Genomic DNA, 69268 nt, shown 5'->3' on the forward strand with positions numbered 1-69268 from the left:
TCTCTCTCTCTTTCTCTCTCTCTCTCTCTCTTCTCTCTCTCTCTCTCTCTTCTCTCTCTCTCTCTCTCTTTCTCTCTCTCTCTCTTTCTCTCTTTCTCTCTCTCTTTCTCTCTCTCTTTCTCTCTCTCTTTCTCTCTCTCTCTCTCTCTCTCTCTCCCTCTACCCATCTTCCCCGCTTGTGCTCTCTTTCCCTAACATAAACGTTTTTAATTAAAAATAAAATGTATTTTATATCGCATAAAATACATGACTGCAATAAACCCCCAAATAGAAGTGTCACATTCTTTAACCTTAATACAAAAGAAAAATGTTAGAAGTACTATTTCTATAGAGTACTTTAATATTATTAAAATTCACTTTCTCAAAGAGGAAATAGAAATTAAAATAGGAGAATATTCTTAAAGTAGCAATAATAAAAATATGAAAAAAGATGGAATTATAAAGCTTTACTCACAGGAAATATATACCTTAAACATTTTGGTTTCTAGTCAAGGAAAACTGAGTATAAAACAATTATGCATTCAAAACAAAAATTATAAAAGGATAAAACAAAGTGAAACAGCCTATAAGAAAAAAAGAAATAAAAAGCAAAAATTGGTAAATAATTAAAATCATAAAACTGATACAGCAACAGATTTTTCAAAATTTATTCATTCATATGTTTTTTTCTTTATTCCTTCATTTAATAAAACCAATAAAAGGGTTAACTTGCCTAATGTGAGCAATGATTTTCATCTTCAAATACTTGTTTCTGTTTTTTAAACACTTTGGCTTTTGAGACATCTTCAATGGTGCTCTTACATGCCATTCTATCTTATTTGGAATTTCTTCTCAGTATCCTACATAAAAATGCAAATCCCATGAATGTTCTTTTCTTTAGTATAACTGAGTTATTGGATGGCAAGAAGAAAAAGAAAAAAAGAAAAGAAAACCTGACTCCGGCCATGTTAAACTGTAATGGAATTTGTCAAAAGTGTATCTGTAACTCCTTGGCTCAAAGTAAAAGCTTAAAAACAGGTTTATTTATAAAAAATTGGAACACCAAGGAAGTCTCAGGGATCTGAGCTACAAGAACAAATTAAGAGTCTCATCAGATTGCATAATCTGGAATAAATATTCTCCAAACTATTTTTAAAATTTCTCCCGTCCTTGTGTTATGGTAGTCAGGATGTAGTGACATAGAAGGTTTCAGTCTCATTCCTTAGCTAGAGTAGGGCAGAGCAATTGATTTTCAACATACCAAGAATGAATACAATGAGGAAGGAGGTAATTCTCCAAGAGGAAATTAGGACTCTAGTTTCAAAAGAACCAAGACTGCACGTTGGTGGAGTCAGCCAACTTTCCCCCAACTTCATGTTCTGGTCACTCACTCCTGTCCTCTCCTTGCCGCTTTTCTTCTCTCTTCTCTTACCTTCTCATCCTACACACTCGCTCTGTAAATCTCATCCCCTCCGTGGCCTCAGTGATCATCTGTATTCTGAAAATTCCCAAATCTGTATCTCAACCTCAGACCTCTTCCTCAAGCTTCAGGCCTTTATACTCAACTCTCTACTCTCCATTTCTTCATAAATAAATGCAGATTATCTGAAACACTCCACATCCCAAATAAAACTCTTTTCTCATTCCATCATTCCAACCCAGAGTATTCTTTGGAATGGTCACAGTGATTGAGTAAGTAGTGATTATGAGAAAGAATGGACTCTATTTGAAGTTAAATCACTTAGTACAGATTCTGGGAAGATTTCTGGGGAAGTTGTGCCTAAGATGAAACAGTGAGAATAAAGGTCAAGCAGGAGGTGACACAGTTTTGTCAAAAAAATGTATAGGAGGTGAGAGACGAGGCATTGGGCTGAATAGGGAAGGTTTCTGAACAAATGGTACATGAACAAGATGACTAACATCAAAATAGTACATGAAACAGTAGGTAGTTCAATATGGATGGAACGGGGAATGAGTGTGTGTGTGTGTGTGTGTGTGTGTGTGTGTGTGTGTGTAGAAGCAAAAAAGCAATGAGGTATAGTATCTAAAGATAGAAGTTGATAGAGCTTGGAGGATTTACAACCTTTCTGGAGAGCCAGTTGAGAAGTATTAGTAGAGAAATGCATGTATAAGCCTTAATTTTTTAAAAATTCTAGAAGTGAACTGGTGAGAGATTGGAAGAAAGAAGCCCAATTAGGAAACTACTGTAACTATCCAGATGGTTAGATCAGACAAGTGGCAGTGCTGAGAAACAGAAAGGGAACATTTTATTTTTTATTATTTAAAAAAAATTTTTTTATGTTTATTTTTGAGAGAGAGTGTGTGTGAGTGGGGGCAGGGGATGGCAGAGAGAGAGGGAGAGACACAGAACTCGAAGTGGGCTCCAGGTTCTGGGCCATCAGCACAGAGCCCGATGTGGGGCTCGAACTCATGAACTGTGAGATCATGACCTGAGCCGAAGTCTGACGTTTAACCGCCTGAGCCACCCAGGATCCCCCAGAAAGGGAATATTTTAAAGGCAAGTACAGGGGCACCTGGGTGGCTCAGTCGGTTGAGCGTCCGACTTCGGCTTAGGTCGTGATCTCACAATTTGTGAGTTTGAGCCCCGCTTCAGATTCTGTGTCTTCAGATTCTGTGTCTCCCTCTCTCTCTCTCTCTCTCTCTCTCTCTCTCTCTGCCCCTCCCCCACTTTGCTCTGTCTCTCAAAAATAAATAAATGTGAAAAAAAATTTTTTTAAGGCAACTACAAAGACAGAGTTTCCCAAACTTGGGAATAAATTGAATATAATGTGAAAAAGGAAAGATTGCTGGCCTTGGAAACTGGATTGCTGATGTTGTTCATTAATGTTGAAATAGAAGAGGAAAAAGAATTTTAGAGAAGGGAGCGAAAAAGACTAAGTGTTTATGTTTCAAGACATTTAGCTGGAAGTTCCTGTGGGGGAAGTCTAGGAGATTGTTGGATATATTGTTTTGGATTTCAAGAGAGAGGGCTGAGTTGCAGGTAATAGGTTTGGAAATCATCAACTGGGAGCCATAGAATTAAATCAGTAAAGGGAAGAGCTGAGTGACTAAAACAGAAACCTAAAGAACAGCTTTTAGAGAATAGAGGAAAATGCTTAGAGAGAAGCTTAAGAAGTATGGCCCAAGAGACTGGAAAACAGATAGCAAGTGTTGTCTATGAATTCAAAAAATTTGAGCTTTTAAAGTAAAAGTAAGAGCAAAGCTTTTAGGGCTGCACTCTGCAGCAAGAGTTTCTTGTTCTTTGAGAAAGTCGTTTTAGCAGTATGATGGAGACAGTGCTCATATTGGGATAGATTAAACAGCACATGAAGAAGGTACAAAGAGTCAAAGAAGAGGAGTTTTGTGTTTGTTTGGTTCAGTTTTTATTGAAGCTGGGGGAAAAAAATATGTGTGTTTAAATGCTGATGACAAGTAGAGAATAAAGGTTGAAAATGAAACAGGGAGGGTTGATAAGGCTATGGTTCCTGAGTTAGTGGAAGACCCAGAAACATGGATTAAAAGAATAGAATTAGATAGAAAGTATAGCCTTCTGGGTGCCTGGGTGGCTCAGTCGGTTAAGCATCTGACATCGGCTCGGGTCATGATCTCACGGTTTGTGAGTTCAAGTCCTGCGTCTGACAGCTCGGAGCCTGGAGCCTGCTTCAGAGTCTGTCTCCCTCTCTCTCTGCCCCTCCTCCACTCACGTTCTGCCTCTCTCTGTCTCTCAAAAATAAATAAATGTTAAAAAAAATTGTAAATAAAAAAAGATAGAAAATATAGCCTTCTACCTGATTCATTGTAAAGAGAGAAAAATGAAAGGATGGACGTAGGTTCAGACACTTTTGTGGTGTTGGGTTTGTAGGAATTAGAACATTGTGGCCAATATTGTTCTGTTTTTGCAAGGTTTTCTACAGGAACTGAAATGAGGGTTGGGGGTCATGGTTTGAGGATGGTGGAAAATGTCTGAATGTCTGAAATATCTCATAATAAGAGTGAGGTAAACATGACTAACAAAAACAGTCAGGAACTCCTGATTTTTGAGGTTGGCTGTCATGAATTTAGAGTGGCTCTAATCTCTAAAGTTATGGAATCATTTAAAGTAGTTCTGATTCTCCATTTGAACATGAAGAGAAGTTAAGCATTTAAATATTGGCAGAGTGAGATTAGGGCATGATGGAGTTTGGAGATATAATAAAGAATAAGAAAGGGGTGCCTGGGTGGCTCAGTCAGTTAAGCGTCCGACTTAGGCTCAGGTCATGATCTCATGGTTCATGAGTTCAAGGGCCGCATCAGGCTCTGTGCTGACAGTTCAGAGCCTGAAGCCTACTTAGGATCCTGTGTCTTCTTCTCTCTCTGCCCCTCCCCTGCTGACACTCTGTCTCTCTCTAAAGAAATAAATAATAAATAAATAAATAAATAAATAAATAAATAAATAAATAAATAAAACTTTTTTAAAAATTTAAAAAGAGTAAAATATAAGAATTCTTTGAAGTGATATATCATGAAGAGGATTAAATTTAAGGTTTCCTTATTAAAAAGTCCAGTTAGAAGCAATAACTAAAAATGAAATGAAAACCACGGTCTCTCTAGATTAGGTGGCCAAGGGACTTAGAAATTAGGGTCCTGAATGTGTCAATCACATGAATACTGAAGTCATTTGGGATGATGTGGCAGGAATCGGGGGGGGGAGTGACCCTTTTTAAATCTACAGTGAAAGGTAGCGAATGGCAAGGAGCACGATAATGACAGCAGTGACTTACTTTAGAGGGTGTGTAACTGGAAGCCCTGAGCCTCAAAAGTAGCAAGGGTTCACCCACAGGTGGTGGAACCATTCTACTGGAGTGGCCATTCTGAGGTGTTTAGTCTGTAGGAAGTGAGTTGCTTCTATCTGGACAAGTGCAGGCAAGTGTAGTGCTCAGTGGAAATCCAAGTTTCAGTTAAAGAGGGCAGAACAAAATAGCAGAGACTTCAAAAATCTAAGGTAAATTGTGGACCATGGTATGGATTGTCTGGGGTCACAATGAGTAATTTTGGAAACAGTGTTAGAGGAGATGAGCAGATGGTATCAGGATAAGAGAGAAGAAGATAAAGGACCAGAAGCACTGCTCTTGAGAGATTACCCAGAAGGGCCAGGAATTTCAGAGAAGGTGAGTATATATGGCCCCAGTTTTTCAAACTGACTAATCCTAGAATTTTCCTAGTGCTAGTGCCAGGGTCAGGAGGGGGTCACCCAGATCTCTTAACTATGAGCATATGCTTGTCTAGAAAATAAACGCCCTCAAGTCTCTGCTAGCAGCCCATTGTAAAAGAAAACCACAGACGTGAACACTGAGGTGTTCTGCAGGGGTGTGCTCAGATCTGAAGTCTGAGACAGTACACTAATGGGAACTGAAACTCAAGACTTCAGCCTTCGGCAGAGAGTGGCCCCCAGGATGAGGTACACGGCCGAAGGTTTCCTAAATGGGTGGTCCTGAACCCTCCAGATTCACCCCTGGCAGTTTCCCAGAGCCTGAGATTTACTTTGAGCCCCAGCGTCGTGAGACTTCGAGGCGACTGAGAGAGTCTTGAAGACATGGATGTACTGCCTTCCTGGCTTTGGATGCTTATCTTGCTACTCTCAGCTTTAGATGCTTATCTGTAAAACAGATGTGCCTTCCTCACTGAGTTGTCGTGACGATTAAAGGAAATAGATCTGAAACACCTAGCACGGGGGTGGAATAAAATACGTGTTCAATAACTGGCAGCTATTATTATTTTTTTCAGAATCATGTTCTGGCAAGAAGCGCAGAGAGCTTTTCAGAGACTGTGCTCATAGTCCCTAGCCTGAAAGGTGGTAGGGAGAGAAGGATCCAATTTGAGAATAGGTGTCTCACTCTCTTCCCTGAATTTTCCTGGTCCTGAGCCAGTCTCTTTTCTCTGCCTGCTACCTGCCTTTAAAAACTGCAATCCAGTGGCTTTTTGGACCTCAGCACTGGAAATTCTAATTCTTAATTCCAGGGAGAGACCACACAGTACTGTATTTTTAAGACCTCATAGAAGAATCTGGTGCACAGCCAGGGTTTCAGACCCATGTAGAAAGTCACGAGAGTCTTCATCAATGTACTCATTAGGTGAAAATGACATACATAGAGTACAAGTAATATCTCACAGATTTTACCGCTAAATAAGGGGAAACTTGAACAGCCTCTCTATTATTTGGCTTAGTTCTTAGCCTTTGCTTCTAGCTCAACATCCAAACCAGGCCTGTTTTATTCTTTAGTCACAGATCACTTCAGATAACAAAGGCTTATTCCCTTTGACTTCACAATCCCACCCTTCTCCAAACTTCTGCTTCTTTTTGTCTTTGCTCCCCCCTCCACACACACACCAAGACCAAAAATAAAAGTTTTTATTCTTTTGAGTAGGCATTAAATCTACACAGTATAAAATTCAAAAAATCCAAATTGCATCTATGAAAAGTTGTTTTCCTCCTCTTTGTCTCCCAGCCACCTGTTTCCCCTACTTTGAGACAAGGACTATTCTAGTTTCTGAGACATCCTTTCAGAAATGCTCTTTGCATGTATAAACACTTTTCCATATGCAAAAGTATACTATACCTCTGCTTTGTGTATTTTTCACATGACTATGGATATTAGAAAGTCTTCTATATGAGTATATATAGATGTACATCATGCTTTATAATAGCTTCATATTTTCCAGTGTTCAAATAGGACATCATTTTAGTTAGTTTCTCTGCCAAGCAGTAAGTTTCAGATATTGGAGAACCCAGTTTAACTCACAGGTATGGTTCCCCATCTGCCTTGAAGGAACTCAGATAGCTAGCTGAACTCAGGGTTCTTCTCATTATAAAAAGGTTTTCATATTCTCAGCTTATAAGTTTTAGTTTTATATGAAGTGCACTCTGTACATATTGATCCTGGAGCACCTGGAATTTTAAGAAGGCTCTAATTTATTGGATATTATTAGACAAATGATAACCAGAATGATTTTCTCCATAAGGAATGCAGGTAGAAAAAGATGGGCAGATACTCTGAGAATCAGACAAAGGAGATCACTTGGAATGTTGGAGATCTCATCTCACTTATTTCTTTTTTTCTAAGTAATGTCTATGCCCAACACGGGGCTCAAACTCACAACTCCAAGATCAAGACCCACATGGCTCTTAATTGAGCCATCCAGGGACCTCATACCTCACCTGTTTTCAAAGAACTATAAGAAGTGTGAACTCTGTTCCCCTCTAGAAAACCTGAGGAGAAAGAATTTGCTTAAACATTCTGGTAGGAAGCTATTCTGATGGCTTTCATGGTATGTAAATAGTATGATTAGGAGAAAAGGTCTGCTACTTCAAATCATTCACTAAAATAAAATTGAATTGAATTAAATTAAATTAAAAAGTTTAAAAGTTTTCTGTGAGTATATGGAAACAATGAGATAGAATTCTTTAAAGTGAATGAGTTCCTGATTGTTAATTCTCCAAGTAGATTATAAACATGTGGGCATGTACTTATATCACTGGTAGGTATGGGAAAAGCAGAAGTAGAGGAAGGTGTACATAGGGGAAAAGTTAAAAAATTACGCATTGCTATTTTGCATATGAATGATGGAGGTCTTTAGTAGATATAGTGAGTAGAACTTCATGAATCAAGACCAGAACTTCTTGTAAGAATGAGCTAAAATTTAAGATCAGAGTGATGGTAAATACCATGACCATAAAAACCTGCCCGAATGAATATACACTCTTTCTGCTCTTTATCCCATCTACTGAATCTCCCAGGTATAAAGCATAGTTCTGTTATGTTCATCTTTAAAACAGAACAAAACAAAACTTCCCCCACAGTAATGTCTTCTTCCTTCTGTAGCCAAGTTCATTTCAAGAGCAATAATTCTCATTTATTGTATTCATTTCTCCTTCCATTCACTACCCATCCCTGTAAAAAGCTACACTTTCCTAAACCATCCCATAAAAGTTCTCTGAAAAAGACCAACATTATTGGTCCAATATTATTGTTACTGCTATTATTAAGATCTCAGTTTTTTAAGTGGATTTATTTATTTTTGAAAGAGAGAGAGAGACAGAGAGAGACAGAGAGAGAACAAGTGGGGAAGGGACAGAGAAAGAGGGAGACAGAATCCCAAGCAGGCTCCATGCTGTCAGCGCAGAGCCCAATGCAGGGCTCAAACCCACAAACCGTGAGATCATGACCTCAGCTGAAACCAAGAGTGAGACACTTAACTGACTGAGCCATCCAGGCACCCCAGATCTCAAAAAATTTTAATTCCTTTCACTACTCTCTTAAAAACCTTCTTCCTTTTAATTTCTGTGGCACCATGTTGCCAGGGGTTTTTTTATTTTTGTTTTTGTTTTTGTTTTTGTTTTTTTCTGACTTCTCTGATTATCTGCAGTCTCTCCCCTGAATTCCTCTTGTTCCACCCAGGGTATTGGTGATCTCCAAGAATACGTTCTTGGCCTTCTTTCCCCACATTCCCAGTTTTACCTTCAAATAAAGCACTTTAATTACCCCACCTAAATTCCCATTTCTAGTATGACTCTTGAGCTTTGGGAAAGCCAAAGGGAACTTCTAGGTGGAAAAAGGGAAAACATTGAGAGGTATATGGGGGACATGGAAAAGCAGCAGAAGAGAGGGAGTGGGATGGCATATCACATTATTATTAATAATAATAACAATCTATTATTTGTTAATATGTTCTTGTTTCAGAGCAAATTCAAAAATAGAGTTATGCGTGAATTTATTAAAAAACTATTAATATGGTTTCAAAATTACACAAAATATTACAAATTTTTCAAATATTACCATTTTCTATTGAATAAATATTAATTTTTTAATAGTTAAGAGTAAACCTTTAAAAGTTCTGCTTGGAAAACATACCTATTGCACGCAAATATATAAGCAAAGTCAAAATACTAACAAATTGAAATAAAAATATTTGCCACTAGGAACATATAATATAAAAATTCAGTGTTTTTGATGACTGAGTAATACTCCATTGTATATATACCACATCTTCCTTATCCATTCATCAGTCTATGGGGTGGACACTTGAGCTCTCTTCATAGTTTGGCTACTGTTGATAATGCTGCTATGAACATTGGGGTGCATATACCCTTTAAATCTGTATTTTTGTATCTTTTGGGTAAATACCTAATAGTGCAATTGCTGGATTGCGGGTAGTTCTATTTTTAGTTTCTTGAGGAACCTCCATACTGTTTTCCAGAGTGGCTGCACCAGTTTGCATTACCACCAACAGTACAAGAGGGTTCCCCTTTCTCCATATTCTCACCAATGCCTGTTGCTTCATGTGTTGTTTATTTTAGCCACTCTGACTGGCATGAGGTGGTATCTCATTGTGGTTTTGATTTGTATTTCCCTGTTGATGAGTGATGTTGAGCATCTTTCCATGTGTCTGTTATCCATCTGGATGTCTTCTTTGGTTAAGTACCTATTCATGTCTTCTGCCCATTTCTTGACTGGCATATTTGTTTTTTGGGCGTTGAGTTTGATAAGTTCTTTATAGATTTTGGATACTAACGCTTTATTGGATATTTGTTTGCAAATATCTTCTCCCATTCTGTATGCTGCCTTTCAGTTTTGCTGATTGTTTCCTTCACTGTGCAGAAGCCTTTTATCTTGATGAGGTCTCAATAGTTCATGTTTGCTTTTGTTTCTCTTGCCTTCGGGGACATGTCTGGTAAGAAGTTGCTCAAAGAGTTTGCTGTTTTTCCTTCTAGGATTTTGATGGTTTCCTGTCTCACATGTAGGTCTTTCATCCATTTTGAATTTATTTTTGTGTATGGTGTAAGAAAGTGGTCCAGTTTCATCTGCATGTTGCTGTCCAGTTTTCCCAACACCATTTATTGAACAGACTGTCTTTTTTCCATTGGTTGTTCTTTCCTGCTGTGTTAAAGACTAGTTAGCCATAGAGTTGTGGGTCTGTTTCTGGGTTTTCTAATTTGTTCCATTGATCTATGGTTTTGTGCCAGTATCATACTGTCTTAATGACTACAACTTCATAACATAGCTTGAAATTCAGAATTGTGATGCCTCCAGTTTTATTTTTCTTTTTCAGAATTGCTTTGGCTATTCAGGGTCTTTGTGGTTCCATACAAATTTTAGGATTATTTGTTGAAATCTGCCATTTGCAACTTACATGGGTGGAGCTAGAATGTCTCTTTCTCTCGCTGCCTCCCCCTGCTCATGCTGTCTCTCTCAAAAACAAACATTTAAAAAAATATATGTAGTGTATATGCTATTGAACCACTTATTTTTCTGGGTTTTGAATTCTGTATTGTGGAACCACACTTTTTCATATCGTTTTGGCTTTCTTCCTTTATGTATCAGCTTTGTAGGATTCAACCATTTGACATACATAGTTCAAATTCACTTTTCTTGTGATGTCCAATTCATGAAAATATCCATTTTACCATCAATAGATATTCAGGTTGCTTGCAGGGTTTTTTTCCTATTATTAACAACACCATTACCTGACCCCTTGTACAAACGAGCAATCATCTCTTTAGTGCATATGCCAGGATTGAACATGCTTGTGTTCAACTTACACGATAATGCCAAATTGTTGCACAAGTTTACACCCTTAACAATTGATTTAGGATGTCCCCACTGTTCTTATCTCATTAAAGTTTGCTATTGTCATACTTTGAATATTAACCAATGTATTGAATATATAGGGATACTTCACTATATGAATTTACCTTTCACTTGTTATAAAGTTGAGCTTCTTTTTATATATTAGGCTACTTGAATTTCCTCTTCTGTAAAATACTAGTTTGTATCTTTTGTTCTTTTTATACTATGAGTTATTTCCTCTACTGTGAATTTTTTGTCACATCTTTTGATTATTTTTATTGGTTTACTGACTTATGAAAATGTTTCATTTATTTTGGATAGTACTCCTTTTTCAATTTTACATGTGGGAAAAAAATTCTCCCTGTATCTGGCCTTTTGTTTGTTTTCTTTATAGTAACTTCTGATGAAAAAAAGTTCCTAATTTTAATGAGTCAAATTTATCAAGCTTTTTTTTCACGGTTTGCACTTTATATATGTCATTCAAGAAATCCTTCTCTACCTGAAGGCAATAAGGAAATTATTCTATATTTTCCTTCCAAGTTTGTAAGGTTCCCTTTTACATTTAAATCATTAATGCATACAAATTTTATATACATTCAGATAGGAAGATAGATGGATAGATGAATAAAAGGGTAGATAGGTAGATAGATACTGGAGAGGTGTTCATGGCGTAGTACACATTTTCCCCACTGATGTAGAGTACCAACTCATCATTTATTATATTTCCATACTTGCATTGTGCTGTTTCTGGACTATCAGATTCCTCTTATCTACTGCTGTATCCCAGTGCAAATACCACTATCTGACTTACTGTAGATTATAATATCTCTTGATGTCTGATACAGCTTATTTTCCTTCCTCATTCTAGTTGAAAAGTTTCTTTCATTTATTCTTAACTCTTTGTACTTCCAAATAAATTTTTAAAGTAATATTGTCCTATTCCATTATAAATTCTGTTGGAGTTTTATTAGAAGTATTTTGATGCTCTAGCCTAGTTGGAAAATTGATATACTTACGGTGTAAAGTTCTCCTAACCAGGATCATGATGTCACCCTCATTAAGTTCTCTCTCAAATACTTCAATAAAATTTTTAACTATATCCACAGACCTTACACAAATTTTGTTAGATTTATTCCTTGATACTATTTATGTTCATGTATATATATAATCATATAATTGTGCGTATGTAATATATATAGTATAATGTTATATATCTTACATAATTATAATCATATTATACAAAGTATGTAATTATGCACACACATATACATTTGTTGTTGCTCTTATATATATCATTTTTCAAGTTACATTTTCTAAATCTTTATTGCTAATGTATAGAAAGGCAGTTTATTTTAATTCAACATTCAGTATCTATCCTGAACTATCTCGTTATAATACTTCGTAGGTACTTTTGTGCATGTGTATGTTTGTGTGGGGATGGAGTTTCTATATAGGCAACTACATCATTTGTAAATACTGACAAGTTTTATTTTTTCCATTAAATTCTTATTCCTATGCTGGCTTAGATTTCTATTATGATGTGAATTAGAAACCATGCTAGCAAGAAATCTTGTCTTGCTGTGATTTAGAGAGAACTCTTCTATAGAATTTGACCATGGAGAATGATGTTTGCTTTAGTTTTTTTTTTTTAACATTTATTTATTATTGAGAGACAGAGAGATACAGAGCGTGAGCAGAGGAGGGGTAGAGAGAGGGGGAGACATAGAATTTGAAGTGGACCCCAGGCTCCGAGCTGTCAGCACACAGGTCAACGTGGGGTTTGAACCCAAGAGCCATGAGATAATGACCTGAGCCAAAGTTGGATGCTTAACCAACTGAGCCACCCAGGAGCCCTGAATTATTATGAATTTTACCAAATACTTTTTTCTGTTTCTGCTGAGATGATCATATGCTTTTTCTTAACTTTCAGAATGTGATTGATTGTATTAATCAATTTTCTAGTATTGAAACACCATTGCATTATTGCATTAAACCCCAAATGGTCACAATAAATGAGCTTGTGTTATATTCTCCTGGGTTTTCTAATATTGTGTTTAGAATATTCACATATTTGTTCATGAACAAGATTACCCTTCTTTGATTTTGGTATTTAGAATTTATTGGGGAAATTTTCCTCTTTCTAGTCTCTGGATGATTTTCTGTGAGACAGAAATTGGGGTTCTGGTCCTCATGCTTTCTTTGTGGAGAACATTTTTACTCCTTTTTTTTTTAAGATTATTTACTTATTTTGAGAGAGGGAGGTCCCTACTCCCTTCTCCCTCCCCCACTCTGCAGCGCCCCCAGTGCTGCCAGTGCACAGCCTAGTGTGGGGCTGGATCCCACGGACCTGAGCCAAAATCAAGAGTCAGACCCTCAGCTGATTGAGCCACCCAGGCTCCCCTTTTTATTCCTGATTAAATGTCTTCAATGATTGTAAGACAACTCAAGTTTCATATTTCCTTTTAAGTCAGGTTTTTTTTTCTTTTTTAATTTACATCCAGGTTAGTTAGCATATAGTGCAACAGTGATTTCAGGGGTACATTCCTTAATGCCCCTTATGCAAGCCCATCCTCCCTCCCACAATCCCTCCAGGAATGCTCTGTTTGTTCTCCGTATTTAAGAGTCTCTTATGTGGGAATGCAAGCTGGTGCAGCCACTCTGGAAAATAGTATGGAGGTTCCTCAAAAAACTAAAAATAGAACTATCCTATGACTCAGCAATTGCACTACTAGGTATTTATCCAAGGGATACATGTGTGCTGTTTTGAAGGGACACGTGCACCCCCATGTTTACAGCAGCATTATATATATATAATGGAGTATTACTTGGCAGTCAAAAAGAACGAAATCTTGCCATTTGCAACTACATGGATGGAACTGGAGGGTATTATGCTAAGTGAAATAGTCAGAGAAAGACAAAAATCATATGGCTTCACTCATATGAGGACTTTAAGAGACAAAACAGATGAACATAAGGGAAGGGAAACAAAAATAATATAAAAACAGGGAGGGGGACAAGACAGAAGAGACTCATAAATATGGAGAACAAACAGAGGGTTACAAGAAGGGGTGTGGGAAGGGGGATGGGTTAAATGGGTAAGGGGCATTAAGGAATCTACTCCTGAAATCATTGTTGCACTATATGCTAACTAATTTGGATGTAAATTAAAAATAAATAAATAAATAAAATTTTTAAAAAAAGAGTCTCTTATGCTTTGTCTCCTCCCTGTTTTTATGTTATTTTTTGTTCCCTTCCCTTGTGTTCATCTGTTCTGTGTCGTAAAGTCCTCATATGAGTGAAGTCATACGATATTTGTCTTTCTCTGTTAAGTCAGCTTCTTTTTAAGTCAGCTTTAAAAAGTATGGGGGTGGGGCGCCTGGGTGGCGCAGTCGGTTAAACGTCCGACTTCAGCCAGGTCACGATCTCGCGGTCCGTGAGTTCGAGCCCCGCATCAGGCTCTGGGCTGATGGCTCAGAGCCTGGAGCCTGTTTCCGATTCTGTGTCTCCCTCTCTCTCTGCCCCTCCCCCGTTCATGCTCTGTCTCTCTCTGTCCCAAAAATAAATAAACGTTGAAAAAAAAAATTAAAAAAAATAAAATAAAAAGTATGGGGGTGCCCAAGTGACTCAGTCGGTTGAGCAGCCAGCTTCGGCTCAGGTCATAAACTCAGTTTGTGCATTCGAGCCTCACATCGAGCACTGTGCTGACAGCTCAGAGCCTGAAGCCTGCTTCAGATTCTGTGTCTCCCTCTCTCTCTCTCCTCTTCCCCCATTCTCTCTCTCTCTCTCTCTCTCTCTCTCAAAAATAAATAAACATTAAAAAAATAAAAAATAAAAAGTATATATTGTTTAGTTCATTTAGTCTTTTAAAATTTATTTGCAGGAATTTATCTTACCCTTTGCTCTTTTTAAATTTCTGTTCAGGGGCCCCTGGCTCAGTTGGTTAATCATTTGACTGTTAATTTTGGCTCAGGTCATGATCTCACGGTTCGTGAGTTTGAGCCCCACATGGGGCTCTCTGCTCTCAGCACAGAGCATGCTTCGGATTCTCTGTCTCTTTCTCCCTCTCTCTGCCCCTCCCCCAGCTCTCACATGCGCTCTCTCTCTCTCTCTCTCTCTCTGTCTCTCAAAAATTAAAAAAAAAAAAAAATTTTAATCTCGGTTCAGTTGTACTTATTTATAACGTTTTTTCTAATCTATGTTGCCGCTGTTTTTTTTTAATTTTTTTGTTATTTCAAATATTTCTCTGGAATATTAAGAATGAATTCCAGCATGTGACACTTGCTTTGGTGTGAGAAGCTGCAAGTGTTCAGAGAATATTGATTTTCCTTTTCTAGGCTTTCTTTTGAAGCCTTCAGATTTGTCTTAATTGGGTGGGAATCTGGTGTTCAGTTTTGGGAAAACGGCTCTACAAGCCTGCCTGTATTAGAAGAGTTCTATTAGATGGAGTGGGTCATCTATGCCTCAGACCCCTGGGAGATCACCCACAGTCAAATACTTGATGACTCTTCTCGGATCAACATTGAAGAGATCTCTAAATGCAAGATTTAGTCTTCCAAAAGGCACCACAAGTCTTGGACAATTTCAGTTAATTAAATCTGGCAAGAATGTGCTGTTCATATTACCCAGGCCATTTGTTTGTGAGTGATTTTATTGAGGCAAGGAATCCAAGGCAATGGCAACATCCCAGTTACATGATGAAATTTATTTGCTTTGTAACAAAATGCAGCAATTTCTGTTGGATATAAAATATAAAATCCAAAGAGTAGAAGAGAAACAAAGAGAACCAGCAAATAATGTTCCTGTGAAGTCATCAAGGCTTGATTGTTAGAACTTTCCATTGAAAATAAATGAACACTTAAGATGGAGAGGGAGCAGGGTGGCAGGCGGAACATAAATTATCGCCTACCTTATGAGAAAACAAGAACTGAAAGAGAATTATGCGTGACTGGAAGGAGAGGACACTTTGCTGAGCCCTTCCTTGATGTTTCTGAGCGGAGAAACACCCCCGTGGCCAGCCAGGAAGTCTAAGCAGATGTCTGCATGGGCAGGACATCTCATGGCACACATGGTGATCCTCTGTCAGGCTTGACTTTGGATGCTGATATCAATGATTTTCAGATCTCCTTCTTTTCTAACATATGGCTTCAAAATTATAAAGTTTCCTCTAAATATCATTTTAGCAAAAGCCTTCAGATTTTAATGCTGTGCCACATTTTTCTTTTGGTTCTAAGCATCTTCTAATACATTGCAATGTAATTGTAAGTAGATGCATTAATGACTTAGAAGTGTGGTTTTTTTAAAAACCCACCTGCATGGAAAAATTTTATATACTGCTTTGTTACTAACTTCTAATTGAATTGCACTCTAGGAAGAAATGTGGTATCTGTGGTACTTCTATTTTTTAATGTATGGACATTTGCTTTTATGGCCAAAGAAAAAAGTCAGTATACTTAATTATTACTATAGGGACCTATGCATACCTATTACATAAATATTGGGGGTTTTCTTCAAAGTTCCTATACTTTTACTGATTTTTTTACTTGCTTTAAAAGAGAGTGACTGACTCTCTTTTTCCTCCTATAATACCTTTTTCATAAAACATATTTTGTTGCTATTATTATAACTGGACATATTTCTCTTGCTTAGTATCTGTGCAATGTATCTTATATGTTCTTTGTTTTCATCCTTTCATTGTCCTTATGTTTGAAATGTGCCTTGTACAGAGTTGGAAATGTTTCATTACTGACTTCGTGACAACTTGATTCTTTATTGAGAGAGTGAAATTGAGCAACATTAATTATTAGCATTGATATATTTTTACCCATTTATACCACATTTTCATTTTCTATTTATCTTATGTTTAAGTTTTCTTTCTTCCTTCTTTCGTTTTTATTGAAATAAGATTTTTCTCATTCTATCTTTTCCCTTCTACTGGTTTAGAAGATAAGTGCAGGTTACTCCTGCAATTCTGAACATGAAAACTTTATGCCTCACTCAGGGTCACCCTGCCACACGGCTCCAAGAACTGGGCTGTCGATAGCAGCCCAGCCCACACTCTAACCCTTGACAGTGAAAGAACCTTAAAATGATCTAATGCTCTCAGCCCCCTCCTGGCTCACAAGCTCTTTTTGCCCTATATTTTAGCTTTCTCTATGTTTTAGACACTTTTATTATTATTTTATCCACATTTTTAATTAATTTTACTTTTTATTTTTTCTTGAATCTCAGATTTCATTTCAGGATTCTCTTTATTTTATCCTTAAATGTGTCCTTCAGACAATACTTTAGTGAAGGGTTTTATTTTTTGCAGTAAACACATTTTTCGTATGTTTGAAAAATGCCTTTTTTCATGTTTGTTCTTGAGAGTTTCATAATATACACATTTTTTTTTTTTGAGAGAGGGAGAGAGAGCGCACACATGAGCAGGAGAGAGGGACAGAGGAAGAGAAAGAGAATCCCAAGCAGGTTCCATGCCAGAAGTGGGGCTTGAACTCACAAGCCTGAGATCATGACCTGAGCTGAAATCAAGAGTCAGATGCTCAACCCACTGAGAAACCCAGGTACCTCCACAATATACGCAATTTTAGATTGATAGTTGTGTTCTCTAAACACTTTGAAAATATAATTCTACTGTTGACCACCTCCCTTGTCATTATCGATGCCAGCTAAGGGTCTGATTGTTATTCCTTAGTGTGTAATCTTTTTAACTGGCTGCTTTCATGATTTATTATTATTATTATCATTATTACTACTACTACTATTAGACTTTATTTTTTAGAGCTGTTTTGGGTTTATAGAAAAACTGAGAGAAAGTACAGGAAATAAATGCCCACATACTCCTCACCATCACCACTACCAATCACACTTTCCTTTATTATTAGTATCTTGCATTAGTGTGATATACTTTTGTTACAATTGAGCTAATGATGAAACATTGTGACAAATGGAAGCCCCTAGTTTGCATTAGGGCTCACTTTTTGTGTTGCCTTTCTATGGGGTTTGATGAATGTCTAATAAACTGTATCCACCCTTACAGTGTCACACAGAATAGCTCCACTGCTCTAAACACTTCCTCACGTACCAAATCTACTGCTGTAATCCTTCTATTGATTTGGCTGTTCTACTTCAGTTATTGTGGGTTTTATTTCTATTTTTTTTTCCAAAACCGTCTGGTAATATTTGGTAATTTCTTCATCCTTATTCATATTTTTCATTTCTGCTTTTATTCATTTAAACACATTAACCAAACCCATTTTATATTCCTATTCAGCAATTCCAATATCCAATGTCTTTGCAGGTCTGTTTCTTTTGGTAATTGCCCACGAAGACTCCCTCTGATGTGTTTTATGACTTCTTTTTATTAGTTCAGAGTTTCTGCCAATCTCTCTGTGAGGCAGTTCTGAGGCCTGGATTGAGACTTTTTTCCTCCAAGGAGTTTTGACATTTCCTTCTCTTAATTACCTAGGAGTACTATAGACTCTGTGCACTTTAAATTAAAATTACCTGCTTGCTGAAAATTAAAATTTTCACACCATCTAAGCAGTAGAAATTCAGACTCTCCAACCCAGGTGAGAGCTGGTGGGAGGACTTTTTTTTAAGTTCCATCCAAACCAATGTAGAAATAGCACACGTGTCTTCTGTCTTCCTCCGGCTCTATTCATAGATTTCCAGCTCAACTTCTTATCCTGTAAGGAGCAGACACTGCCTTCCCCTTCAAGAAAGCAAAGGTGTGTCCCAATATACCTGGTGCTTCAGGTACTACCTGGACTCAAACTGTCTTTGTTACTGACCTTATTTGATCTCCCAGTTTTGTAGCCAGAAGGTTTCAGGACCATTGGCTCTTCATAGTACTAAAAAGAGGAGTCTGGTGGGGCACCTGGATAGCTTAGTCAGTTAAGCATCTGACTTCAGCTCAAGTCATGATCCCACAGCTTGTGGGTTCGAGCCCCACATCGGGCTCTGTGCTGACAGCTCAGAGCCTGGAGCCTGCTTCAGATTCTGAGTCTCCCTTTCTCTCTGCCCTTCCCCTGCTCTCTCTCTCTCTCTCTCTCTCTCTCTCTCTCACACACACACACACACACACAAATAACATTAAAAAAAAAAAGAGGAGTCTGGAATATTTACTTGTCACATATCTTCTTGTACTTGAATTTTAACCATTCGTCTGCATTATATAGTGCAAATAAATATATTCAAATAAAATTCAAAATAAATATTTGTAAGGTCATGAATGCTTGAGTTATAATTTAACCAAAAATCTTGGTCCTAGATTTAATAATAATAATTTTAAAATATATTTAGGTATATTGTCTTTGTCTTCAGCTTGGTCTTACAGCTTAAATGCAAAAAAAAAAAAAGTTCTCATCTCAACTTCAAAAAAAGAAGGTTTTATATCTAATTCATCTAAACAGACTAACTCTTCAAGATTGCATTTCCTGAAGAGGTAGAGGGTGAGGCCCCTTACCACAGTCTACCATACTAGAAAGCAGAATCTAGAGAGTTTTTGATGTTGGCAAAGGATTTCTAGAGAATAACTAAAGTCATTATTAATCTATAGTGGAAAAAAAATATTCTGTTTATTTTGCAAACTTATTTACATAAAGAAATTCTTGCCTATCTGGGAATATGGGAAGTTTCACTACACATTTTTCTCCAAGTGTATGATTACAGGGACAATGTCGGTTCTGGCTGGCCTGCACCTAGCTATGTGCCCCACAGCTCTCTTCTCCCACGTTGCCTGCCGGAATTGTCCACCTCTTCCTTCAGAGAAGTTCCTAATCCCTGTGAATTTCAATGTTTCCTTATCTACTTGTTCAAAACCTGGTCTGCCGTTCTTTATCATCCAGTCATTTCTGGGAAGGCTGTGTTTCCTTCCACTGTGCCGTGAGCCCCTGGTAAAGCTGTTACTGCCCTTGCCTTTTTTCATCTGAACTGTCTAGTCTGCAGGGGTCACTCGGTCTTCTTTTCTCTCTCTGTTATCACTACTCCTTGTAGATTTGTAGCAGTCACAGGGGTTGGAGAGGGGGCATGTAAGGTCCTTTGGCTGAAAATCATGTCCTGTGTGGAACTGCCGCCTCAATGCAGAGCTGTGTGGGTGCCGTGCTTTGGTTCCACCACACGCGTGTTCTATGCTCCCCAAGAGCAGTGTCCCCCCCCCACATTGCTCTAAACCCAATTTTTGGACTGAATTAAGACACAGACAATATTTAAAGTTTAAATATGTTAATTAGCTAATTCATCATTCATAAATATATTTTTGTTCACAAAAACAATTTTTCTATTTCAAAGCCCTCTATCGGAAACCTCATTATCTCGCTCTAAGGAAATAGTACAGTACCACAGGATATAAGCCCATCGTGAAAATGCTGACTTTTCAGTCTTGGCTGCCTCTACTTCATTCATTTGTATTGGAGTTTTGTTTTCTTTTCCAACATAGAGGGAGTATATACTCCTGCTCTTGGAATAACGTTCACCTCTCCCTCAATTTCTTTAAGTCTATGCCTGGGTAACCGCATGGCTGTTAATGGAAGATTTAGGGCAATAGGGGTGAGGGACTGGTGTCGATACAGGGCTGACTCAAATGTAATTCATGAAAGAGCCCCTTCTCAGAGCGCCTCCTGCTTTGCCAAGGCAAAACAAACCAAACTCCAAGGGAGGTGTTCAAAGCTGTTTGCTAATAAATTTGGTGGATTTCAAAGAGCATTCTATGCATAAGTCCTATGTAACCTACATTTTCTTGCATCAAACAAGGCAAGGAATCCTACAGACTAGGAAGGGAAAGTGTCTCCAAGAGCCCTCCCCTTCTCCTTGCTCTCTCTCTCTCTCTCTCTCTCTCTCCCTCTCTCCAGATCCTCTCCTTCTGTGATTGCCCTATTTTAGTCCCTGCCTCCCCACTCTTCCCCCTATTAACAGACTAACCTCCTTCTAGTATCTTGCAAACGTACAAATCTTAAGCCTGCTCCAGATGCCAACAGCTAATGGCTCCTTCTGTTGGGTCTGTCACTGCCCGTTCCTGCTGCACGGGGAGGGAAGAGTGCGCACGGTGAGAGTAGGCAGGCGAGAAAGGAAAAAGCTGTTCCTGACAGCCGTTAGCCCACAGCTCACAGCTAGGCCTGGTGTTCCGTGGAACATAAATGATTACACACAACAGCAACGTCAGACAAGGTCACTCAGTGACTGTGATGAAGGGAGACAAAACAAGATGGCATCATAAACATGTCTGAGCACACAGATGAAAAACACAGGGCAAACTGCAATAATGCTTAAGCATCTCCTTCATCTGGCTAACCCGAATGTCTACTGCTTTACCAACTCCAGCTCCAGAGGTCTGCTCCATTCCTCCTGCCTCCTTGATAAAAATTAAGAAATTTTGTCACAGGATCTCCCCTGTTTTCTGACAATGCCAGAGAAAAACCATGTCTCATTGATTCCTCACCCCAAAACAACAAATGTAAACCCGAAATCCACAACAACCCCCTTTAACACTCTCTTCCCGAGATGCCCCGTGGCTCCCCACAGTGTGGTCTTCTTGCCGCCAACGGATACCCCCCCTTGTTGACAGAAGGCGGTCTGGGTGGCCTTTGGGCGGAAGCACTCATGCCATCCAGGCTCTCAGTGTTCTGAAGGCTGTGGGAGCCTCGTCACAATTCACCCAAGGAGCAAATGTGCCTCTCCGGTGAGCTTATCTTTTCTTGGAGAAAACAGACGAGTTTCACATGAGAAGATAATATTCTTCCTGTTAATAGAACTTTGATTTTCCCCTTTGTGAATCAACAATCACACTATTACTATATTAAGAGAGATTTAACTCTTTTTTTTTTTTTTTGGCATGTCTTATAGTGGCTACTACGTTGGCTATAACAGGCTTCCTTAGAAATCCAAGAGCATTAATTAATACGTACTTCTGTTAGGGGCACTTGGGTGGCTCAGTCAGTTAAGTGGCCGACTCTTGATCTCAGCTCAGGTCTTGATCTCAAGGTCATGAGTTAAAGCCCGGTCTTGGGCTCCATGCTGGACATGAAGCCTACTTAAAAAAAAAAAAAAATGTACTTCTGTTAATTTGATTTTTAAAATCTCAATTATTTTCCATTTGTCCCTGAAAGTGGAGAAGGGGGTATCTTCCAGTGCATCTGACCACATAATAAGTTCATATAATCAAGTCATTCTTATAAAGAGGAGTATTTTCAAGTGTTGGAGACTGACCAAAAGCTCATTATAATTTTCACCAATCTAGGGAGTTACCTTCATTCCAATATTGTTTTCATAGTTGTTATTCTAAGCCAGTCGTCCCCAAGGCACTGTTAGTATTACTTGAGAAGCACAAATAAAGATTTCCCAGCTGAAAAATTTCCTTCCCAGTAGGCTGCCACTAGGGAAAGAAAGAAATTAACATTTATTGAGTTTCTTCTAAATGTGAAGCACTCTCATAAAAATTTATCTCATTTAATCCTTGCAACATGCTGCAAGATGGGTACTATTATCCAAATTTTGACACTTGAGGAAGCTAGAGGCTAATGGTTTTCTCTGCAGGGCAGGGACTCTCTCTTTTATCGACTATTCCTCCAGGACAGCTCAGTGGTGAACCCAACGTAGATACTCAATAAAAGGTCAGTTGAATAAATGAGCCTTGAAAAGGTTAAGAAAATTGTTTGGGGTCAAAAACTTTCTAAGAAACAAAGTAAAGATCCAAACCCCATTCTGAGTCTACCTTCCTAACATATATTAAGCCCCTAAATTACACCAGGTGCTGTCTGACAAGTGAACCGGCCACACAGTATAAATACAAACATGGTAAAGAAGTGAAAGGTTCACCAGCACCCTGCCCTTTAATCAGTACCTAGGACACAGCCAGTGTGCAGTGATAGTATTCTATTTTCCTAACTGAATAGAGCTGAGATTTCACACTGTAGGACTAATTGTCCATATATCTTCTTGGCTTGGACATACGGCATGATTTTCTGAGACCGTATTCTGGACTTCTGATGCACACCCATCACCATGGCATGATGAAAAGCAGCATCTGTTTTGCATTTGGTATGTGCCCAGCAGACCCCGGGCCTGGTCACCCGGCTAGAAAGTGAAGGACCTGGGGCCCAGCCCCACTTCACCTGACTTGCATATATGGTGTCTTGTAAAGAGTTAAAGAGCAAAACAAAGGTGAAGAGGTAGAAAGTAATTTTGCCAATAGCAAACCAAATACATCATCAGTAGGGCCAGTAGGTGGGGTGTGTCTGCCTGGGCTGTCCCCTGTGCCACTGGCTATGGCATTGCCAGATGGTGTCAGTACTTGGAAGTGTCTTCATCCTGGTACCAAGCAAAGTCCCCCTCAGTCCCTGGAGCTGCGTCAGCACTTAGTGGACACATGTAATTGTAACCCACACTATCGAGTAAGAATTGAAAAGTCTTTCCCCTCTGCTTCTTCCCCTCTGCCTCTACCCTTAATACGTGTTTGTTTTCTATTCGGGGCCAAATTATTGGCCAAAACTATTCCTCTCATATGACCTCGAACTTAGTGATTTAAAGCAAAACAAATTTATCTTGCAGTTCTGGAGATCAGAAGCCTAAAATTGTTTTTCTCAGGTGAAAATCAAGGTATAGGAGGTCCCGGGTTCCTTCTGGAAGATCTAGGGGGAAATCCGTTTTTTCGCCTTTTTCAGCCTTGAGAGGACACCTGCCTTCCTTGGCTCATAGCCCCTTCCTCCATCCTCAGAGCTAGGAGACTAGCATCTTTTCTTCCTCCGACCTCTGCTTGCATTCGCACACCTTGTCCACACCTCTATCAGGCCATCACCTCCATTTCTTCTCCTGCCCAGTGACCCACGACTGAATGGTTATTTCAAGCATTTGTAGCAGGATATGCAAAACTGAGTGCTGATCAGTGTATTTGTGACCATGTCAGCCAGGTTGTAGGTTTTTCTTCAGGCATGAGGCAAAACCAGAAGAGACTCTTAAATACACAGAACAAACTGAGAGCTGCTGGAGGGGGCGGGGGTGGGGATGGGTTAAATGGGTGATAGGCATTAAGGAGGGCACTTTTCATGATGAGCACTGGATGTCATAGGTAAGAGATGAATCACTGGGTTCTACTCCTGAAATGTTAACTAACTTCAATTTAAATTTAAAGAGAAGAAGAATCATCATCATCACAGGAAGCTGTCTCAGTGGCTTAAAGTCCCTCTTACCAGGCATGAGAGGTGGGGGATATAAGCAGTGCCCTCCCACAGAGGTGCTGAGAGCACGGTCACTGTCTCCAAAGGAAGCTTCCAATTTCCAAATAAACACCCAGCTGCTTCAACTCTGACACTGGCCCACGTAAAGCAAGAGTAAATGAAAAAGAGACTTTTTTTTTCCCAACGGTTTTGCACGTTTAACATGGGAAAAACTGAGGAGTTGGCACACAGGTGATCTTGATCCTCAGTGGAACCCTAAAGAAAAGGAGTTCCATTTTAACGTCCTGTCATGTACAGTCAGTGCTGTGAGAATGCTACATATGCGCTCCTGAATCACCGCGATATGCAAAAGTGAGCAATAAAAACCACAGGGGTTACGGGTTTGTGGGCATAACACTTAAAAACTTTCTCAGTGACACATTACAAAAAATATATATGTGTGTATATATAAGCCTAATAAACATAGCAACGTGGTTTTATAGTTGTTAAATGGTTAAGGAATACTTAAATACTACAATAAATATGACACTTGGCCTTGAAAAAGACGTGCAGTCAGGTTGGGGACATAAGCATCAGAAGGAAGGCAAGTCCTGAGTTACCATGAAGCATTGAAAGAAGGGAGGTTCATCGGGAGGGATGGGAAAGGAGAGGAGTTAGGTGGAAGGTTGCCATGCCAAACGTGAGTAGGTGGGACGCATAACACATGCTGTGAACTGAGGTAGCTGGCAGATGGTTGAGGGGTGGTGCTGTGTGTGTGTGTGTGTGTGTGTGTGTGTGTGAGCATGCGCGTGCACACGCACAGGCTTTATGTATTCCTGGGCTGCTAGGTTCTGCTGAATGCAGTTTTCTGTGCTCATCTAGTGTTTCTCATGGATGAAATCATGTGTAAGCAAACATGAGATTCCCGTGATGCTCAAATTATCCTTTGATACATCAATTGTGCCAGGATAAATTTACATTTTCAGAACAAGCATTATAGCACAACTGACTGTATTTTTATGCAAGTGTTCTGATCAGATCCTCCTGGGGGAGACACGCCAAAGGATAGGAGCTTATCAAGCTATTAAACAGAAGTTGTTTTCAGTTGTCTGGCATCTTTGGGTATTGCTAGACAGATGGTGAGAACTAGGATTCATTCCCTTATTTTAAGGCAAAATCAAGAAGAGATTGTAAAGATGTCTCTCAGAGCACAGGAGAAAATGTAGGTAAAGGAAAGTTCCCCTGAATTCTTGGTCCAAAAAATTCCAGCGGCATACCATATGATCTTAAATAAAATTAGTACATGATTCCAAATGTCCAACATTCTGGAATTGGCAAAACTAGGGACCCAGAAAAAAGATCAGTGGTCACTAGTGTTTAGGGAGGGAGGGGTGAATTAGCAGAGCACAGAGGGATTTTAGGGCAGTGAAACGATTCTTTATGATACTACATTAGTGGGTACATATCATTACTTATTTGTTCCAACCCATAGATTATATAACACCAAGAGTGAACCCTAATGTAAATTATGAACTTTGACTGATGATAACATGGTCAAGGTAGGTTCATCAACGGTAGGAAATATACCACTGTGGTAGGGGATGTTGATAATGGGGGAAGTTGTACCTGTGTGGGCAGCAAAGGGTATATACAGACAGAGATGTCTGTACTTTCCATTCAATTTTGCTGTGAGCCTCACGTCTACTTTTTAAATTCCCTTCTTTGATAAGAGCTTCAGTGTAGACATTACAGATATGTGTGCAGGACAAGCTCAACCCAACTACTAGTTCTCCTTAGAAAATCCTTAAGACTCCCTCAAGTGATGCTATTCATTGCCTAGCGATTTTCCAACTCTCACTTCTCAGTCATGGCGCCCTGAGAAAAGTTGAGAGCATCCAGAAGAGAGGTAACAAATGTGTACTTCTAGCATTGATCATGCACAAACATCTGTTACAGGAGACTCCTGTGCCTGAACCATTTTTTCTTGAGAATAAATAAGAAGTGGTAGTGTCTGCAGAGAAGCAAATGAGCACCCCAGTGCCAGTGTGCACTAAGGGACAGTCAGCAAGCCCAAGTGATAGTGTGTCCAGTGTGGGTTTCTTTCGCCAAAAAAAGGGGGGGGGGAGTGGAGGGAAGAAGGAAAGTGCAGGGCAGCGCTTGAAGGCAAGGTCTAGTGGTTCTAACCTAATAGGGAGACATACTGGGGTCAAGCTGAGGAGAGAGTCCATCCTGGATGAGAAAGAAATGGTATTTCTAGTGCCATTTATTGACTGCCTTCTCTGGCACTCATGCTTTCTCTGTGTTCTGCTCATTATCTTAACAACCACAATGCCAATATATTCCCTTACTTTTTTAAAGGAGCCACTTTAGACATTTTTCCCAGAGAGCAGAGATTCCCCCTTTCTGGTCCCCCACCCTTCCTCCTTCCCTGTCATCATATCCAACATCCTTAGCCTTATTGCTCTGGGCCTAGCACCTGTTTCAATTATTCATTCCTAAACTTCTAAGTCATCCTGTCATTTTTTTTAGGTGTAGTTGCCACAAAAATAGATGTAGATATGAGGAACCGTAACTTTAAAGGACAGGACTTAAGGGGCGTCTAAATGGCTCAGTTGGTTAACTTTCCAACTTTGGCTCAGGTCATCTCACGGTTCGGTTCGAGTGTTTGAGCCCCACGTCAGGCTCTCTGCTCTCAGCCCAGAGCCTGCTGTGGATCCTCTGTCCCCTCTCTCTGCCCCTCCCTCGCTTGCACTCTCTCTGTCTCTCTCAAAATAAATAAATCAGTTAAAAAAAAGTAAAGGACAGAACTTAAATAAGAATTTTTTGACCTCTTGCCATGATCACTGCTTTAAAATTTTGGCTTTCAAATTACTTCAATCCTGCTTAAATTGCATGATCTTTCTATTAACTCAGGTCCACAAATCCTTATCCACAATTTCAAAGTTCAAAGCTAAAAGTATTTTCCCTAAGCTTGATGCAAACTTATATGAAGGCAAAACCTGGCATGCACTGCCAGGAGGTTATTTTTCGTCATATTCATCTCACTTAGCATGAATAATCTTGCATTACACCACAGAAATATTCATTGATTTGCTTAAAGGGGTACTGTCTCAAACCCCACTGGGGTGCTTCCCAACTCAGAGTGTGCGTAACTAATTGCTTATCTACAAAGCAAAAATCTTGACTTCCGAAACATATTTAGCCCAAAGGTGATTGGGAATTGAAAACCTGTATGATTTTCCAATTATCAGCCAGGAACACTGACGTTAAGTTTTAGTACAGGTGCTGGAGAAACCGCTGGTCGCCCCCAGATGTGTTCTCTCTGAGCACGTGGCTACACAGAACTTCCTGCATCCCCTGCAGACAGGCGGGACCAGTGTGTAGGGAATTCTGACCCGAGGATGGATGTGAAGCTGCCATGTCACATGATGCAAGGTCCATCTCTTGCTCTGAACTGCAACTTTCCCCTGACCCCAGGCTCCCACTGGCTTGAAACACTCGTGGCTGAAACTAACCTGGAAGCCGCGGGCTGAGGGTGGCAGCCTCAGTCCTGCACCAGTGACCTCGATCCCTGCGTGACTCTCTGGAGCAGAGATCACTTTGTTAACTAAAGACTGTTGCCTGAGAGAAAGGTAAAATTCTCTACTCTGTAATCCATCGTATTTTGAGGTGCCTTCGTTAAACACTTGGCCTTTCTTCAAGCTGCTATCACAGCCTCGGCTCATGCGATCACTGACTCAAAATTAGCGTCTGTTGATTTAACGAGATTTCATTACTTCTATTAGAAAGAGGGAATTTGTCCACAAACTTTTGAGTGGGTTTCTTAATTTAAATAAGGTGGCCTTTCAGCTCATTGATTTTTTTTTTTAACCCTCTCTCATTGAATCTTCATTAGCATGCAAAACAACCAGCTGGTCAGCCTTGACCCAAATTGACAAAATTGTTTTCCTTGCCTCTGTTTTCAGTCACTTAACAGTAAGTTTCTTAATTACCAACTTTCTCCAACAGTTTTTGTTTTGGGGAGGTTTTGTTTGTTTGTTTGTTTGTTTTTGCTGTCAGGTAAAGTACAAGAATTCGAAGTCCTTGAAGCTGCCCCTGTGTAGATCTCAATAGAAGGAAAAGGCAAGGGGTGCCTGGGTGACTCAGTCGGTTAAGCACCTGACTTTGGCTCAGTCTGTGATGTAACAGTTCATGGATCTGAGTCCCATACTTTCTCAAAATAATTAAACGTACAAAGATTTTTTTTAATTAAAAAAAGGAAGGAAAACACAAAAATAATCTTGAGTCTTCTTAAAAAGACCTTTTTAAAGGCCTTTTATTTTATTTTCATAAAATAATAAGCATGTATAAAATCCATTCTTATAAATTCTGGGGATTATTTTTTCTATTGATTGATTTCTTATGATTTCCCATCAGGTCCTACTCAGGGTGGTCTTGATCCAGCACCTGCTATTAATATTCTAAAGGTAAATGTATACAACCCGAGATGTTGACACTGTATCCAGTTGTACCAGAGTGTCAGGAACATACTGATGGACATCTCCATCTGCCAATCAGAAAATCCTCAGCCATATTGAGAAAACTATTGGTTGTTTCAGGATCCAAAGTACTGATACTAGGTTTGAAATATTGTTGGTATCTTCCGATTACGTAATAGCCAAGAACATGAGATTTTACTATAATGATCCTCAGTTTTATGACAAAACTTTGTGGTCATTTTAGCATCTTAAATTTTGTGCCCCCCCAAAATAAATACATATTTTTCACCTGTGCTGGTTAACCAAATGCAGAATGAAGAAGGAGAGGAAGGAAATTCAGACTTGAGAAGGAAAAAAAGAGTCGATTATAACATGTTATCCCTTCCCACTTGTAATTTTTTTCTCTTAGAGATTATTTCCAGATGAATTATTTACATTAAAATAGTACCGTAGTAACCGGTATTCCAGTGACCACTGTGTTGCTTCCGATGCTGTTGCAACAGATCCTAACTTGACATTCTTCCACCTTCCTGGTCCGCCGCTTCTTTAAGCTAACCGGTGAATTTCTTCTAAAGCTCAACACTTGACCCTATGCTCTTGATCTTCAGCCTTTGCTAGAATTAAGCGATGCTGTCTTACAACTTCAGGTGCAAATTATATATATGACAGTAGTTATTATGTGTATGACGATCACTGTAAAAATCCTTTGTAAGCCTCAATCTGGTAGCAAAACTGATTTCTCCCCATAAACCTCAAAAGATTCACTGTTCTTTTCATATCCGTGTACCACATTCTTCTTTGCACTCCAGTGCTCGGTTAAATAAACTGGCTCCTTCACCTGGCCAATTTCTATGGAAGAATAATACAACCCAATGGTTAAAAAATAGGCTCTGGAGTTAATAGACCCAGTTAGACATCTAGTTCTTCCTCTTGACAGATGTGGGGCATTGGGCAACTTCTTCAACCTCTATAAGCAGTGGAAATATTTTGCACAGTAGTTGGCCTATAATAGGTGTTTAATAAATGTGAGTAATTATTTTCATCTGGGATACATTATCTAAGAGAATATCTTATTACAGATAAAATACATATGCATAGAAATTATCTCACAAGTATTAGTTATATCTTGATCTCATAAACACACTAAAAAGGTGTGTTTAGCAATGGCTCAGCATATCTTGGTGGACTTGTTTATCTAAGCCCTAAGCTGGAATGATTAGCCATTTGGGAAGAAAGCCAGGGTATAATCCCCAAGGGGCCAAGCTTCCAGGGAAAGGGTAAGGATCTAAACCCAAACACAGAACCAAGATAGTGCCCATAAAGTGAAAGGTAAAGGTGGTAAAGATTAGAAGAGGTACATAGAGTAGAATCTGATTTCCAGCAGCACAATGCTAAGGCCCTACTAGGTAGATTATGTGTCTTCCACAGCTTGCTCTTTTTAAAGAGTTATTCTTAGCCTCTTCCCTGTAGGAGCTAATAGGAAAAACTAAATCAAATTATTTATCCAACTCTTGAAGAGTTAATAATCATAGCTTTGTAAATTCAGTATATGAAGGATATTTTTCTTCTGCAACAAAAGATAATGGTTAAAAATTGCAGACTTGGAGCTAGACCACCTGAGAAAAAGGAAGGCAAATTTCATGAATTGACTTGTAATAGGTTAGCTTTAAAAAAAAAAAGAAGAAGAAAAAAAGATTCTGGCGATTTTCAAGTAAAGAGAGATGGTAAAAATTTGGAACTAGAGGGACAGTTGAGAAAAGTTTGGCGTATCGTGATAAATGAAGTGAGAAAAGTAAAAATATATATATATGTATAAAACATATATATATATATTTAAGGAAAAAATAATATCCATCCCAGTGAAGAATTTTTAGAACAGAAAACCTGGAAGCTAGGTCAGATTTAGAAGGTTTTAGAGGCCACAAAGCCAGAAAAGGTGCACTACCTCAACCTTTAGAGTTATTTTTGCTAAAAGCCAATATCCTAAGCTTTAGTTCCTGAGGGAACAACTTAGCCTTAGCTGATGATAATGTTCCTCCTGGAGAAAGAAATCTTATTTTGATGGTCTTGGTGAATCTCAAGATTCCTATCCACTGTATCAGTATGTCCAAAACTGATTTTATCTTTTCTCCTCACCCCTTTTTTGTTAATATGGGTACTCCAGGAAGCAGACGCCAAAGATAATTAAATGTGCAGGAATTTTATGAGGAATGCTGACGAGGCCAATAGTATGCAGATAATTATTCATCAACTAGGTCTCTATGAGAAAAAGACCTGATTTGTAATGTTTGTGTATTACTTGATGTAATCACTCCCACTTGAGCCCGTTTCACACTATCAACATGGTGTCCCTGAACCCCAAGTTGAGAAGAGATGCACTTGATCCTCTTGAGCCAGTCCCAGCCAAGTGGGATCCAGCACACCTCTTTGTAAGGGAAACAGGGAGGGAATCATGCTAAGGCTGCACCTCAAAGTGAAGGAGAGAGGGAAGGAGGGTTGGATGGAAGTTTGGATGACAGCTTTGGCCAGCCAGATCGGCCATCAGAGAAATTGGCCATCAGAGGCCTGGCTCATGCAGATGGTGTGATGAATTTCAAAGCTCAGCAACTAGGCCCTTGGTCAATTACACACCCTGTGATCAGCAGTCTTCAGGGTACATTCTCATGGACGCCATCCCTTGCAGACTTCTTTCTCCCACTGAAACTTGTTTCTGTATGAATGCTCTTACCTAATAAAGGCTAACCATGGGAACAATGAATTTGATAAAATTGACCAAAAGCATGTAGAAGAAGTCAGTCCATCAATTTTTTAAAAAGCTGATGTCTAAAATAAGATGATAAATCATAAATGGAAGTGAAAGTAAAGAGTAGTACGTAAACCAAATACTGAATAAAATAAGACAAAAGTAAAATCCAGGGAAAGAGCATTTTGTGGAAGACTCATATTGAAATAAAGCAACACACTCATGAACACTTACATTTCCATTTGGAATAACAAGCCCGCATTTAAACATATACGGGCAGAAGAATTGTGTGCTGTGTATGATATTAAAGTAATGATTCTACTGTGTGGACTTGTCAAATACTACTTTAATTTATTGAGTTGAAGAAATGAATCCACATGAATTTTTGTTAATTAGAAAATAGCTTTAAAATGAAAGTCGAACAGAATCCTGTTCTTCCCCCTTTCCTATTCAGGTCCTAGTCTCCAGCTTTGTTGTGATGGACATTTTGATGCATCTCGTAGATCCCTCAGCATAGAAAAATCTCACTGTCCTTATTGCTGGGAGTATCATGGACAGATAGGCTACGGCCATCTTCAAGAAATGGCTCAGCAGCAGACAGCCACCTAGCTCAAGGGCACTCCTATGCAGTGACACATCACATCAATGGCAGTGCATAAAGCCTGAGCCAACTCAGTCTGACTCCAGATGACTCTAGTCTAAAAGGCCATTTTAGCTCTAGCATTCCTCCTGTGCATGGCCAAGGCAGCCTGACACTGGGCTTGCATTCACCTAGACTTCCTCCTCTGCATATTTCTGCTTCCTTCCCCTCCATTGAAAATGCCTCAATAAGATTCAGAGAAGCAGAGAGCAGAATGCTGGTTGCATGGCCTGAGAGAGGGGGAAAAGAGGAGTTGCTAATCAGCATGTATAAAGCTTCAGTTAGATAAGATGGATAAGTTCTAGGGGTCTGCTGTGCAACATCATGCCTATGCTTAACAACAGTGTATTGGACACTGAAAAGTCTCTTGTTGTGTTCTTACCACAACAAAAATAAAAGGAAGAAAGAAACAAACAGGGAAATAAGGGTATTTTACAAGAGAATTCATGGAAACATGTAATTTCACCACTTGGAAAATAAAATTCATGGTTTTAATACTGGAAGAAAGAGAAGGAAGGAAGGAAGGAAGGAAGGAAGGAAGGAAGGAAGGAAGGAAGGAAGGAAGGAAGGAAAAGGGAAGGAAGTAGGTAAGGAAGAAGGGAAGGAAGGAAGGAAGAAAGGAAGAATCTTGATCTCCACTGCATGTCCTAAAAAAATAAGGAACCCTCATGCAAAACTCCTACTCAGCATCTGCTCCTGCAGACGAGGACCCAATCTGCAATAAAAGGCAGCCACTTATTTGAAAGTTTTTACTGAAGTACAATTTACATACAGAAATTAGACATATAAATTTCCCGTTCAATGTATTTTCACAAACGGAACTCAAGATGTAATCAAATAAGCACAGAACATTTCCAGCACCTCAAAAGAGACAACACTTTCACAGTTACTCTTTAAAATGTCTAATAAAATTTTAACTGAGTGTAACAGTTTTTCAGATGCATGCAAAGAGAAGAAAGGAAAAACCTTACATTATTTCCTAAGATAGTGCGCAGACCTTAAACAAAAAAGAGATTTAGACTTTAAATGCAAAGCTTAGAGTGTTGTACGCAGTATCATATTGTTCTCAATATTTATATTACTTAAAACTGACTTTTGACTGATGCCCATTAATATAAAAGGGCTAGTTATACAATAAATAGGATGTATGTAGAAGCAGCATGAATCCCTCCTGATGAGCCTTGAGAGCTCTCTGACTTCTTCTGCAGGAAAGCAGATGTGTGTTGGGGCAAAATCACCAAGCATCAGTCTGGCCCTGCTCTGTGCATTCAGCAGCTCTTCTCATCTTTTACGCCCTCCCCCCAACTGCAGAAACAGAGTCCAAGAAACCCCTGATGAGATTCTCTTCCCGAAGCAGGTTTACAGAGCCCATTCTTCATTTCCAAGAAACCGGAGAATTGGAAGAGCACCGAGGAAGACAGAGTGATAACTTGAAGGGGAGGGCACACTTTGAAGTCAAGAAGGGGGGGCAGAGAAGAGACTCTGAGGAGAAACTCAGCTTTCCCCAGGACTCTCCCTACACCAACCCCCTCACCACACGTACCACACGTCACACACCACATACGCTACATACCATACACACACACACACACACACACACACACACACACACACAGCAGACGACACACACATCACACACATACACAACTCACACCCCCATACACATACATACCTACCTAACATACCACATACAACATACCGCACCCCCCCCACACACATTCACACTCCTCACACAGTGGGAAATCTGTCTCTTCTGAGCACCCTGGACATTTGTTTCCCATCTGGATGGTGCCGGAAGACTCAGGCACTCTGTGAAGAGAGGCTGCCCCTCACCAAAATGAAGTCAAACAATACTGGGGGAGGAAGAACTTCCTTTTGAAGAACCTGTGCATCCACTATCATTGTCTAAAAGCATGACCCAGAAAGACAATACCGGCTCGGAATGCTGTGAGTTACAATTCACAAGAGTTTAGAATTTGAATCATCAACTGGAAGAGTCAGTGAGTTAAATAGAAGACAATATTTGAAATGCTCAAGAATTTTTAGGAAAACTTCCTAAGGGATAAGGAGTGAGACCTGGAATTAGGAATGCAAAGGACCAGCAATATGCTTTGAGGTAGAGTTTCCATCAAGATTAGGACCTCAAGGGCAAGAAGGCAAGTAGGAAAAGGCAGTCTTCTGAACTCAGATATTCTAAGCCCATGGTCAGAACTGTAGGAAATGGAGCCGCAGAAGGCAGTATTCAAAAGTCCAGAGTCTGGCTAACGGAGATGCCAGAGTTTAGGAAGGACCTATTCATGATTAGCATCTATTGCGCGGTTATCCCTTGAATTAGGCGGTGTTCTAAACACGCGTGTTCTGCCATTTGCTGCAACAGTCCCGTGAGGCAGGTAGGCTGCCAGCCCCATGTTGCCGATGAGGACAGCGAGGCCCCGGGGGAGTACGCACCCTGCCCAGGGCCGTACAGTTAGGAAGTGGTGTAGCCAGTATGCGAACGTAGGAGGCCTGGCTTTATTGCCCGTCTTTTGTACTTGCATCCTGCTAACCCAGAGGCAGACACACCATGAAAATAGGTAAACTGCAGCTTATTATCAGAGACCCTCTAAGACCCCCGGACCTAATGTTAGACTTTGTAACTTTTTATCATTTTGTCTTATAGATCACTCCCCTCATCTGTATAAGCTTCAGGCCTTGCAAAAGCGGGTTCCTTCCTGTCAGCTGTCAATAAGAAAGCTGTTAACAGGAAATTCCAGGTAAGTGAGTCATTTATCACAGTCAGGTTATTTATAGATGCCTACTGTGGGGGAGGGGCAATGCTTCCCAAACTTCTCCATGTTGTGACACACATCTAACATGTTTTTATAAGGCTTTCTATGTTTATAACATGTTTTTATGATTTTTTAAAAACACATCTAACATGTTTTAAAAGGAGGAAGATATTCACAGCTGGTGGTGACTACTCTAAGCCTCACCCAAAGGCTAACATAACAGGCTATGTCTAGAACACCTGTAATCTATTGGAAGAACATTGAGCATCGCCGTCCTTCTGGGTGCAGTGCTCCGAGTGCTGGCAGAGCTAATGATTAGCCAAGTTCTTACCAGGGCCTCAGAGCCGAGAGCAAAGGTGTGAGGTTCCCAAGGAATGAAAATGAGATTACCACTTTAGTTTTTGTTTTTATTAAGTTCCTATTCATATTATATGCATTTATTTTTTAAGTTTTTATTTTAATTCCAGGTAATTAACATACAGTGTTAAATTAGTTTCAGGGGTACAATACAGTGATTCTACAATTCCATACACCACCCAGTGCTCATCTCGGCAAGACTCCTTAATCTCCATCATCTATTTAACCTGACTCCCCACCCACCTCCCCTTTGGTAACCATCAGTTTGTTCTCTATAATTAAGAGTCTGTTTCCTGATTTGTCTCTTTTTTCCTCTTTGTTCATTTGTTTCTTAAATTCCCCATATGAGTGAAATCATGGTATTTGTCTTTCTCTGCTGATCTACTTTGCTTAGCATTATACTCTCTAGCTCCATTCAGGTTGTTGCAAATGGCAAGATCTCATTGTTTTTTAAGACTGAATAATATTCCATTGTGTGTGTGTGTGTGTGTGTACTTGAGCTGCTTCCATAATTTGGCTCTTATAAATAATGCTTTTATAAAGGTTGGAGTGTATGTATCTTTGAATTAGTGTTCTTTTATTCTTTGGGTAAATACCTAGTAGTGTGATTGCTGGATCATAGGGTAGTTCTATTTTTATAATTTTAATATTAATTTACTTTTAGGGATACCTGGCTGGTTCATTCGATTAAGTGTCCCACTCTTGATTTCGGCTCAGGTCATGACCTCAGCCAGGGTGGTGGGACTGAGCTCCAAGCATCCAGCTCTGTGCTGAGTATGGAGCCTGCTTAGGATTCTCCCTCTCCTTCTTTGTCCCTCACCCCTCCCTCCCTCTCTCTCTCTCAAATAAAACAATACACAAAATATAATTTACTGTTAAAATTAGGTAATATATATTCACAAGTGTGAAGGTCAAAAGGACTTTCATGAAAGATAAGAAAACAATCCATAGATCTAGGTTTTCTTTTTCTTCAATTGAATTTTATGTTAACACTTTCCCCTAAAATAGTGACACCTACCTTAAAAATATTTCAAAGATTTTGGTGCCAATGTTTTCCATATTCCACACAAGTTTTCTGTGGCTTTCTGTGGCTTTATGACAAATTGCAAAATTGACATATTGTGGGGTGCCTGGATGGCTCAGTCGGTTGGAAGTCCGACTTTGGTTCAGGTCATGATCTCATAGCTTATGGGTTCGAACTTCACGTTGGGCTCTGTCCTGACAGCTCAGAGCCTGGAGCCTGCTTTGGATTCTGTGTCTCCCTCTGTCTCTGCTCCTCCCCAGCTCACACACACACACACACACACACACACTCTCTCTCTCTCTCTCTCTCTCTCTCTCTCTCTCCCTCTCTCTCTCTCAAAAATAAATAAACATTAAAAAAATTTTAATTGACATATTGTGTAAATTGAGGAAAAAGAAGGTGGGGGGAGACTAACAAAAATTCATCATACACCATGGAATAATTGTTTTTCTGTGTTCTCACATAATCATCATAACACATAGCTATTTTTCACATCTTTGAGAAAACAAAGGCTCAGAGAGTTAAAAGAATTTGTCAAAGTGGGAAACAGTTACCTTGCGGTAAAGTTGAATGTTCCAGCTAAGGGCTGTGTATTTCAAAGCCCAAGCACTACCGCCCAATTTCTCCCAGGGTAGGTTTTTGTTTTTGTTTTGTTTCTTAAATAAATGCAGTGCTTCTGGCAAGACCATAGGGCAGGGGGAAACATGTTCTCTCACTTGTCTCAAAACGGTGTGTCTGCATCTTCAGTGTGGAAATGCCAGTGAGTAAAACCTTCCAGACTACCTGCCGTGCACATAAAACTTCTGTAGGGGAGTGTACAACCTGCAAACATGCCCATAGGATCCACAGGCGGCTCTCCTGCCTGCAGGAGACATTGGTGAATAATTAGAGATACACCCAGAGGTTTATGTACATGCGCATTCATCGTGGTGTCGTTTATAATAGCTACCAGTGGAGAACAATCCAAATGTCCCAGTGGGGGAATGATTAAATAAATTAGGGACATTCATATAATGAAATCTTACTGCCATTAAAAATCATAGTTTCCAGGGGCGCCTGGGTGGCGCAGTCGGTTAAGCGTCCGACTTCAGCCAGGTCACGATCTCGCCGTCCGTGAGTTCGAGCCCCGCGTCGGGCTCTGGGCTGATGGCTCGGAGCCTGGAGCCTGTTTCCGATTCTGTGTCTCCCTCTCTCTCTGCCCCTCCCCCGTTCATGCTCTGTCTCTCTCTGTCCCAAAAATAAATAAACGTTTAAAAAAAATTTTTTTTTTAAAAATCATAGTTTCCAAGACAATTGCATTTAATGCATGATCCTTTATTATTCCTGGATACTGGAAGACAGCTATAACGAACACTACAAGGCTAATTAGGAAACTTTTAATATGGACCACTTACCAAATAATATCGTTTATTAAATGTTTATATGATAGATGTAATTTAACAAAATATGCTAATTCTTAGAAAATACATGCTTATATATTTAGGGATGAAAAAGTCTTATTCTTAAGAAATATAAGAAAGAAGCTCACAATAGAATGTTAAGATAATTAATTTTCATGTGGCTTAAAATATATATGCATAGAAAAAAAACAAAGACTAGAAAGACACACACCACAATATAAGCATTGGTAATCTCTGTATAGTGAGATCCTATGCAATTTTTAAAATTTTAGCCTTTGTACATTTTATCATTCTGCAATTTTCCTACCGGGGCCTACTATTATTCTGTTCCCACATCTTTAAGGTATATGCACAGGGAGAAATTCAAGAGTAGAGAAAGGTTGATTGGGCACATCGCTGACTTAAGTCAGTAAGAGGGCCTAGTAAAGCAATCCAAAGTAAAATAAGGTGCCCAAGTATGTACTGGGAGCATAATAGGTCAAAGTTACATTGTTGGAGGGAGGGGTAATTAGGGCAGGAGGGTATATAAAGACCTCATCTGAAGAGCTAAAGGAGTTTTACTGGTAAATTAGATCTCAGGGCAAAAGATGTATAATATTTTATTTTTAAGGTACTCTAGGACAAGTCAAGACAATTTTTTAAAAATGAATAAATCAAATTGCAACCTTGTATGGAAGATCACTCTTGATGTCCTCTGCCCTCACAACTCGACATACCCCTCTAGCTCATGTCTAGAGAGGGAAATGGCCATGTTTCCGGATTCCATTTTGGCAATGTGCACGACAAGAGGCTACTTGTGACTTGCTAACCCCCTGGGGAAATTTTCCACTCAAGAAGGGTAGAAGAAAGAGATCTGGGAAGGAGAGAAGGAGTCAATAGAAGAGACAACAGGATAGCTTGAGTATCGGTCCCATGTGGGACACCATTCACCTTTAAGAAAATGTCTGACAGATGTTCAAAGGCTGAGGCACAGAAGAGACCAGACCCTGGTCTCATACAAGGGGATGAGTTTGTCAAGCAAGGGAGTGCACCTCTCAGTTGCTCATTCCGTTCACTCTCCCTCCCATCCCCATCACCACATCTGTTTGGTGTGGAGTTTATATCCAGAAGCCTTGGGTGAAAATGCTTTTGCAACTTTTTCATGGTTGTTTATGCAAAGTCAGCAGAGTAAGAATAGCATAGATTCAATCTTCCCCACACAGGCGATCAGTGGCAGGCCCAGGGCAGACAGTGATCCACATGGGATGACTTTGCCAGAGGAGAAAAAGTAGGCTGTTTTCCTTGATAATACCAGCCCCTTTGGGACAAAGGGAAAGAAAAGGAGCTATTACCTTACACCACAATTTAATGTAATGCGTACTAAGTTAAAATATACGACCTTTATATTCATTTATAAAAAATCAATGTGGGGTTTTTTTTGTAATTGAGAAAGCTGTAGACCAAATATATTTGGTGTTTGCTATTCATAATTTGTTCCTTAGCTTTTTGAGGTGATAAATCAAGAAATAAAATTTAATAAAATAATGGGGAACAGAACAAATTGTTCAAAGAGAGTGTGATTGGTTCTCCATCACTAGAGTTCTTGGACTCTAAGTGTATGTGGTGTCAGGGTGAAAATGCAAAGAGCGAACACAGAGAACAGAAGAGGGCACGATTCGGGACCCAAAGTCTAGTTCAGATCTGCTCCAATGCCTGTGAGGGCACAAGATAAAAATGCATAGGTTTGAAAGAGAAGGCAGATCTAGATGAGTGAGAAAGGTGGATACCAACCTTACAGTAAACCCAGTTACCTATCCTCTCTCCCTACTTAGCTCCCTCCCTCTGGTTGTCTATGCTAATTAACAGATTCAATTATCAATTTTTCGCCCAACTGAGTCTCTAATTTAAAGACAAAAATCTGTGTTAAACATGTTCCTTAATAATCATGCAGTTGTGTAAGGGTTAAATCCTATCAGTTTTCTTGTCTGCGATTGAAAACATGGGCAGTGACTTCTGTGAGTGGGAAGAGGCAGGAAGGGGTACCCTCTGTGATTGGTGCCATTCTGCAATGCAAGCAAGGAAGGATTCAAACAAACAAAAAACCTGCAGGGACAGAGCACTAAGAATGGGCAGCCAAGAGAAGGTCGGTTCACAGCACTTTCTCCCAAATCCTCACGTGTTGGGATGGAATAAGTAAACTTGATTTCACCTTCCAGTGATTAAAGCCTTTTGCTTATAGCAAGTAGCAAAAACACATAAAATAACCTTATAAAAAATTCAGTAAAGTCATTTGGCACCTATAGCATTGATACATTTATTGAATAGAGACTTTGTTCTGTGATCTTTAAACATATTCACAGAAGGTTCCAGCCTCTTGTGGTTGTGGTAAACATGAAGGATAATGATGATATTGACACCTAAATTTGCAGTATTCTGAACATATAAGCCTTCCCGAGTACAGATACTCCAGGCCCCATGGAATGGAAAGAAAAGCAACTTTTCAGTGGAGGCTGAGTCATGAGTCCCTCTCACCAACCCTGGAAAGGAGAACCCATGCACTTGCTCCCACCCAGAGGAGTCAGTCTTGTCCCAGCATGCAGAGCTCTGCACATAGAACAAAGACATTCAAACAGCAGAGTTATTAGGGTGCCTGGGTGGCTCAGTAAGTTAAGTGTCCAACTTTGGCTCAGGTCATGATCTCACTGTCTATGAGTTCGAGCCCCCCATCAGTCTCTGTGCTGACAGCTGAGAGCCTGGAGCCTGCTTCCAATTCTGTGTCTCCCTCTCTCTCGGCCCCTCCCCCACTCGTGCTCTGTCTTTCGCTCTTTCTCTCTCTCTCTCTCAAAAATAAACATTAAAAAATATTAAAAAATATAAAAAATAGAGTTCTTTAGAGCCAAATAAATAAATACACTCAAAAACATGACATACATTTATAAAACTGGCCTATGACAATGGGATCAGGGATAATAGGGGCTAATTCTTTCTCTACATTTTCAGTGACCAGCATGTATGCGGGATACATAATGAATTTGGTCAAAGACAGGATTTGATCAGCCTTCTATGGTGTTGAAAGTTGATTGTCCAACTTGGCCGTTGATTGTGGCTCAAGTTAACAGAAAGCCTTTTTAGGGGCTTTCCTTTAAGATCACCCAATATTGATAGTGTCAATGCATAAATCATCTTAATTAATAATCATCTGTTGGTCTTAGACCTCATCCTTGGTGAAGGCTCGGGGGCATGTCCCTCAGACATAACTGTTCAGTGAGCAGATGGTAAGAGGGCCCATGTTCGTCCCTTCATTTGGGAGGCAAGGGGAGAAGATCGGCCTGAGAGCCTCTTGGAAAGAGGCTGGAGGGAAGCTGTAGATGAGGGACTCATCTGTCACGTTGTAGAACGCTATGTGTCCAGACTCGTAGTCTAAGAAAACGCCAACCTTATGCACAGGCTCTCGGACGTGTTGACCTTTTAAAGGTGATGAGACCCAAAGACTATAATCTTCTCCAATTTTTAAGCCTATAAGTGAGAAGAGGTCCCCAGGTGGCTTCGGGAGATTGCCCTTTCGGCTCACGGAGTCCTTGCAAATGCCCACTTCCCACTCGGTCTTGTTGCCCACTTCCACCTCCCAGTAGTGTCTCCCACAAGTGAAGATCTGAGCGCCCAGCACAGTTGCAGACTGGTCAAATCGTTCTGGGTTGTCGGGTAAGTGCTGTCGGATTCCTCCATGTCTCACACTTTTCAGATCCTCAGACAAGACAAGATAGGCATTGGCTGTAGCTGGATCCAGAGTTATGTCCGCTGCAAGAGGAGAAAAGAATGAACCCCTTGCATTCTTGAAAACCCTTTTACATATGTGGAATTTTAATTAAATTCTTAGTTTCCAGTCCTATTTTTAAAAATATGATTTAGGTGAGTGTGGTGAGGAGTTTTGTTTCACTGAGAACAGAATCTCTGAGCCCTTCTCTCACTGTTTCACAAACACTGAGAGCAATTCTCTGAAAAGAAACAGAAGAGAGTCATGTGGACAGTGATATTTAGCCTGCCTGAGAGGAGAGAGAGAGGAATCGCTGATATAATGGCATGGAATAGAATAGCAGGTTTCTGTTTACAGCATAGCTTTAAAACTCAGAGCTATTTATCCACACGGGGCATACTCTGTCATTTGTATTCAGTTGAGCCAAGGCTCCTTCTGATTCTTCAGTTTGGGTGGGAGAGAAATAGAGGCAGCTATCCTTTCTGGACTTCTCCTTAGGTGCCAACCATTTTCTGTACAATATCTCATTTAATCGTGGCATTCCCCCCCCCATTGTATTTATTTGTTTATTTAATGTTTATTTTTGAGAAAGAGAGACAGAGTATGAGCGGAGGAGGAGCAGAGAGAGAGGGAGACACAGAATCCGAAGCAGGTTCCAGGCTCTGAGCTGTCAGCACAGAGCCCGACGCGGGGCTTGACCCAGGGCTCGAACTCACAAACTGCAAGATCATGAACTGAGCCGAAGTCAGTCGCTTGACCAACTGAGCTACCCACGTGTCCCTTCCCAGTTTTACAAAGGTGGAAACTGAGGTTCACAGAGGTTTGGAAACTTGTCCAAGATTACAAAGTTACTGAGTGTTGGAATAGCAATTCCCAGTCAGCATTTTTCATTATGTCATGCTGAAATGCAGCCTCCTGTGAGATTAGTGAAACCACCTGTGACCAGTTGATAAGTACACTGTGAACCAGTGAGAGACCCCTCCTTCCCATCTTCTGAGAGGAGGTCACAGAAGAGGCTTCCAACTTTCAATGGCCTCTCAGACAAGATTAAGTGCCCCTACCATGTAATTTCATACTTTTATTTATAGATCAAATTCCAATCATCACTAATTATTTGAGATTAATGTCTGTCTCCTCAGTTCCACTGAAAGTTCTGTAAAAGCAAAGGCAGGCCTGTCTTATTTATCACTATAAGAAAGCTGAGAGTTTAATAGCATAGTACCAGGTACATAGTTGGCACTTATCAAGTATCTACTGAATCCAAAGCCCGTTAGACTTTCCTCTGAAGGTCAGATTGTCAACAAGATAAAAGTTAAAAATGAAGGCTGAATTCTCTTCACGATAGCTAGCCTAAATATCTAGAGCATTCTAAAAGGATAGCTTGAATGTTGCCTCATTGAGATTAAGAATTTAAGTAGTTTTTACCCTCACAAGAACAGAGGTAGAAATGCAGAAACCCCTGAGGAGGGGTGTGTGTGTGTGTGTGTGTGTGTGTGTGTGTGTGAGTGTGCGCACACAAGGGGATGAAATAGACAAAATGGGACAGTAAAAACAAACAAAGGAAGTGCCAGGAATCCTTAGAAAACACAGGTAAGCGAACCCTCAATCAAGTGTGCTTCTGTCGGCTCCAGAACCCAGACAGTCTGTGGCCTCAGCCCACCCTGAGGGTTCGCACAGACTCACGGCGCCTTCACTAGAAGCCTGGCACCCAGATGGTGAGTATTCTGTCAGAGGAAGCTGCCGAAAAGCTCAATCTTGCATACCCTCGTACACACTGAAGTTCAGTCTGCAAATCCCTGGAGGTTTGACAAACGAGGCTGACTTACTGCTGAATTTTTTTAGCATCTCCCTCATTCCAGTGATGCGGCACAGACTCGGTTCCGTGGCGGCCGCCTCTGGACACTGGAGCAAGAGTGGCTCACTCCTACAAGAGGGCAGAGACAGTCACTCTGTCTGCCCTGCGCAGCCCGCAGGACCTGTTCCAAGCTGAGGGTCCAGCTTGATGTTCCCCAACAGCATGGACACTCTCCTCCCCACCCTGACAAACGTAGCAGCAGCACACCCCTGTGTCTCACATAACTGAACACAGACTGGAAACCCACCTTTCCAGTGTTCCTTTCACATCCTAAGGGGAGAAAAGAAAGAGGGTTAGTATCTGTGCCCTTTGATCTCTAACAAAGACAGAATCCATTTGGGATCTAGTCCTTTCTAACTTCACAGAATCCACTTTCCATGGCTGTAGGACACCTTGCGTGGGAGAGCACGGGGTAGGGGGAAAAAAATCCCCAACTTCCTCCAAGGGTGGGTTCCTGTGCACAGGAGAGGGTTCTCCTAATGGCTGGACTCTCTTGTCCGTTCCTCCTATCAACACTTGGTCAAGAGAACCTGATGCTGACAAAAGAGCCAAACCATCGATCTTGTTATCTGGTGCCTCAGGGAGTCAAAGATCAGCAAAAGGGAAGTGGGAGAGCCGGAGTAAGCCTGTGCGCAGTTGGAGTGCGTGCTTTGCTGGAAAGTCACTAAGTTAAATAGCATTCTGTGGGGGCATCCGGGAGGCAGAGGTGAAGCAGCAGCTGGCTCACACAGCCCGCGTTTACAAAGGCCCCAGAGAATGCAGTAGTAGCTCCGGGAGGCAACAGAGCAAAGGCAGTGAACAATATGGGCTCAGTACAGAATACTGCGTTTCGACTATATATTAGCTACTTGATAGGCAAATTACCTAACTGCCAGAGGTCTGAATTATTAAGTAAGAGCTTCTGTAAACCCACAGGGTAGATTACAATCACCAAGAGTACATAAAACAGTATTTAACTTCATCAGGTCTCTGTGAAGATGAAATGTAGTGTGCCAGCAGCACATAGTAAATGCTCATTAAACAAAATAACTAACGAAGCTGAAGTTGCAGACAGGCAGGCACAGCAGAAAATGGAGTCATCCTCAGGCTTGGTTTGGATAGCTGTTCTACTGGGTTTTTTCTCTGCCTCTTCAGGACTGTATTTATACTATGGAACATTAATTCTTTTTTTTTAATGTTTGTTTTTGAGAGACAGAGAGCACAAGCAGGGGAGGGGCAGAGAGAGAGGGAGAGACAGAATCAGAAGCAGTCTCCAGGCTCCACGCTGTCAACACAGAGCCCAACGTGGGGCTCCAACCCATGAACCATGAGATCATGACTTGAGCCAAAGTCGGATACTCAACGGACTAAGCCACCCAGGCACCCCTCGAGCATTAATTCTTTAGGAAAACTATGTTGGGGCTGGAACTTAGTTTTTTGGGTAAATAAACACTTATTTTTGCATGGCTTGAAATATTATGGGCTACGACATGTTGTTGTTGTTGTTGTTGTTATTGTGGCATTGATTTTCCCAGTATTCTTACCTCAAAAGATTCTGAAGTGGAGCGCTGACAGGTGGACTCTATCTGCTCAATCATCTTGCTTAGGCTTCTTATTTGCTGGGTCAGCTTGATCTCATTGTCCCTCAACTTCTTCATGTTCTCCCTTTCCTCCTTTTCCAGTAACTGGAGCTGTAGCTGTTCCTCCTCCTTCAAAAACTGGTGCATTTTTACATATTCTGACACAACAACCTGCTTACAGGCCTTTGTCTCTTCCTGCCATCCACACACACGCATGTGTGCACACACACACGGGAGCAATATGATAAAGTTAGTGACAGAAATGCCTGTGTAGACTTTTAGTCCTAGCAAAGTCCTAGAGTTCCACTGTGACACATAATCCATATTCTATTAAGTAGTTGGGGGCTAGTGTGATATTTTAGGGGGTATGTGTGCTATAGATACAGTAGCAAACAAAACCAAAATGTCTATTCCCAGGAGACTGTCATTCTACTGGGGAAAAAAATATAAACAACAATTATGATAGGTGGTGATCCATACCACGATTTAAAAAAAAAAAAAAAAGCAAAATTGGGGCACCCGGGTGGCTCAGTCAGTTAAGCATCTGACTTCAGCTCAGGTCATGATCTCGCCGTCTGTGAGTTCGAGCCCCATGTTGGGCTCTGTGCTGTGGTTCAGAGCCTGGAGCTTGCTTTGGATTCTGTGTCTCCCTCTGCCTCTGCCCCTCCGCCCTCACACTCTGTCTCTCAAAAAATGAATAAATGTTAAAAAAAAATTTTTTTTAAAGCAAAATAAAGCAAGGGCAAAAATATGAAAAAAGTGTATATTCATTTATTTAATAAATATCCAATGAAAGCAGACATAGGATCACATCCTAGAGATAGAGATACACATCACAAATACTCCGCTTTGAGAACTCCATTTATTGGGAGAATCAGATACATTTTTAAACATGTGACTCAACATTTCGGTCTTTGCAAGACAGCTCACGTTCAAATCTGTGACTAACTCAAGCTTTTGTTTAGACGTACTAAACCAAACTATTATTTGGTTTATTATTTATTTTATCTTTTTTTTTCACTTTCTTTTTACCCCAAAGCATTTGAGCTATTCCTTTTTATTGATTTTTGATCCTCTATTGTCTGTAACTTGTAATTTTAAATAATTATCATCAGAGCCATAATAGAGGTAGCCACCAAGTTGTATAGGTGTATCCAGAAGAAAAGAAAATAAGCAGGCCTGGGGATGGGGAAATTGTTTGAAGTGAGTCTTGGCATTCCCAGGTGGACAAGCAGAGGTACACAGCCCAAAGTAAAGGCACTGCGTATTGTAGGACGGGGATTGGAAAATTTGGTCTTTTTTGCCTGGTCTTTCACTAGGTATCCCTTTAGTCTCCCTCATAGAACATATACGAGATCCAAAAGTAAGACAGATACTGACCTTGCACAGTGTTACTCTCTCCTTCTCATGGGATAATACAACCTGAGTTTCCTTTTTCTTTTTACGCAAAAGATTTAAGATTTCCTGGAGTTTCTCCTGCAATAGAAACAAATTCTCTGTGGCAAATGAGCAGAGCACCGGGTTGTGAAGAAGACTTGAGGACCAATAAAAATATGATGAGCGGGACCTAACACAAGGAGTGAAGCAGGATCCACACCAAGTTTGGGGTCTGGTGCCTGGAGACCAGGACCCATGATTGTCACCAATAGAGAATATTATGGGCATAAGTGATGGAATGTGGTTTGTGTTCTGAGATTTATATTGAGCAGCCAATCTTACTTTGTGACGCTCCTCAGCCTCACTGGAGGGATACAATCTGTTTATTCCATGACACTGGGTTGAGAAAGCGTTTACACCCTGCTGCTCATCAGAAAAAGCCTTAGCGACTGCCAGCATTCTCCCAGAGCCGCCTTGTCCGCCCTCGCTCTGCAGCACCTGGGATCGGAGCTGTTTGCCGATGCCAGCCAGCCTCCCCAGACGCTCATTGGGCTGGAAGTGTGGACTCTCCAAGGCCCTCCAGCACTCAGGACAAGATAAAGGAGTACTGTGTTCCTCCCAGCTCCTCAGGAGACACACCAGACAAAAGCTGTGCCCACACTCAGTGGTCACCGGGCTGGTGAAATAGTCCAAGCAGATGAAACAGGTCAGTTCTTCCCTGAGATTCTCCATCAAATCTGCTGTAGACATTTTTACAAAGAAAGACATCAAGGCAAGGTGCTGCCTCTATTCCGGGATTAGAAAAGTCCTCCCTGAGGTTCTATTGTTTTGAGTAACAGGTGGGTGGTCAGTTTCTATGTTGTTAATACGAAAAACTCTTACTCTCCTCTGTGCCTGATTTCACCACTTGACACATACTCTCCCAACAAAAGGCCAATTATGACTTAACGTGGAACCCTTGTACACTGGGTTCATCATCAACCCCAGACTTTTAAGGAATGTCTCACTGTGCAAGCAACATACTGGATACGGAGGGTATTTGTTTCTAACAGACTTTCTTCAAGAGTAGGCTATTATATGTAAATAGCACCAGAAAAACAATCAAGTACCTTGATCTTAAGCTGAAAGGTTAGGTAATTTGGTGTGAGCCATTACAGAGATTTAAGTTATAATGATCTCTAATAATATCCGAATTAGAAATATGGCCCATTTAGGAAAACTCCACTAATGGAATCTAGTTAAGAAACCGAAGGCAGAAAATCGTAATACTGATCCCTTCTCTTGATAGGCCCTTTTATGTGCTTGACCAAAGCCTAAAATATTTTTCTCCTTAATCAGGTACTGTGTACTTTTATTTAATCTTATTCGTCCCAACAAAATGAGAGCAAGTCCATTGAAATATTCCCTGACTTTAAACGTATAATGGATTATCAGAGTTATATTTAGTGCTCTGCCCTGCAGACCATGATACCTCTCCACCACCATTGAAGGCATGCAAAGCCTCATTATTGTTGGAAGTTGCCTCAAGAGGCCATAATGCTATGGACTGAATGAGGGGGAAAAACTATACTTCAGAATAAATATAATTTTATTCACTTATTTTCACTAGGTCTTCTTCAACCCCGTATCAGTTCTTACTGAACAGGTATCCAATGTGCAAATAGTTTCAGACCTATGTGAAACTAAATGTCTAGTATGGAAATGGTGTCCAGTGACCATTGAGATTATTAGTGCCTTACTCTATAAATCTGTATTGCCATATGCTCATGAGGCAGCACTTGTCATGGCCCACAACCCACTCACTGACTGCCAAAAAGTGCAAACTTAGAAGTTTTTCCTTAGCATCTAACCAGTTTCTCCCTCCCATTGAGTTCATCATACCTTATTTTTGTTCTTATCCTGTCTTGTGCCAGCATTGGCAACTATCCATGTGTCTCTATTACCTATGCTATTTCATTAATTGCTTTCTGATTTTTGCGGTTGCCACTGATTCTTCTTCCCCACTTACCTCCAACAGATGCTGGGTGTTTTCCTATCTTGAACTTTTGTAAAAAGAAGTTTTCTGGAAGTTTCCTCCATTTTTCTTCCTCCTAGTCAACACTCATCCTTTTGAAGTTATTAATCCAAATGTTTTCATTGTATGTCCTTTGTGTAACATTTGTGAATTACTGAAATGAGAATTTTCAAAAACATACAACAACAACAACAACAACAAGTAACACAGCAAGTTATAATAATTTAAATAGAAAGAGAGGAAGCATCAATTTGGGGTCACGAAACTTCTCTCTACTACTTAAGATTACTTCTAGCCTAGTAACTGAGGTATAGCTTCACAGTATTTTTTAGGAGTTAGTCTTAAGTAAAGGTCTTGCAAAAAATAAAATCTATAATAACATTAACTGCCTTTACTGGAAAAAGGATTTATGAACTACCGCCTACATTCAGTGTGTTATTCCCACACAAACCCAGAAGGAGCCTTTAACATTGACCAGGACCATTAGAATAAGCCCTTCAATAGATATATGGTACATCACAGATCCTGTATTCCAATTTGGAATGGGGAAACCGACATGTTCTAAGTTAAAGTCACACTGATCTGTTCCATCCCACGTCCCTCTTCTAAGCAAACTCCTTTAATAAACTCCTTAATACAATAACCATATCTTATTCATCAGTGACTAGAAGAATTATTTGCATATAGCAAGGGCTCAACTTATTCGTAAGTTGTAAATGAAAAAACAGAGGAACTATATTGTTATACAACCACAGTCTTTTATCTCGCTGGAAACCAAGTAATTATATAGTCCAACTACCATGTATAGATGGTGAAGAAAATTGAGACAAATAAATTGAGTTGATCCCCTGACTACTTGCTTACTACATGAGTCAGGTTGGGACTGGGAAACGGGGCCTCTGTTGTTCATACGCTACACTGCATCTCACTTGTTGACTTGTGAGTGGATGAAATTTTCCAGTTATCTCAATACAGTGAGTATTGCTAGAATATTTCAGAAGGAAATTGGACAGCTGTTATTATGGTGTGATGTTGTGACAGGTATCTGAAATCACTGGCCACACTCATTATTGGGGATGCAGACTTCTTTACCATTGCTCACAACACATTTGACTGAGCTTAGTTCATAGATGAAGAAATTCAGAGATAACTCGTAGACAAACAGTGGGCCAGCCACCCAAAATACATTACACCTACCCTTGGGGCACTGCACTGTCAGACATGATTTCTGAGATCAACAGCTCAAATAGCTTCTTCTCTGACCTGTCTCCTGCTGTGGAGGTGACAGTAGGGATACACCCTAAGGTCTCCACAGTCACAACTGTCATCCACATGCTATTAGGGTTGGAGCACACAGAAAAAGAGAAAGTTTAAAGATGTGGTTAGAGCTTACTTATTGATGAAGGCAGTGGACTAGATGGGGACTTACTGGAAAAACATACTGCTTGAAAGCCTGATTTTAGAAATATGTCTGTCATTTCATATCAGTGTGGAAAAGATAGATTACTCAACAACTGGTTTGGGACAAGTGAGGGTAGCCATCTGGGAAAAAAAGAAGAAAAAGACAAAGTTGGATCTCTACCTAGTAAGTTATACCAATGTGTGTTCCAGATGTATGTATGTGTGTGTGTGTGTATGTGTGTGTATTTTCCCCACTCTAGTCATGAATTTATACTCCTATTATTTCCCTTTGTATTGCCTTTTTTACTTCATTTATTTATATTATTTTATTTTTGAATGTGTTTGTGTTCTAGATCACCCCACATCTATTTAGCAAGTAAGGAGCATATTTGTTAAATATGTGGTCAATTATTGTGTCCAAAAAAATGAAGCACATCATAAAAGGAAATAATTGGTAACATAGAAATTTAAAATAGACTACTTAGAAAAGGCTTTTTAAAGCATGCTTCAGAGCTTAGACACCCCTAAAAGAAAAGATTAATAAATTTAAATAAAAAGTAAATACTTTTATACAGCAAAGTAAATAAAATAACTTTTATTTCAAGTTTTTATTTAAATTCTAGTTTATTAATATATATGGTAAAATTGGTGTCAGGTTAAAATAATATTTTTTAATGACAATCTGGGAAAGAGAATTTGGAACACATGCATCAAATACCTAATCATAAATTACAAAGAGGACTTACATAAATATATACTTAAAAATAATAGCTCTTCAGGGTGCCAGGGTGGCTTAGCCGGTTAAGTATCTGATTTTGGCTCAGGGCATGATCTCAAGGTTCATGGGTTCAAGCCCCACGTCAGGCTCTGTGCTGACAGTTCAGAGCCTGGAGCCTGTTTCGGATTCTATGTCTCCCTCTCTCTCTGCCCCTCACCAGCTCATGCTCTGTCTCTCCTAAAAATAAATAAACATTAAAATAGGGGGCACGTGGGTGGCTCAGTCAGTTAAGCATCCAACTCTTGGTTTTGGCTTAGGTCAATCTCACAGTTCCTGGGATCCAGCCTCACATTGGGCTCTGCACTGACAGTGCAGAGCCTGCTTGGAATTCTCTCTCTCTCTCTCTCTCTCTCTCTCTCTCTCTCTCTCTGCCCCTCCCCTGCTGACCCTGTCTGTGTCTCTCTCAAAATAAATAAAAGAGCTTAAAAATTTTTTTTAAATAATAGCTCTTCCAAAAAAATAATCACTCTTCTTAATACTATATAACCATTTTAAAAATAACAGATCAATATATACACACTGACATGATATGATATCCATTATATGATATTAAGGGAAAATACATTTCTGCTCCCACAAATAATTTAAGTATAAATAATAAAAATTAGGTTCTAAGTGTATTTTTTTCCTATAAAAATAAGGTCATGCTGTAAGATGTTGGTAATGTATGTGTGTACATGAAGGCATAGAGAGAGTATGGAATTTCATGGATATGACACCAAAAGTATGGGCCACAAGAGCAACAGTAGATAAATGGGACTACATCAAACTAAAAAGCTTCCACACTACATAGGAAACAACAGAGTGAAAAGGCAACCATTGGAATAGGAGAAAATGTTTACAAACCATGTATCAGAATGGGTTAATTTCCAGAATGCATAAGGAAGTCTTATAAATCAATAGCAAAAAACCAAAACCAAAAACAAAACAAAACCGAATTGCCCAATAAAAAATAAAGACTTGAATAGACATTTCCCTAAAAAAGATACACAAAAGAACTACAGGTGTATGGAAAGATGCTCAATGTCACTCATCATCAGGGAAGCATAAATCAAAACCACAATGACCTATCACCTCACACCTGTCAGGATGGCCACTATATATAAAGAAAAAAAAAAAAGGCAAGTGTTGGTAAGGATGTGGAAAAATTGGTACTATTGTACACTGTTGGTGGGAACACAAAATGGTAAGGCTTCCATGGAAAATAATATGGAAATTTCTTAGAAATTAACAACGGAAGTACCATATGATCCAACAATCCCACTTCTGGGTATTCATCAAAAATAATTAGGGGCTCCCGGGTGGCTCAGTTGGTTAAGCATCCGACTCTTGGTTTCAACTCAGGTCATGATCTTGCAGTCGTGAGGTCAAGCCCTCTGTCAGGCTCCATGCTGACAGTGTGAAGTCTGCTTAGGACTCTCTCTCTCTCTCTCTCTCTCTCTCTCTCTCTCTCTGCCCCTCCCCACTCACTCATGCCCTCTCTCTCTCAAAATAAATAAACTGTAAAAGAATTTTCAAAAAAAATAATAAATGAAGATGTTGAAGAGGTACTAATGTTCTAATGTTCATTGCAGCCTTATTCGCAAAAGCTAACATGTGAAAACAACCTAAACGTCCATTTATGTATGACAAAATAAAGGATATTATGGTATATATTCACAAGAAATATTATTCCACCTTTGAAAAACAGAAAATTCTGGGGCACCTGGGTGGCTCAGTCAATTAAGCTTCAGACTTCTGCTCAAGTCATGATCTCATGGTTCATGAGTAGTTCAAGCACCCCTGTATCGGGCTCACAGAGCCCACTTTGGATCCTATGTCTTCCTCTCTCTCTGCCCCTCCCTTGCTCACTCTCTTTCTCTCAAAATAAATAATTAAAAAAAAAAAGAAAAAAGAAAATCCTGTCATATGTGACAGCACTGGATGAAACACAAGGATATCATACTACATGAAATAAGCCAGTCACAAAAAGATAATACTGGATGTTCCACTCACATGAAGTATCTTACTTTAAAATATACTCAGGGACACCTGGCTGGTTCAGTCGGTGGAGCAAGTGACTCCTGATCTTGGAATTGCAAGTTTGAGCCCCACATTGGGTGTAGAGATGACTGAAAAAAAATAAAAAATCTTTAAAAAGAAGTAGACTCAGAATCAGAAAGGAAAAGGGTGGTTGCCAGGGGCCAAGAGAGGAGAAAAATGGGGAGCTGTTAATCAAGAGACATAAAGTCTCAGTTATGCAAGGTAAAGAAGTTCTAGAGATTTCTCGCACAACTTTGGGCCTATAGTTTACAATAGCGTATGGTACACTTCAAGTTTTGTAAAGAAGGTGGATCTCATGTTACAAGTTCTTACCACAGTAAAATAAAATTTAAAAGGAAAGAAAACGTATGGAAGGGTACATACTGCTGTAGTGGAATTGGGAGAATTGGAAGGCATCACTTTTACTTTGTTATTATATAAATTTTTGTATAAAAGTATAGTTTTGGGGGTTTTTTTGTTTTTGTTTTTGTTTTTGTTTTTTTTTACTTCTTAATGTGTTTTCAACGTTTTGGCAGTAAAGAAATATTGGGGAATGGGGTCGGAGCAAAGAAATGTGAGGTGTAACTTGCAGTAAACCAATTAATGAGGTGATTTTCTTCAGGTTGAGGGATAAAAATATCTCAGAGGATTGGTTTCAGCTGTGATATAATAAAATGTCTGTAGTGGTTTTATGGTTTCAACACAGCTTTTATGTAACTAATAGGTATTGAGCCTCTATTATATATAGACAATGAGCTCAGTGCTCAGCAAGTGATATAAATACGACCAAAAATTCTCTTCTTTGAGAGCAGGAGATATATGTGCAAAAAAGAAGAAAGTACAAAGCATTAAAAGACGTGTGCTTTAAGCACACATGGTAGTATTTAAATTTATTAAAATTTTGGCATTTTAGTGGAGGGAAGATTTCATTTTTGCTGGAACAATCAGGGAAAACTTGGGAGAAATGGCATTTGATCTAGACCTTGAAACTAAGGGTTTAAGTACATTTCAAAGGACTCTTGGAAAATTTGAAGAATAAAATACATGATCTGACAGTGGGTCAAAATATTACCATAACAAAAAGCCTAGACTGTAACATTATTTTTGTCTCAGAAATATTTTTAAATCTTTTTTAAAAATATTTGTTTTTGTTTTGAGAGAGAGAGTGAGTGTACACATGAGTGGGGGAGGGGCAGAAAGAGAGGGAGAGAGCGAATCCCAAGCAGACTCCATGCTCAGATGGGAGCCTGATGCGGGGCTCTATCTCACGACCATGAGCTCGTGACCTGACCCGAAATCAAGAGTTGGACACTTAAGCGACGGAGCAACCCAGGCACACCGTCTCACAAATAGTTTTTAAAAAAACAATCCACCTTGGAAATATTCACTTTTCTTATTCTTTATAGGTAGCACTTTGGGCCTGCCAGTAACACCTGGAGACCAGCACTCCCCTGGAAGGCGCCTGGTGTTGTCACTACTTGGATTCAGTTGAAAGCCACAACCCAGCCATGCCTGCTGACTCATGCAGGTAGGAAGTCAGCTTCCAGAGCTTGGACCACTTACACAAGAATTTAAGGTGATGTTTGTTGTTTGTTTTTCTCAAGAGTAGACCCTTTTATTGTTCATCCCTTTGCTTTACACAAAGTTAATTGTTGAAAATGTACTTGCTCCAGGCTTCATGCTGAGTGTTTTATGTACTTTGTCTCTTAAAGAGAGAAGAAGAGAAGCCAAAGAGAAATTGTATGAGTTGAGATATGAACAGAAAACTTTTTAAAAGCCGTTCAAACAAATACTGACAAATAAGAATAAAAAGACATAGTCTAAAGTGAGGATGGACTGTTAAGAGAGTCTAACTTCTTTCTCCTTTTTAATGAGGATTATGGGGCTTGAGATTATTACAGACAATTTGAGCTACCATGTGAATAGGATTACTATCAGTAAAGGATAAAGCTAGATTTATCTTTTAAAAAATCTTAAGGGGGCACTTGGCTGGCTCAGCCTGGTAGAGGATGTGACTCAATCTCAGGGTCATGAGTTCAAGCCCCATGTTGGGTGTGGAGCCTCCTTAAGACAAAACACAACAACAACAACAACAATAAATAAATAAAAATAAAAAACCTTAAGAGTGCAAAAGTCACTTGCTTTTGTCCTACTCCTATCATAGGACACCCTTTACGAGCTGCCTGTCACTTAATTCTGCAGGAATTAGGAAATCTCTCCACATTCCAGGTGGTATACTATACACCTGGGGGATTAGATAAATATGAACGACCATTCTGTATTAAACTAGTATTTTATAGGTAGGAAACTGATGCTTATGCATATACATGTTGATCCCCATCCTTTTATTTACTTTTCTCTTAGGAAAATCTTAACGTTTATTCATAAGGCTCTTAATCTCTAATCATAAACCAGTATTTTTATGGGGAAAAACACCACGAGGCTGGCTAACACAAGTAGAGTGTTCTGGCTCTGTGCCAGGGACCATTCTCAAAACCTTACTGTATTTCCTTATTTAATACTCCAGCAGCCCTATGGCATGGGTATTCTAGCACCATTTACAGATAAGAAACCAAACTGTGGCTATGAGTCTTCCCCTAGATGCACAGAGGTGGCCTGACTTCAGAGTCCATGCTAGTGCCCACAGAGCAAGACTGCCATTTCCACGTGATTGAATCAGCCACAAATATTAAACTCAAGGTACTTACAACTGCAACCAAAAACAGGTTTGCTGAATGAGCTAGGATCCAGTCAAGTCCAACTGAAGGTGGATGGGGCTGAGTCTCCCCTTCTCCCATCTACCTAATGGTAACTGGCTCCAGACACTGCCAGGGGGCGCTTCTCACAAGCTTATGTATTGTTTGCAGGCCCAGATTAGGGTCAGATGAGAGCACTTACTTTGGGGTGTATAAGTTTATGGCACAGCTTTTTATTTATCTGTCACCGTACAAAGTTATTACAGAATTGACTCTATTCCCTATGCTGTACTAGGACATAGAAAAGAGCTAATGGAATCTCTTAAGAAACAAAATTGGTAATGCCTTCATTACCCTAAGCCTTTCTTGGCCTTTGATGCCCAACCTAAAAAGTGTCTGTGAGGCTAAGGTGCCAATAGTTGGAGAGAACTTGAAAGAATGTGGGTCCTAGCCATCAACACTCATGAACTGTAGGAATTCATGTCATTTACCAGGTACTGCATAAGTGTCATTAAGGAAAATTACTGCAGGTGTAAGAACTGAGCTAAATGCCTCTAAAGAGCTTTGACATGGTTGGGGGCAGAGGAAGGCAACATTGCTGTGATGACTGAAAAAACTAAGCAAAGCTAAAGAAAGACTTTTAGGGGTAATGCACTCCCTAAAGACTGAAGTCTTTGCTGGCAGGGCAACTGGGGACACAAAACCTATTTTGTGATCACCGGCTGGGCTAGGATTTAGGTGTACCTTCATGCCTCCTTTAAATCCTGCCAGCCTTAAAGTTGTAGTCCTCAAACTTAGCTGCATATGTGAATCACCTGATGAGTTAGACACCTGAAGTCCATGGCCTTTTCCTAGTGGTTCTGATTGAATTGTTAGTGTCCTAATTGGAATAGAGTATTTGGACTCAGCATCACCTAGAATTTGTTGGAAATGTCAACTCCTGGGCCCCGCCCAGTCCTACTGAATGAGAGTTTTTGGAAGTGAGGCCCAGCAGTCTGTGCATTAACAAGATCTCCAGGTGATTCTGACGCTTGGATTCTAAAGTTAGGAGGCCACAGATGAAGGCATCACAATGGTTACAGGTCTCCAGATAATTCTGATATGCAATGAAGTTTGAGAACCACACCGTTAATAAAACTACACTGCAAAGATGGGGTTCCAGGGCAGCTGAAGAGTTCGCAGTATGAACATGGATGGTGAATAGCATCTAAGAGAAGTCTAGGGCAGGGGATTTAAAGCCCCAGACAACTTCTCAATGGAATAAGAATGAGTGACTAAGAAGATGAAAGAATGTGACCATGAGCTGATTGTGAAGACAAATCTGATCCTCCAAAAGAGTAGGTTGGAATGAGTGATTGTTTTTTCCATTCTTAATCTTTCTCTACCTCATGGAAAAGGACATGGAAAAGGACAACAGCTGCCTCTTATCTACCTTGCTGAAGAGCTGAGCTGTTCTATCCCCTTACGCTACTTGAACCACCTGCAATTGAAGGTGGTTACAAGTCTTGCTATGAGGTTCTCTTAAGAAATTGGAAGGAAAGCCCACATTGAACCTGCCTCAAGGTCAAGGATATTTATGAGGTGAGAGATGAGAGATGTAACTTGCAGCTAGAGATGATGGCTGAGATAGCAAAGTCCTCACGACATGAACTTTTAGATTAATAATATGTGATCCTAACCAAGAGAAACTGAAGAGGTTCTATGTGATAGATCAGATGCTCCTTTGTGAGATTTGTTTTCTCTCTTGAGCACATGAGTCTCACAGTGTTTACCATGGAGAAGGCAACAGGAATCTTCAAGGTAAGATCGTCTTATCTTTCAAAATTCCAGAGATTCATTCTTTTTAAATATTTTTTTAATATTTTATTATTTTTGAGAGACAGAGATGGAGCATGAGAGGGGCAGAGAGAGAGGGAGACACAGAATCCAAGGCAGGCTCCAGGCTCTGAGCTGTCAGCACAGAGCCGGATGCGGGGCTCACCCTCATAGGTCGTAAGATCATGACCTGAGCTGAAGTCAGACGCTTATCCAACTGAGCCACCCAGACACCCTAGAGGTTCATCCTTAATCTTAATACTTCGGGTCTTTAATGTGATAAATGTGATAAACACTTAAATTCTATTTCTATCCCTGAGCTGTCAACCATGAAGGTTTGAGATCCCCAAAAGATCCTTTTTGACTAGGAGTAATTTTCACTGTGTAGCTCCTAAGTTTGCTATAACTTTTATTTTCATTGTTCTAATAGCAACCTCTAAGAGGAGTGAATTGATATTTTCTTTTCAGAACGAGATCCAAGAAATCCTGAATCTTTTATGCATATCCTTAAAGTCTGGTAAGAGAGCAGATCCTTTGCAAGAGAGAAATGAGCAGGTAGCTATACCTAGGGTCTGCTGAATCAGAATGGACACCCAGTCTAGGAGGAGTCTTCAGTGGGTCTAAGGCTGTACTTACATCTTCAGGCTCTAGCTCCGCCTTTACCCGAGCCTCCAAACAACAGTTTGCTCAAAAGCCAGGACCGGAACTGTACTCAAGGCTGGTAAAGTTCTGCCTCAATGGAATGATTACTGAAGATAGGTAAAATTCAAAATTAAACTAGCTATCAGGCATCCTTGGAATGACAAAACGACTAGACGTCAACTGTCGGGCTAGAAACCACATGCTCTGTAATGCAAAATTAGAGAGTTGTAACATGAAAGTCACATTGGTTCCAATAAGACTCTGCTAGCACATTGAAGTTTTACTCCAAGTAAAATCAGTTGAAGGCTAAGTACACTAACACAGACAAATGCAGAAAAAGCCATCAATATGATAGATAACCTACTCACTGCCATGATGATAGTTCACCCTATATTCTTCCTGGCTCAGTTCAACCAGGTACTGTCTTACAGATGTTTATTTGGTTCTATGTGCATTTTGTCCTTGCCATCCTACCTCCTCAGCCTCAACCCTTCCCAAGCCTGTCAGATATTTTTACTCCTTGAAAAAGCTGTTAAGATTTTTTTGTGGCTGTTCATCCATGAGTTTTTTCTTTTAAGGATGGTTAATATTTTTATAAACATCTGGTTCAAGTTGTATAGGGATTGAGTGTCCTGCTCCAACACTTATAAAAGTGCTATTAGTGTATGATTTGCAGAGTGATGGGTTGTGTTTTTTTTAGGAAAACACGTCACATAACAAATGCCTGTATATAGAAAATACATCATTCCATCAAGATCAAGCTAGATTTAAATGAAAAGGATGCTTAAAGAATCAAGGGGAAAAGTCGTGTAAAAATCTGTCAAGCGATAGGTGTATGTGAAGAGCAGGGAGGTACATCTTCGTCTTCAGGAATAGAAAACTGGAAGGGCTACCAGGTCACTAATGTAGGAAACTTTAGAGTTCTACCAGGGTGTCTGACAAGCTCTCAGCAAGTATCTTGGTGTACATATCTGGCTATTTTGCCATTTGAAGCAGGCTGCAAAGGAACTGCAAAAAATAAATAAACAAAAAACATGCATAGGATGGGATTTATCAATCATGGTATGATCTCTGGTTCCTGGGTGGCCCTGACGAAGGCCCCTGGATACCTTCAGCCTCTACACTCATACCCAACTGAAGTTCTTGGCCCAATGTAACTTCATCTAACCAAGAAACTAATTATTTCCTAGTGGGTGTGTACCTTTTTAACCGAAGACTTTAGCATTTTTGTATTGAACATAGGAAATCTACTCAGTGTAAATTGTGCAAGAGAATATGGCTTGGAGTAGTCGCCATGTAATTCCAATCACAACCTACAGGAGAGTCACTAAATTTGGATCTAAATATATACAAAGAATTATAATATTTAAGAACTTGAGGTTCACTAGTTTTATTTTTTTATTATTTTTATTTTATTTATTTTTTTATATTTATTAATTTTGGGGAGAGTGCAAGTGGGGGAGGGCAGAGAGGGAGGGAGACACAGAATTTGAAGCAGGCTCCAGGCTCTGTGCTGACAGCACAGAGTCCAACATGGGGCTCGAACTCACAAACAGCTAGATCACAACCTGAGCCCAAGTCGGATGTTTGCTCCACCAACTGAGCCACCCAAGTGCCCCTAGGTTCACTATTCTTAATAAGCTTAACTTCCCACAAGAATTTCATGCTTAGGGAGGTTTTAAGTCAAACCATTGAAGTAGTCAAAGATACTGACTAGATTAAATTGATAACTATAGCCTGTTTCCATGAAATAGAAACTCTACAAGCGGGACCAAACATAAGGCTCTTTGTGTAGTAAAGTTTTGCTAGAATTATATAACAAGACTAAACTAAAAAAGTAGAACTTCTTGAGTTTGGAGATTTTGTATTTATAAAACCAAATACCCTGAGTGCCCTTGAGGCACAATCTACCCCCAACTTGTGTTATATATGAAGGCCTTGTGGAGCCATAGACAACACCATGTGAAAGACTAATAAAAGGTTTTGAAAGATTGAGACCAAGCACATCTAGATGATAGGGGGAAAGAGAAACACAAAGAATGTGTTTGTTCTCTACTTGATAATAGCTTTCCCTTCAAACACCGATCGCTTTAAAGAAGAATTCAAACATTTGTTTAACTGTTTGCCCAACAACCAGTGCCTTGAAAATGAGTCCAAGAGATGAATGACAGATTCCTCAGGGGGTACAGGGCATCCTGGCTTTCCCTGCACCTCCCCTACTTCCTGCCTTCGCAGCTTCAGCTTCCTTGGGGAACGATTTCCTGACCTCCTTGGATAACCAAGTTCCTCATCTCTTAGTCCTTTGTACCTCTCCTTCGTGTTGCAGCTTATTTTTTCAGTTGTCTCTTGCTTTAGACTCTACTCTCCTTATGTCATTTTTTTTCAAACTCTTGTTCCTGACACACTGGAAGAAAGAGTTTGATGAAAATGTTTCATAAGCTGTGAGTCCCAAATTAACTTTTCCATGGAGAAGGTACTCAGTCATTATTTTTTAATTGTGGTCATGATTCAGTAAACTGATAGATAGCAACCTGAAGGCTAGAAAACTAACCCATGACCATGAGAAATGTTTGTTTTCTTAAACCATTGCAGTGTAACAGCTCCATGTGTCTGGAAGCAGATAATTTAATAGTTGGATTTAAAAAAAAGTGGGTGGATGAGAAGTTCAACTTTTATCTGTATGTTATAATTCCTTGTAAGGCTCCTTTGAAGGATTTCACTTCTTTTTTTATATACTTTAAAAAATTTTTTTAATGTTTATTTATATTAGACAGAGAGAGAGAGCATGCACGCGCGTGCACACAGCAGGGGAGGGGCAGAAAGAGAGGGAGACACAGAATCTGAAGCAGGCTCCAGGCTCCAAGCTGTCAGCACAGAGCCTGATGCAGGAGGCTCAAACTCACAAGCAGTGAGATCATGGCCTGAGCTGAAGTCAGATGCTCAACAGACTGAGCCACCCGCACACCCTGAAGGATTTCACTTCTTAAAGTAGAAAATCATTGCTAAGAATATGTACTTGTTACTAATCATAAGATTGAGACATGCCACTAACTTCAACCAGCATGGAAGTTAGAACCTCAAGTTCTTAAATATTACAATTCTTTGTATATATTTAGATCTCTACTTAGGATCCAAATTTAGTGACTCTACTGTAGGTTGTGATTGGAATTTCACAGTTAACTGCTAACAGTCTAACAAAACCTTGTTAAAGCAGAATTCTTGATGTGTCCTCCATATCCAACTTAAGATGTAGAAATTGCCTGAAAAGTTCATTTCTAACCCTATTTCTCCTCCCAGGCACCAAGTAGCAGTGCACTGGTGTCTATATTAGTCTTACACTGCTGTGTAGCAAATTGCCCCAAATTTAGCAGCTTGAAAACACCTATTTATGGGCTTACAATTCTGTAGGTCAGAAATCTAGCATGTCATGTCCGGGTTCTCTGCTCAGGATCTCATGAGGCTAGAATTAAGGTGTTGGCAGGGACGTGCTCTCACCTGAAGTTTGAGATCTTCTTCCAAATGCATTTAGATTGTGGGAAGAGTTTGGTTACTTTCTGTTGTATGACTGAGGACCCCATTTTCTTATCAAGTGAAGGATGGCTCTCAGTTCCTAGAAGCCATTCCTAGATCCATGCCACATATGCCCTATCCATCTCCTAAGCCACCCATCCCTCGTGTAGAATCTTCCTCCTCACAAAGAGCCCATCCCTGTTTAAGGGCTCTCTTGATTAACTCAGGCCCATTTAGGGTAAACTTCTAAGGTCTGCTGATTTGGGACCTCAATTATATGTGCAAAATCCCTTCACATCGGCATCCAGATTAGTATTTGAAAAACTAGGAGAATGTATGGGGGGGTGGGGTAGGATTTTAGGAGCCTTTTCAGAGTTCTGCCTACCACACCATCCATTCTATATCTTATTTCAAGCAAGACTTAGTGAGGGAGTCTAATGAGGGAAGATACTTAGGAAAAATAATTTCCTGGCATTGCCTAAACATCTTTGTAACTCCATCTTTGTTCACAGACACCATTTTAAGATTATTAACTTTCCCAAGTTGACTTTCAGTCTTGACTTTACCCCAAAGATAGTTAGAATGGATAAGGATTTTCAGGTGAGGTTCAGCAATGGTAAAATTGAGCTATCCTAACAAGAACATAGGCCTGGATTCTCTGTAGTTCTATCATTTTACTACTTCTCCAAGTTTGAACCAATTAATAAAGACCAAGGCTTATCCAAATAGGACTAAGATCAAATGGAACTATTCCTGACACACAGAGCCTAAATATAAATAGTGGTGTTTTTACTACCCTCTCTTTCTAGGTACTGCCAGTTTTGAGAGGATTGTTTGGATTTGCAGCTTACCAATATATTACAGTCCTTTTTTGTTCTTAAATGCAAGTAGTTTATTTTTTTTAATGTTTATTTATTTATTTATTGATTGATTGATTGATTTATGAGAGAGAGAGAGAGAGACAGAAAGACAGAGAGAGGGAGACAGAATCACAAGCAGTCTCCACATTGTCAGCACAGAGCCTGACGCAGAGCTCAATCTCATGAACCATGAGATCATGACCTGAGCCAAAATCAATAGTCAGATGCCTGACTGGGCCATTCAGGTCCCCCAAGCCAAGTAGTTTAGAAATCTGCATTCTTTACCACTTTTTCTTGCTGTTATGCCCAGAATTCGTGATCCCCAAAGACCACCAGGGAGCCGAGTCCGATGCAAAAGCAAAGAGCCTTTATTCGAGCTAGATCTGAGCTAGATTCGAGATAGCTCGAGCTCAATCCCCTACCTGCACAGACGCAGCGGTGAGATGTGGGGGGGGGGGGGGGAGTGAGTTTCAAAAGCACAAAGGTTTTATAGGGATCTAGGGGCAGTTGGTGGGGTAATGGTCGTGGCCTTAGCCGATTGGCTGGGGAAGGGTCAGAGTCCCGTTGCGCAGGTTGCTGGGCGTGGTTTGAATGGGAAGTTTGAACGGGAATTTCTTTCTGCAGTTTTCCCGGAAAGGGGGCCATGTCGGGGTCATAGTCACTCAAGATGGAGGACACAGAACAAAATGGAGTCAGCCAGTCTAGGTCCGCTCTTTCATTGCCTAAGCTCCTTCCTAGCTTCTGTCCCTAGCGAGGACACATACTAATGTTATACCCCTGGACCTGACTGTAGGACACAGTCTTTCAAAGCAGAAGAAAATAATTCTTCATCTGGGTCTCTGAAATGCTGGGCATAAAAGACAGATTTCATTCCCAGTTCATGTATAATTTCTTGTAGTTATTCCACAGAGGTCTTTCCTTCCTAGCTTCAACTCCCATCCCCCCCAGCACTTCCCCAAAAAGAAGACAAAAACAAAAACAAGCAGGATGATCACTCTAAATCCCATATCAAGCCCTTTATGTTGGGGCTTCCAGACCTTAACTTTGGGACAATCAATGTATTGGAGTTAGCTTCAGTCATGAGTAACAGTAAAAAAACAAAATAATGGCAGGTTAAATAAGGTAGAACTTCTTTTACTCATTTAACATCTGGAAGGCACAACGGGTTCAGGGACCTAGACTCCTATTTTTTGTTTCTCTGACACGTATAGCTTTTGTCCTATAGAATATCTGACTCAAGACAGCTGCTGGAGCTGATTACGTTCACATAGCTCTGGGCACGGCTATTTATAAAGTTGCCTTTTTCTCAAAGCCAATAGTTTGGGCAATCCTTTATAGCAGTTGATGACAGTCTTTTTTTTTTTTTTTTTCTTTTTTAACGTTTTATTTATTTTTGAGACAGGGAGAGACAGAGCATGAACAGGGGAGGGTCAGAGAGAAAGGGAGACCCAGAATCTGAAACAGGCTCCAGGCTCTGAGCTGTCAGCACAGAGCCCGACGCGGGGCTCGAAGTCAGGGACCTCGAGATCATGACCTGAGCTGAAGTCAGCCGCTTAACCGACTGAGCCACTCAAGCACCCCGATGCCAGTCTTTTAACAAGTATACTTCCTGGTCCTGAAAGATGTCTTAGGTATGACTTTAACGTATAGAACAGGCTTTTTGAGTCCCCATTCCATGTGAAGGCTCAAAGATGCATATCTTCTAGTGATAGTGAGCAAGTAGGTCTTAATATCTTGATGATGGAGATGTTATTGAAAAAATATTTCCTTCCTGAGTAGGGACATGATAGAGACAAGAGGTCTTCAAGTTCTAGAATAAGCATCTCAGTAATAAAAAATTAATAAAATTAACAAATTAAATAAAAGTTAAAAATTAATACAATTACGTTTCTAAAGGCTGAATATGTGTGCCTCGATATAAATTAGTTACCAATCTAATGTGTATTGAAAGAAATTAAAGGGGCATAAAAATGCTCTTTCTCATTTCCCTGTAACCACTCTGTATCTCCTCTACCACTACCAGTTGCACACTCCCTTCTTCAGGAAGGCAATGCCTTGACTCTGCCCATGGAGCACAACTGTGAATGTGCGGAAGAAGGAAAGGATACTCCTACAGAGAGAAATTTCTTGTTACCACCTTGTTCTTGCATTTCATACAGCCTCTCATATGCTCATGTGTACATGAAAGATGGTTATAATGGTTCTTATTTTGCAGATGATGTTCAGTATTCAGGGGCTTGCTAAAGCCCATGGCAGTTAAATGGCAGAGCTGGAATCAAAATCCACTTTAGTCTAACTTCATCAGTTAGATATGACAGTCTTCTTAATGTATGGCCTCTGGCAAAAATCTGACTTTCATTTGCTCAGAATCTTAACTGACCCCAACTGTAGCCAGCCCATTTGTTTTGTTGAAGATACTCTATTGTCAAAACAGAGAGGGCTTGCTTGTCCTGTGTTGGACTAGGTGAGGTAAAGGTGACCTCTTAATCTTATCTAGGAGGATTATCTTCCTTTCCAAGAGTAAAAAACTGATGGGTTGGGTTTAGATCACCATTGATCTACAACAGAAAGGCAGCTGTACTACCACAGGAGTCTGCCACGAATGTTTATTCCTACACTTGATCTTAGCCAAAAGGCCGAGAAGCAACTGTTTATTCCTAAATAATAAAGAAACAGTTGAGCATAGACTTCTGAACCTCTTGGGAGTTGTGGGGAGCAGGCCAATGAAAGTTAAGCCCCTGCTTCTGATAGAACAGCCTTGGAAGAGAAGCCGGAGAGTAGCTCGTCCTTCCTGAAGAATAACAAGGTGGCTGATCCTTTCTGAAATGGGGCAAAGTGGGTCTACTGTAGCAGAAATGAGCCCAGGAGTAACAAATAACATCCTGATTGGCACCAGGCATCTTCACCCTCCCCAGAAGCTGAGAGTGTGATACTTGGGGCCTGAGGTGAGGGGACCAGTGGCTAACGCATGTGATAGGACCGCTCATGAAATGAGCTGTGAGGACCATGACTTGATCATTTTGTTCTCTAACAATGGAGAGAGAGAGAGTAAAAAAAAAATTTCTTCAGGAACTTTTTTCTTTTAATGTTTTTATTTTGTTTTTGAGAGAGAGATGGAGTGCAAGTTGGGGAGGGGCAGAGAGAAAAGGAGACACAGAATCTGAAGCAGGCTCCAGGCTCTGAGATGTCAGCACAGAGCTCCATGCGGGGCTCGAACCCATGAGCTGTGAGATCATGACCTGAGCCAAAGTGGGACACTTAACTGAGCCACCCAGGCAATCTCAGGAACCTTTTATTTTTTAATCAAGAGCATTCCTACGTAAAAATTTAACACTTTAAAATGATCTGTGCTCTCTATAATGTTGTTACTGCAGGCCTATAGAAGAATCTTGTGGTAAATTGTAATGCAAACTTGAGGCATTTTCTCTTTTAAACTGGCAAGGTACTTGATTAATGCTTAATAGAGGTAATGAAGTATCATGAAATTTGCCATCAGACAGGCTGTGACTCAAACCCTAGATCTGTAATTTCTGTTACTGCTTTGGGTCAATTACTTAACCTCTAAATCATCAGCTTTATCAGCTGTAAAATGTATTCTGATACCACCTGCCTCACAGGACTGTGGGATATATAAACTTTCCTTAGCACACTATAAAAAATTCTTTAGCACACTATATAACACAATGACTAGTATTATCTTAAGTTAAAATGTGTAATCTTCTAGGATTAATAATTTACTAATTACTTAAAACCTAAAATAGGTTTTAAGAGACTACAAGACAAGAGAATTTTGCTTGATGTTTTACCTTTCTTTTTTTTTTTTTTTTTTTTAATTTTTTTTTTCAACGTTTATTTATTTTTGGGACAGAGAGAGACAGAGCATGAACGGGGGAGGGGCAGAGAGAGAGGGAGACACAGAATCGGAAACAGGCTCCAGGCTCTGAGCCATCAGCCCAGAGCCTGACGCGGGGCTCGAACTCACGGACCGCGAGATCGTGACCTGGCTGAAGTCGGACGCTTAACCGACTGCGCCACCCAGGCGCCCCGATGTTTTACCTTTCGAGACAAAGATTGTGAAGGTTTCCTGTAAGAATAAAATCTTATGAATTATGAAGCTTGGGATGATGAGAATAAATGACAGAGTAATTGATAAAATCTTCACAGAAGTTGGCTGCATCAAAGCTTAGAAAGGAGGAGGGGGTAAGAAAAATATTGAATAGAGAAGGAGATTGTTCTGGTTGAGAAGGGGAGGGGCACACAAAAATGAGTGGGGTCTACCTGGGGAATGTGGATTTAGAAGAGGGAGTGGATGGGAGTGTTGAGATAAGGAAAAAGATGTACTTAAAATTCCAAAGGGTGGAGCCAGGTTTTGGAAAATCAGATAGCAAGTAGTAGAATTTCTCATTGTCCTGTCAGCATTTTAAAAAATAAATAAATCACTCTAGTGTGGTTAGCAGGGAATTGACTGATGCAGTGAACATCTTCCAGAGGTAGAACTGTAAAACTTGCGAAGTCGTGCAGATTTCCTCTCCACTGAGACCAACTATGAACTATTGGATTGTCCCCTGACTTCCCACCTGTGACACGTTCCTCAAGCTGTTATTTCTACTCTTGACTTTTCTATCCACAACTAATGCCATGATCACCTTCTTTAGTAAATATCCTGAAAACTAACAACGAACTCTGGTATTATTCTTTAGTGAAAATACTTAATGATTTAAGATGAAATGGTATGGCTAAGGCATAAACACAATGAGATTCTAGGGTAATGGCTTCTAGGAGGATTTCTTCCTGTGGAAAGTATCTATATCTATATATGTATATCACTAATTAAAAAAATAATAATAAGAGGCTACTAATGTAGTATCACCATTTCAGACCTTGGAGACAGAACAAAATACTGACCCACCCAAAAAGATTAAACCTCCTGGCCAAGGTCACTGGCACATTAAAATATGAATTAAGACTCCACCCAGGGGCGCCTGGGTGGCGCAGTCGGTTAAGCGTCCGACTTCAGCCAGGTCACGATCTCGCGGTCCGTGAGTTCGAGCCCCGCGTCGGGCTCTGGGCTGATGGCTCCGAGCCTGGAGCCTGTTTCCGATTCTGTGTCTCCCTCTCTCTCTGCCCCTCCCCCGTTTATGCTCTGTCTCTCTCTGTCCCAAAAATAAATAAACGTTGAAAAAAAATTAAAAAAAAAAAAAGACTCCACCCAGATCTATCAAATCAGACTGGGGCTGGAGCCCACAAATCTGGTTTAATAAACTCCTATGATTCTAATGCTCACTGAAGTTTGATAACCACTATCCTAGATTTATTATATGGATAGAATTTGAAACTTCACAGGTTTCCTAAATGATGGTGAGAGGTGAGGTCCTGGGAGCAGCTGAACAGATAAAAGCGCTTCAGTCACCACTATTCTGGCTTTTTCCCTGAAGGGAAATACTCAGGATTACAAAGAAAGGTGAGATTTTTTTTCCTGAAGACCATTTCCTTCCTTATGGTTTTCTTTAAATATCTAGACTTGATCTTAATATTGTGAAAGTTTTAGTGTATATATGAAATGTAACCTTATAAAAGAATAAATAAGAAAGCAAGGGCAGAGGGGGAAAGATGAAATTAGGAAAAATGAGATAAATGTTGGTAACAGTTTAGCACATAGTCAACATTCTAGGAAAACAAAGTATTCTCCAACTTTCCTTTCTTTTTTTCCTGTAAAAATATTTAATCTCTGTTCTCTCTTTCTCTGGTTTCCCTTTAACTTTGTGCTGGTTTGATTCTAAACATTTCTTCAAAATATTTATTGAGCATCTAGTAAGTCAGGTGCAGATATAGGGCCTCTAAGGAATTGTAATTTCTTGTGGATGGAGAGTGAACAACAAATATATTTGTTCATGCATAAAATTAGATAACAAAGAAAACGAAAGGATATAAATAGTGGGAGGGTATTTCCAATTGCATAGTTCTAAAAGGGCCTCTCGGAAGTGATATTTGAGCTGAGAACTGAAGGGAAGAAAGAAGGAACTAGAAGTATAAAAATATGACAGAAAAGCATTGCCGAGTGAGGAAGCAGAAAGGGCACAGATGAATTTATCATAACTGGAATGGACAATGGCTGGGGGAAGATAAAGGTGAGATTATATGTAGGCAGGGAAACCATCTAGAACTTGCTTAGCCATTTGGATTTTAGCCTAAGTGCAAAGGGAAATTGTCAGAAACCTTGATTTAGGTTTAAAAAAGTATTCTGGTTGAGCTGAGGAGTTGGGGATGGGGGGTGGGGGCAGGGCTGAACACAAAGTAGTTGAGATGATGGCGGTTTAAATTATGCTTCTAAATGAATCAGTTTTAAAGTGAGCTGGGGAAAGGAAGGTATTGTTTGAAATCCTGGATAGTGCTTTAGATATGTTAATGTGGGGTGCTTATTAGGCATTTAATTGCCAATGAGTTGGAAGTGGTCTGTGTAGGTAGAAGATTAAATTGGAGAGAGGTACTTAAATTTTTGGAAATGTGATTATCTAGGGAGTCACTGGAACTAGAATAAGGGACTAGAATTGACCCTCGAAGCGCCCCAAAACTTAGAATCTCAAGAGGATGTAAGGTCAAAAAAAGGATGCTGAGAAGCAGACCAGGAAAGTAGAGGGATGTCAGACCTAAGATCTTGATTGCAAAAGGAAACGTTCTGAGAGGTGGGTCATGGTCATCTGTAACTGCTGCTGAGAAGTCAGGTAAGATAAAGCCAGGAGTGGCTGCTGAATTGTAAACTTGTGTTCATTTTGTGACTGATAAGTCTTTTCAGTTGAGTGGTCTAGGACGTCAGGGAAGCAAAACAAGGGAAACCACAAGAAGTTTGAAGAATCTCAAAGTAGAGAGAAATATTTGCAGTTTGTGTAGTAACAAGGGATCAATCTTTTCAATGTATAAATATCTCTTAAAATTAAGGAAAAAGCCCCCAAAAGCCTGGTTTAAAAAAAGTAAAGGGTGGGGCGCCTGCGTAACTCAGTCGGGTAAGCCTCAGACTTCAGCTCAGGTGATCTCATGTTTGTGGGTTTGATCCCCGCATAAGGCTCTATGCTGACAGCTCAGAGCCTGGAGCCTGCTTTGGATTCTGTGTCTCCCTCTGTCTCTGCCCCCACTCATGCTCTGTCTCTCTCTCTCTCTCTCTCTCTCAAAAATAAATAAACACTTAAAAAAAATGTTTTTGAGTAAAGGCTTAAACAAATGGTTCATAGAAAAAGAAATGAAAATGGCTTTTTAGCATGTGAAAATAAAATGTAAACTGACAATATATAAAGATACCATTTCTCACCTATCAAGCAAGCAACAAGTTTGACACCTTTCTCATATGTTGCTTGGAACACAAAACTGTGCAACTTTTGTGGTTGGGATTCCAGCAAAATGTACCAAAATTATAGGTGTATTTATCAGGAATCCCATTTCTCAGGAATATGCCCTCTAAGACCATGGTTCAGAACTTTGGTCTCAGGACTCCTTTGTACCCAAATTATTGGTGAAGACCTTAAAACGTTTTTTGTGTGTCATATCTATCTGTAGTCACTGATTTAGAAATTAAAACTGAGTTTAAAATATATATATATATATATATATTAAACTATTAAAAGTAAACATAACATTTTTATGAGGATCCTCTTCTGAACAATTAATTGAAAAAAAGTGGCATGGTTTTACAGTTTTGCAAATCTCTTTAATTTCTGGTTTATCAGACAGCTAGTATATCTGCTCCAACATTCCACCCACTGCAGTGCTATTTTAGTTGAAATATATGAAGAAAATCTGTCCTCATACAAATACATTGTTGGGAAAGGAGAGCACATTCTAATGGCTTTTTTCAGATAATTAGGACTTTTCTT

General features: G+C 39.9%; 1 protein-coding gene across 1 annotated transcript; it reads right to left on the minus strand.

Annotated features, from left to right (window-relative positions):
* Window positions 1-40367: 40367 nt before the first annotated feature.
* Window positions 40368-46433, minus strand: TRIML1 (tripartite motif family like 1). The gene is made up of 6 exons (XM_047092435.1): window positions 46008-46433; window positions 45669-45764; window positions 44253-44483; window positions 42977-42999; window positions 42701-42798; window positions 40368-40918 (listed from the first exon to the last, which is right to left on the minus strand). Exons 1-6 carry the CDS (start codon window positions 46431-46433, stop codon window positions 40368-40370), a joined length of 1425 nt encoding a protein of 474 aa, XP_046948391.1.
* Between the last annotated feature and the right edge of the window lie 22835 nt (window positions 46434-69268).

This window comes from Lynx rufus, unplaced genomic scaffold (assembly GCF_022079265.1).
Source record: "Lynx rufus isolate CCGP_SWC_20201006 ecotype Redwood Valley unplaced genomic scaffold, mLynRuf1.p SCAF_3, whole genome shotgun sequence".
Classification (NCBI taxonomy): domain Eukaryota; kingdom Metazoa; phylum Chordata; class Mammalia; order Carnivora; family Felidae; genus Lynx; species Lynx rufus.

Bases quoted from the DNA above. Each gene is read 5' to 3' on its own strand.
- TRIML1 (XM_047092435.1), bottom strand. From the start codon at position 46,433: ATGTCTTTCTTTGTAAAAATGTCTACAGCAGATTTGATGGAGAATCTC. The intron at 42,799-42,976 runs GTGGGTTTCCAG...GCCCTCTTGTAG, and splicing joins GTGAAAGGAACACTGGAAAG to GAGTGAGCCACTCTTGCTCC. The intron at 40,919-42,700 runs GTAAGTCAGCCT...CTCCTCTTGCAG, and splicing joins GATGCTAAAAAAATTCAGCA to CGGACATAACTCTGGATCCA.